Below are 72,089 nucleotides of genomic sequence, written 5' to 3'. Positions count from 1 at the left end.
AAGCGAGACTATAGAAAGCGGGTTTGAAAAGTGCTCCCAATAAGCGGATTGCATGGCTAGCACACGCACAATCACGCGCATCGTGCCGCCATGCAATTCGCCTTTTGGGAGCACTTCAAAGGGTCCGCTCCCCCGCCTGGAATGCGCTCCCCCGCCCCCAAGCGCGCGCGCGCCGTCTTGTTTACCATCTGGTTGTTGTCGACACAGTGAGCTTCATCTTTTAACATGGCGGGCGCCAATTCTTTTTAATTCACCCCCTCACTTAGCGCTCCGGGACCAAGGACCAGAGAAAGTTCTGTGTGTTACTGCAATCAGACACACGCCCACAAAAAGGTATTACAGCTAGCACGTGGACTGTTTTAACTTACAGATGTTAGTTTGTTGTGTTTGGCAGTCCGTGGGTTGCACTGGACTGACAAGTGGAGTCGGCGTCCAACCCTCATAATGCGTGCGAGCCACCCTAGATGTACGAGGTGTTTGCGACGATCGAGACTGTGCAGAGAAGTATGCCCCTTCTTTACTCCAGTCTTTTAAATGTGTGTGATACTGTTAGGCGCATGCACGCATTTGTGCTCTTTGCTTTAAATCCTGTAACCACAAAACAACGCATTGCAAATGCTTGTTATTTAAAAGCATATGCGCACTTGGGGTGAAATCACTTTGCACATTGTGTGTGTCTGCATGCACAGATTTCCTGTATAGGCTGGTTCCGGTTTGGTGAGTGCATATGTGGTTACGCTCGCTACAATTAATGTTGCAATGCCTTTCACTTATGTGTTTTGTGTAGCTTCTTATTTTGTTTTGAGACTGTGCATCCTGAGGCACAAATGAATGCTAGAGCCACGTATAATTCTATTTGAACACTTAAACACTCACCAAAAGTTAGATGGACTATGGAATGGGATTTACCACACGTGGAAAATACCATTATCACATATCTCTTAATTCCAATCCCTTTTTTTGCCCAGGGACAGGAATTTAACTTTACACTTTAAAGGCGGGCGTAAGTGTAAGACTTGATAGCAATCAACTGTATTGGGCGTCTGGAAATGTATCTCTGTTGAGCTTGGCATGGGATGTTATATCACAGTTACCTTAACCGCCATACTGTGTCTTCCATGATTATGAGTATATATCACCGAGCAATATAAATAACGCCCTTGCTGCAAAATAATTTGCTCCGATAAAATTAAGTTAAAAAAGCTCTCCATTCTGCCCCTAATATTGGTCTAAATCTTGAGAAAACTGTTTATTTTTGCTGTGTATTGTACACCAGGAGATAACGTTTGAATTGATTTTAAATCCAGTCTATGTTAATGTCTATTTGTCTGGTTTTACCGACCACATCAGAGTTTGTATCTACACTTCCGTTGCTCTGTCACAGCTTGGCTGGTATCAGATGGCAGAGAACTGTATTGTTTTTAATTGTTTTCTTTTAGGCCTCTCTCAACCACAACTTTATTGTCTTGCAAGCCTCATGTAATATATGTATTAAAAAATACATACTGCTCCTCCATTGCTTCCTTTAGGCTGTTCTCTGGTCTGCAGGATCAGTCCCCAACATCAAGATGTTACTGTGGTTGCTCCCAAGGACCTGAGCGGATGTGGTCATAACTCCCTTGTTGTTTCCATCTAACCTTTTGTAGACTCAGGTTATCAGGAGTAAGTCCTGGATATAATGCATGCTTCATCAGCAGATAGATGTAACAGGGCTTGCTCCTAAGGACCTGTGCGAATGTGGTTGTAACTCCTTTGTTGTTTCCAGTTATCCTTTTGTAGACCGAGGTTAGCAGGAGTAAGTAATGGGTATAATGAATGCATCACCAACAGCAAGATGTGATAGTGCTTGCTTCCAAGGACCTGGGCGGATGTGGTCATAACTCTAGTGCGGTTTTCGTTTACCCTTTTCCTTCCAAGAGCTGGAAATATTGACTCACAAGTAGATGGGGGCCTGAGCCGTTCTGCTCTAATCTTTTCCTCACAAACTCACAACCGCCCCCTGATTCCCTTTCCGTCTCATATTCCTTCTCCCCTGCCCCATTCTTCTCTAGCCATTCCTTTCTCCCTGTCACTCATGCACACTTGCTCTAAACCCTCTTTCACTCTCTCTGTCTCTCACACACATATCCTGCTCCAATATCACGCTTTCTCCTGTCATTTGTGTTATTTTCCAGCTCCTCTCCCTCGTAACCTATCGCTATTGTCCTGTTTCTACAGCCCCACAAGAGTATACGAATGGCAACAGTGCTATGAAAATGTGATCACTCCACTGCAAACAGAAAAACAAAAGTAAACAAGCATTTGCAATGCAATAGGTCTCGCATTTACGCGAGTTTAAGCTATTGGCATTGTAAATGACGATGCCTTTTATTTATGTTTGAAAAACGAAAACGCAAATAAAAGCCATTGTTATTTGCAATGTGAATAGCTCAAACTCGCGTAAATGCGAGACCTATTGTATTGTAAATGCTTGTTATCATAGGTATTATGTTAGGATGTATTTATAGTAATGTTTATAGCTCATGGTCTAAATAAACAAATGTTTCGATTGATTGATTGGCTGCTATCATGCTCTGCATCCTATCTAGGTATGCAACAATAAAATCTTTAAAAAAAAATATGGTAGTGTTTCAGTTTTGTGCACTAGCTCATAACATTGCATTGACATTTATTTGAAGTGAAAGCTTCTGAACGTGAACTTTAAAAAATGTATTAACCCTGCTCTTAACAACACCAGGAGTGAACAATGTGAACCAATTGTCTGTTGTCCCTTAAATCATGTCCAATATTATTGTTATGGATGGTGGAACATTCCAGGCTACAAAAACATATAAGTGAGTTTTTTGTACACAGTCCATTTTAACCTGAATTACTTGAAAGTGCTCTCAAATGTTACTATCAAATAAATTCGACACATGAAGTAAATTGATTTGACTAAGATCATACACGACCAGACAAGATTTGAACTCAAGGTTCCCAGTCACACATAGTGCACTTAAACCACTGATTAGATCAATTAATTTTTCTCATTCCCCTTTAGAACCAGAAGATAGTGTTTTTGTATAACTCTGTAAGATGAATAGTATACAGTAATGGGGCGTGGCCTGAAGCCGATATGAAAGGACACGGGCTGCGAAGCTCCGTCTGCCGCTTTTCCCCGTAATCAGTTATCCTGAGCCCTGGTTGCAGACATGAACACAGATCTGCGAACCAGAGTGTCCCGAGAGCTTGGGGCAACAGGAGGTGTGACTCATTGAGCCCCCAAGGGGAGACCGGGCCAGCGGAATCCGGAGTGGCCTGGCGAGGCTACTATGACGCCAAGATGGCGCCCATAGTTCACTGAACCCGCCGAGAGGGCTCCGGCGCGGGCGAGCTCTTCACCCTCTGGTGAACGTGGAACTATAATTGAGGATCGGAAGGCACCTGTAGAACACAGGGGAAAATTAGGTGAACCTGGGCCCTTCAGAAAGCAGCCCCTGAGCCCCGGTTTGGATTCATGCTGGCGCTTGGATGCTGGCAGTAAGTGGTGGCCACTCTGCAGACCACCCAGCAAGTACAGAGCGGGCCGGCAGGACAGTGACTGTCTCCTGACAGGGCTATTTGCCTGCAGCAAGGCCCCACCGGGGGGAAGTTAGAGGCCACAACACAGTCCTGAACCCAGCACTGTAAAGCCGGGATGGAGAAGTACGGAGGGGGATGAGGAAAGATGGCGCCCCCGTCATAATGAACCGCGCTGAGTGGAACGGGACACAGCAACTGTGTCAGTAGTGGAGAGCAGGTGAGCCCGGTGACTGCCCAGCATGGGGAGACTTACCACCCGCAGCCCATAGAAGGGGCTAGGGATAGTGCTGCTCCTCGTGAGGGAGTGAGGAACCCCCGCTGCCGGTGCGGGTACATACAAGAGTTGGACTTTCCAGTAGATACCCCTGGATGGCAGCAAAAAACGAGGGCAACCCCCAGCATTTTTTACTGATGCCTCCAGCAGAGAGCGGGCTTGAAGCAGCCGGGACAGACGCTCCGGGTTAATGCAAAGGAGCTGCATGCTTCGAGTCAAGAAATACAGGACTGGCGAGCTGTGCATAGAGAACTCAACTGGCTGCAGGGAACCGGCCGCACCACGAAGGAGGCTATGCGTACCTAGAAGGCAGTGAAGACATTGAGATAGGGGCACAGACAAAGCAGGGAGGCTTGCGAGATAGAGTGCCCTACTGACAGCCAGACAACCCATTGCTCAACGGCAGGAGAGCCAGAGCCACGGGCTGTGGGACTACATTGGACCCCTCTGCGGTTGAAGCTGCCTAACCATTGACCAGCTTATGTGCGCACAAAGGGGAGTCTAAGCGCATCCAGGGACATTCGCAATCGGTAACAAAAAGGGGGGTAGTCCTCCGTAGGGACCATTGCGGCATCAGTGAAAAGAGCAGCTACAAGGCCGCTGGAAAGCGCGATAAAGACAAGCACCCACTACATTATCACGTGATCGTCCACTGATGTGCAAAGAGTGTCCAAAATAGAGAGGAGACGCCAGAACCTACCCAAGGCAATGGGGAGAACCCAAAAGAAGAGAGGATACACAGTCCTCAATGTGGAAGCCCCTGGTGCCCAGATGGACTAAGACGAAGAGGTTCTGGAAACGGGAACTGGCGCAACTCCCAGGAAACCAACACTGACAGATATCATGCAGGCGATCACAGCCTCCAGAGAGGCCCTGGAGGAGCAAATAGGAGCTACAGGAACGGACTTAAGCCTGTTAAAAGATGACCACCGGAAGCTCAAGGACCGTGTACTCACTACGAAGAAGGAACTAGGCGGCCTCCCAGAGAAGATGACGGCAATGCAGAAGACGCTAACGGACCTGGAAACTAAAGTTAAACTGCTGGAAGTGTGGGCCGAAGATAGTGAAGGGCGATCCCGCAGGAATAATATCCGTGTCATCGGTGTGTCGGAAAAAGCGGGGGGTACGAACATGGTGAGTTTCCTGGAAGAGTGGCTCAGAACAGAAATAACCTCAGAGGGACTGTCATCCTTCTACGATCCAGAAAGAGCCCATAGAGTGCCAGCAAGGCCTCCTAAACCCAGTGCTCCTCCTCGCCCGATAGTAGCACGGCTACTGCATTTTAGAGACAGGGACCACATACCACGGCAAGCACGCCAAAAACAGGGATTGCAAATCGACAACAACGCAGTAATGATTTTTCCAGACTTCACAAGGGAGGTTCAGCGAAACAGAGCATCCTTTTCAGCTGTTAAGAAGAAGCTTCGCCAGCTACAGTTGCCATATGCAATGCTGTTTCCTGCCAGGCTTCGAGTGGTGGATACTGCGGGCCCCCGATTTTTCACCACTCCTCAAGAGGCCTGGGAGTGGCTGGACACCCGTAGATCATCAGTACGTCACAGCTCCCCATCGAACTCCTTGCAACAGAACCCTTGCAGTAGCAAAACAGGATCCAGAGCGCCATCTCCTAGGGACCTCAGCTTGGAGCGTCGCTCAGTGCTGCAGGAAGTAGCTAAGCACAGCCAACAGGGCTCCAGTCCCACTTCAAGTAAAAATGGCATGGGAGCAGAAAGATCAGTGGGATCACCAGCTCCCAGTAAAAATGGTTCCTCAGAGACAGAGCTGCCACAGGTCACACCCCAGATGGCGGACATCATTGTCTGATGGAGAGGAACGGGTCCCCTACACTGTCGACGTCGGAGGAATGCTCCGGACTTGACCTGAGAGAGCGAATGAGGGACCCTGCTGCTGATATCGAACTGGCGAGGGACCTCAGATGTCTGTCTCGGGGCGATGTAACTGATGCAGGTACTGGGGGGAGCGGCGGGCAGAGATCTGGACACAGAACTGTCGGCTGATCACTCCCGCAACCACTAGCGGACTTTGTCAGTTTACATAAAGTTTGGATGGGAACTAGTTCACCAGTGACTGTCCTGGGGAGGGGGAGTTGTGGGTTTTATTTGGTTACTGGGATGTTAGTTGGGGACAGGTGTGTCACAATGATAGAATATAGTGGAGGAAAGGTGTACCACATGCAATGTATTGTATTGTATTGTATTGTAGACTTATATAGCGCTCTGTCACCCTACGGGTATCCTGGCGCTGAGATTATCCCACAGGAGATGTAAACCTGTGGGTATGCAGGCGAAGATAAAAGTGCAATAACTAGACTAACTAGTCCCTATGAGACGTCACTAGATCTAAATTGTATTGCACGGAATGTACGGGTGATGCACTCGATGGTACGGCATCATAAAATTCATGCTTACTTAATCCGTAGGGGGGTCCAGATAGCGCTGCTCCAGGAGACCCACATTATGGCAGCTGAAGGGGCAGCACTGCAGCCTAGATGGAGGGGCCAATCATTCTATACCAATTACTCAGCATGGGTACTGGTTTGGGTGAGGGGGTGGGTGCCCTTTCAATGCAACAAACAATTTAAAGATCCAGAGGGCAGATATGCGGTGGTTTCCAGGAAAATGGATGGCAGGGACATAAGTCTGGGGAGTATTTATGCTCCCAACTCAGATCAACCAACGTTCTTTTCACATCTCTCTGGGAAATAGGCCTCTATTCTATTACAGGTTCTGTTCTGTAATTCCATTACTGATGTTGCACTAGATCGCTTTCATCTGCAACTCCCTGATGCCCCCACGTATAAAATAGCAGAGACAATGCGCAACTGGCAACAGAGGTGGGGATTGGTGGACTCATGGGGAGTCCAGCACCCGGATATCCGGGATTACTCCTTCTTTTCCTTCTTTTCAGCGTTACACAAACTCCATGTGCTTCTAGATGCCATTTTGTGCTCGTCTGACGTACACGAAAGGGTGCGCAGTAACGAATACCTCACCATGACGATCTCTGACCACAACCCAGAGTTGTTAAGCTTGCAGTGGTCTCGGCCGAGGCCCAAAATACCCACATGGCGTTTGAGACCCAAGGCCCTAGAGGACCAGGTATTTCATGCCAAAACATTACTTCCAAAACAATGCAAATACAGTATCGAGTTCCCTGGTGAAGTGGGAGGGGTTTAAGTCGGTCATTAGAGGGCGGTGTTTATCGGGGATGGTGGGGACGCGGAAGACTCTACTGCAAGACATACAGAGGGCGGACCAGTGCCTAAGAGAGATAGAGCAGGAAAGACCAGAGAATTCTGATAAGCAGGGGTAACTCTTGGAAGCTAGAGAAGCTGTAGTGGTGGAAGTGGAGCGCCTCCGTTGCTTTGATTATAAAAAATATATCACCCGAGCCCACATGGAGAGGGATAAGTCGGGAGCTATATTGGCTTGGCTGGCCAATCCTGCCAGGACGGGTTCGGTCATATTGGAGATCAGAGAACAGAATGGGGTAGGGAGGTATGGCCAGCAGGGTATCAACGACCTGTTCCTAGATTACTACACCGACTTATACAAAAGTAGACTGGCACCAACAGCAGAGGACAGACGCGTTCATAGGGGACGTGGAAATACCCGTCTTAGACGAAGATCTAGTGACTATTCTGGGTCGGGACTCGGGATGTGGAAATGGGAGAAGTAAGGGGAGCTATTAAGCATATGGCATGCAACAAAACACCGGGAACAGATGGCTAAAACCATTGAATTCTATCTAGCAGACATTGACTTGCTAGCCCCTAGGCTGGTGCAGCTGTCAAATGACTCGAGGCAAGAGGAACACCTACCTGCCTCGACCAGGGAGGCGATTATTATACCCCTGCTTAAACTAGGGAAACCATCTTGGGATAGAGCGGCATACCACACGCTCTCCATGCTCAACGTAGACTACAAAATCCTGACTCGTATACTGGCCACTCGTCTGCTTCCACACATGACAGCCCTTATACACAGGTATCAATACGGGTTTATACTCGCCAGAAACACAGCCCTTAATGTCCAATGCCTCATTCAAATACTACAAGCAGATACTTATAGGAAAGAGGAGGCGGCGGTCTTCTCAGTGGACATAGAGAAGGTATTTGATAGCCTGGAATGGCCGTATTTATTTCATGTAATGCGGAAGGTTGGGCTGAGTGAGAGGTTTGTGGGTTGGATGGTATGTTTACTCTACTGCCAGGGTTAGGACGGGGGAGGCTAATATGAGACACCTGTAATGTGAGACAGGGAACACGACAGGGGTGCCCGCTCTCCCCCTTACTATTTGCCCTGGCAATGGAACCGGGCTAGAACCGGACAACACTATCATGGCCTAAATGTTCTTGGCCAGACCCACCACATTGCGCTCTACGCAGATGATCTGCTGCTTTTCCTGGCAGACTCGAGGGAGGTGCTCTGGGTTGCAAAAGACTTGCTACAGGCCCTAGGTGATGTAGCGGAGCTGAAGGTGAACTGGGCAAAGTCCTGTTTGTTCCCAGCGACGGGGGGGGGGGGGTAGAATAGGCCCACAAGAAACTGAGGGAGTGAGATGGGAGAATAGAAGCCTGACATACCTAGATACTCAAATATACCATACTCAGGAGGACATCTTGGAGGGTAACGTAGGGAGAGCTATCAGGGGTATAAAAAGTAATTTTGAGTTCTGGGGTTCTCTGCCATTGTCGGTGGCTGGCGGGTGGCTCTACTTAAGATGGTAACTTTGCAGAGATTACTATATTGCTTTGGAACCCTGCAGGTCTGGATACCAACAAAGTATTTCACCTAACTCAAGTCGATGGTTTTGGGGTTTCTGTGGGGGAATGGTAGGTGAAGAGTGGCACTTAGCGTCCTCATGCGACCGAGAGCAAAGGGAGGGCTGGCGGTGCCCGAGTTTGAGGCCTATTACCTCTCAGCACAACTTCAATGGCTCACGAAATGGGCGGCAAGCCACATTCAAGGGCTGGAGGAACCGAGAGAGGACTCCGTGACCCTGAGAGTGATAGCCCAAATCGCACTGAGGTACCTGTTCGACCTTCATCCCTCCCTCTGGAGCTGCGCACAGGTATAGGTGCCTGAGACGTGTCAAAATAAGATGCCCTTATGCTCCGGAAATTCTGCTACTTATGTGGGAGGACTTGCCACATGGAGGTAGTTGGCAGAGACTGGTGGCTTGGTCGGAACAGGGACTGGATACACTAGGTGACTTGTATGAGGAGGGCATCATGATCCCATTCAACGATCTGCAAGATCGGTATGACTTACCCAGGGGAGACTTCCTATTGCACTCTGCCCTCAATGCGGCAGTTCGAAGGCATGGGGGAAGGACTCTCGGAACCACCAACATCATTAGGGTGTCAGTATCTAGTAATGGCGGCAGGGACAATAAAGGCGGTGGCATGCATCTATGGACGAATAAAGCGGGAAAAATTGCTGCCCTTAACGGAGCTGCGATTAAAATGGGAAGCGGACATCGGTGAGGTTAATCCAGGAAAGTCATGGGAGGAGATAGTAGAGAGGGCTTGGAAGAGCACCAGAAATGCCAGATTCCAATTGATGCCTTTTTATATCCTACATATACCTTACCCCGGAAAAGATTAATCGGTATTTTAATTCTCAAGAGGGGGCTTGTCCGCAATGTAATAGGGAGGGAGCTGGATTTAGACATATGCTCTGGGATTGCCCGCAGCTGGGTAGCTTCTGGGAAGAGGTAACTATGCTGCTGGCAGATATCACCAACAGGGAAGTCGAGGCATCACAGGTATATTGCCTGTTACACTGGTTCCCACACACAACGAAAAACAAAATTACGAGCAAATCCATAGATATGGGCTTAGTACTAGCCAAAAGGGATATAACCATGCACTGGAGAGCAAAACAAGGTCCAAATATAACCAGATGGAAGAAAGAACGTATTAAGTGGGCAGAGTGTGAAGGGATAATTAGGATGCAAATAGCACAACAAACAAAAAGCGAGAAGGCACTGGAAGCAGCTAGAGCATGGGAATCCTTAGTAGTCCTACTCCGAGTCCCAGATGATGCTGAAGACCAATAATCAATTGAAGAGCCTCCAGTAGGGATAAATTAGGCTACCTACACTCAAGCCCACCAAATAGCCCTGGAGCGTTGATTGGCAACCGCAGTGCACCGCCGTCCCTATAGGTCAAGGGTCCCTAAAGTGGTACCACTGACAATCGCAAAGCACAGCCTGTATCAGAAGTTTATCGCAAAAGAGCAATATGTATATAAGTGACACGCCTGTGGGGAGGGAAAGGAGTGGGGTAGTTGACGGAGGGAGTTTGAAGTTGGGTATGTCAATTCTTAGAATGATCCAAGGACGGTCCACAAATGAGCCCTACCCATTGTATAGCTGCGGGAGGAGGGAGGTGTTGTGAGTACAGTTGCTGCACTGTGGAGCTGTACATATCAGAGTCCAGTAACTTCATATCCGAATACATGATAAATGTGATGCCTTGATGGTTTCTGGAAAAGTCTGTAAACCCCCCAAAAAAGTTTGTTTACAACAAAAAAATTAATAGTATACAGTAATAAATAAATACAGATAATAGGCTAATCTGACACAATAGCTTTAAAAAGGTCCCTAATGAAGGTAGGTGAACACAAGACACCATATGCTAATATTATTGGCCTGTTAGACATTATATAGCTATTCTAGAGGTGAGCGAGTCACTGAAAACTTGAGACAGGCTTGAACCTGAAGCTTGGCTCTGGCTCAGCTCGAGGTCCTGTTAATCCCATACCGAGACAAGCTTTCATGTGGCCTCTGCCTTCCTCTTTACCTCTACACAGGATGTAGCATTAGGGACAGGGCTGCTGACTTTGGATCTATGGAACCAGGTTTGACTCAATGGCTCAACATCCTGCGATTCTGGGTAAGCCACTTAATCTTTCCATGCCTATAAACAATGAATGTGACCTTGGACAATGTAAGAGGTGCTCATCTAAAGTGCTCCAATACCTTTGGGTGGAGTTTACGCTATGTAAAAACTTCACAAAAAATTGCACAAAGAAGTAAAAACAAAGCCCTTAACATTAGGAAAGACAAATACTCATTTATTGGCTGATTTGTACAAAGTTAAACTAGAAGACTGGGTTAAATTGTGGCTTTACTGCTTAAATTGTGGGATCTTAGGCAAAATCTTTGCTTCACCAAAACTCTTTTTTCTTCATTAATCCATTTGAAAGCACTTTCAAATATGTGAATTCTAAATACCAGTTGTATAAAAACCTATTGTATTTGATTTAAGACTTTAATGTGATGCATTAACATCAATGCTTCACATGTTAAAGAAATACACTTCTCTTGAATTATATAACATTTTAGATGATGTTTGTTATCTGATTTACACAGCCAACATATCATGAATTGGCTCATGCACAGGCTCTTAGATCCGAGGCAGACCCTTGGCTCTACACTCCGTGTTAATTTGTTGGCCCCCTCACCTCTCAAGGTATTCAATGCAGTAGCTGAAGTGCACAAAAAAGTATGGATACTGCCACGGGAACAGAGTCAGTAAGCACAGAGGCATAATCAAAGGCTTGGCTAAAAAGAGCAAAATATTCTCTTTGACTATTTTGTAGATCTCTGACCGTCATGTGACTGCATACAAAATAACGCACTGAAAAATGAATAAACGTTAAACCAATCAGTGGATAATGCATTATTTTCTGTTATGAAACCTCTATTGGTTAATGCGATCAGATGTAAATGTGTGGAACCGGAGGCCGACAGAATTGAATCCTGTTTGGTGCAGCAGGGAAAAGCGACTTGTGTATTTTTAGTGCTAGGAGGTCCCTAAAAGCACTATGAATGTTTAAGTCATTATTTTAAACGTGCATTATATACAGTATAATATAGGCTGTCACTAAATGCACATATACATTTATGCTACATCTAAAACATGCTTCTAAAGCATAGATTATAGTAATATGCAGTCTATACCTAGTGCAAAAAAAATTATAATTGTCTATTAAAAGCATGCACTCCATAGCTCAGCTTGGAACACCCTTGAAGTACCTCGCAAAAACAAAATAGCTTCTCATCAGGCAGCTTCAAGTGATTCCATCAATTAACACCCCCAAAGCAGCCTTTACATTTGCCAATTAACCAATTGCACACATTTGCATTACTTTAGGGAAGCAGACACTCTGACAAGAAGATTTATTTACAGCCATCTGCCCCTCCCTCCAGAAGGCAGCACAGGAGATTCCTTCCCTTGCAATTCCACTGGGGAATTTCAATTGTGGAAATGAATGTTTGTACTTTAGCTGAGAGGATCAAATTAAGGACAAATGCAGTCCCTTAAGACATCAGTCACTGACAACTGAGTTTAGGGCAAATTTACAGACGTCCGTGAAAATTACAGATGGTTGGTCACCCTACTCCCACTACTCGGTTTCTCTCTAAAGTGAAGGTCCATCTTCCAGGAAGACATTACAAAAGGGCAGGATCGAAACACACACCAGGTCAGCATCCTCCATGTCATATCTATGACATGCATCAGCCACCAATGGGAACATTTTATGTAAGCAACTGAGTGCAAGAAAAGTATTAAGTACTGTTAGACCTGATACTCTTCAGGTAGTGTTTCTCTAAACTTTTTTCTTTTTCCTCCCAGGTGTGCTGATTCTCTTGTCCTGGCCTTAGGGCTTTTGGCACTTTCCCACTGTAAATGCAGCATGAAAGTGCATGCATCCTTCCTACACATGTTTTGAAGTGATGCTTACCTGATGTTTTTAAACATGTGTGCATTCTGCCATTGCATACCGATCTGCACACTTGCACCCATGATGTGCTTAAACATGTGTCGAGCCTGCCATTGCAGGCCAATGTGCGCACTTGCACCTATGGTGTTTCTAAACCTGTCTCCTGCCTGTCATTGCAGGTCAATGTGTGTGCAATTACGCTTCTGCTCAGGCTGTCCTTTCTAAATCATTAGCCATCCAGAGTGGACCTTTCAGTACCACTAGAGCACCCCGAGGGTAAGTCTTAAGGGGTGCATTGAGTGGTGGGTGAAAGGCCAGGCAGGTACACCTGTGTGTTCCCTGCCCAGGTAGTGAAGAATGCCCATGTGTCTTTTCACTACCTATGAGGTTTGCTCTTTCTATAGGCTAACATGGGGAGATGGTTGAAAATACTTAAATTGTGGATTGCAGTGGAGCTGCATCATCATGTTTCCTATCATTGGATTCGCAATGCAACCCATTTTCTGTGCTAAAGGTGGTTTTCTCATTACCAGCTCAGAAAAGCCTCTCCTAGAGAAGTGGGCATTCCTCTGCTCTAAAACTCTTTGTGTGCCTTTTAGCTTGACTCCAGTCCACACTGCAGAGTGGGGAGCACATTTGGGTGTTTCCCATCAACAGCTATAAAACATTGGGCATGCAACTTTGAGGGCCTGGCTGGATAGATTGGAGGAAGAGGTTTTGACAAGTGGCCTCTGGGAGCCAGATCATGGACCCACTAAAGATTTAGATCTGCATTCCACAGCCCCATGGCAGACAGGACAGACATTTAGGGGAGACATATGTGGTTCAAAGGGAAACCCTCTTAACCACTCTCCACTTCAAAGGCACACTACAGTATAACTACTGGTGCCATATGTCAGCAGTGGTGGGATACACTTGTGGGGGCATGGGACCGGAGAATCTAGGATTACATGGTGCACAGTGCCAGAGGAATCTGCTGTGCATAAGGAGGATTACTGCCATTGAAAGGGACTGTGCGCCTTTCCTGACAAAAGGCTGTCCTGGGCTGACTACCTGCTGCTGTGTGGCACACTGAAGTGTGCTCTCCAGCGGCTGGTTGCCTTGCCCCCTGTTCTAGTAGAGGTCTCAGGGACATCAAAGTTCTCATACGAGGGACCCAGTCCACTTGTGACATCTGGAGAGTGGTGCCCTTTTAAGTCCTCACATTGTCTGCTAGATCACAACTGGTAGCACAGCGTGAGTGTGGAACTAAGAATTGTGCCTGGAGAACAGATTGCCTTCTGCGGAGCCCAGAAATCTTGCCTGCATCTAAGGCATGTGACCCCTGCATCGTTGGGACCTTGACATGCATTTGTGTCTTGTTGGTGGGGAGGGGACTCACTGATTGCGGTATCCAGCGTGGCCTGCTTCGTCAATCATGTCGCATCTCTCTCGTGCAACACACCGACTGCATGCTCTTTTTATGTGGTGTCTGATTCACAGGTTGCAACTCTCGGAGGTGACGGCATAACCATAGTAGTTCTTTATTCTACCTCGTGAGTCATTGCTGCACTTGCGCCTGTGTGTGTAACCGGAATCGTCTGGTGCGACCCATATCAATGCGCTTCAGACGTTGTGCCTCATTTACAGGGAGGTTCAGAATTTGCAACTCTTTAATGTGTGTGACCAGAATTGTCTGGGGCGACCCATATCAACGTGCACTGGACATTGTGCTTCATTTCCAGGGAGGTATGGAAATTGCAATTCTTTGTTGTGTGTGACTTGGACGGTCTGGTACGACCACCAAACATTGTGCCCAGATGGCCTGGGTGCGACTCTGATCGACGTGTACCTGGCGGGGGGCCTTCTTACGAGAGGCTTCCTTGCTTCATTCCCCATTCATCGATTGTTACCGTTTTGTCTCTCAGTGCGGCTGACCAGCTGCCCTATCTTCACTCGTCCCCCGATGACATTGTGTTGTCAGGTAGTATTGCCCGGCTCGGGTTTGGGTAGTGAAAGTGACTAACTGGGTTGAAGGAACGAGAGTGATCGGGAGCAGGTCAAGAGACTGCAAGACCCCCTTGTGCTTCGCAGAACTGGGCTGGTGTCGGAAGTCCCTTGTGGAACTCTTTTGAGTGACTGATTATTGCCCTCCGCATCCAGTGGGTGAACTTCCCAAGTGGCTGCCAAGCCCCCATTTGATGAATGTATCCTAATTTGTCCTGCTACCTGCACCCTCCTGCTTCCCTGAGACCCTGAATAAGTGTGACTACAGCCCTAGGTGGCCTGGTATCCAGGGGGCGTAGAGGGAGCTGGTTATCTTCCATCTGTGGGTGTAGGACAGTTGGGGTGAACTGAAGGGTGGAGGGAGGCTTTGGCCACGGTGTCTGCAGTGTGCTATCAATTGACCTGCTGGGTATCAGTTGCACCGTAATCCAGTGCTGAGTGCGTATGTGTGCAAGCGCGTTCCTTACGGACCTGCCTGGTATGCGTTGCACCGCATATCGGTGCAGAATTAGTATGTGTGTGGGAGTCACAGTCTGTTGCCCGTCTGTGATTCACAACACTGGCCAGTGGTGTTGCCAGAAGAACACTACGGTTGACATTGGTTTTACCCACGCAGCCTCGGCCCGCAATGCTGCTAAAAGTGCTATAATTCTTTGTATGTACATATTTCTGATATCTTTCTGACCTGAGGTACACCCTATAACTGTGTCGTATTGAATTATAAGATTTGCTATGGGGGGACCTGGTGTTGGCAACATGTTGCACTACATAAGGGTGCTGGGCAGCGGTGGTTTTCTGTAATGGGCGGGCGGGCGGCGCCCTCCCTTTCGTGATCGCCGCCCGCCCGTCGCCTCGCTCGGCAGCCGCGCACCATTTAGATTTAAAATGATAAGTAACAGCAATGTTACTTATCATTTTAAATCGAAAGCGGAACTGTGCGCGCGCGCGGGAGTACACTGCCCAGCCTACCTGCAGAGTTCTTCAGCCGTGAGGCTGAGCCAGAGTTGAAGTCCTGCTGCTGCTGCCTGCCTGCGACGCTCGGAGTCAGACTCCAGCGTCATTGCATCACGCAGGCCAGGCAGCAGGGCAGGCACTGAATTAATGCAGGTGTGTGGGGCAACTTTGTGAAACATGCACTCTGCGCATGTGTCACAAAAGGAAACTTTAGATCTATCGGGCGGACATTGTGTCAGCCCGGTAGTTATGTTGACCGCCCAATTAGGACCCGCGGCCCCGCCCACTGATGACGCCAGTAAGGTGACAATTCCAGAGCAGCCTCGGGCGGGTACTGTATAAGCCCGAGGCTGAATTACTCGAACACACTGCCCTGCCTCACCCCTCCCTTTCACCAGTCGTCATTGGATGGGGTGGGGTCAAGCATAACTGACCCCACCCATCTCTATGATGAGTTGGGAAAGGTAGGGTTTTTTTATTTTTCGTTATTACAATAATGATTTCCAGCATTATTGTAATAACTTTACATACACTGATTAAAAAAATAATAAACACACACACATTTCCTTGTGTCACAGAGTCATGAGACTTAACTCATGACCCTGTGAGGTGGAGTCACATGATACATGCTGCACAGAGTCGAGCTTTCACTTTCAGCTACTCTGAACCAGCAGCAGCTCTGAATTGAAGGTGGCAGAAGCAGGTCCAGAGAAGCACAAAGCACACAGCAACCAGCATCGAGGCCATCAACTAGCTGACTAAGACAGAAGCAGCTGCCTGATAAGGTAAGTGTGAAATAATAATTTGTACTTTTAATTTTTTGTGCAATGTTTGCATTGTTTAAATATGCTGCTTTATATAATTAGTTTAGCATATTGCCCAGTTGGTTGACCAGGTCTAGTATAATGCCTCATGAGTGCATTAAAAAAAATAGCAAGGGTTAATATGGTATTAACCCTTGCAAGTTTTTTAAATGCACTCTATGTCTGATGCAAAGCAGATCATGTAATATGCAGATGACAATATTTTTACTTTATGTTGCCAGTTGTTATCGACAGTTCATAAATTGTAATCCTTCTAATGTAGCACAATGAGCTATAAACAACATGCAACTCTTACACCTTGTGTCCCTCACTCACTTATGTAACACAACCTGTACATTCATTTACACACTCTTTTCATAAAGCGCAACTCCTTACCCATAAAGGTTTCAAACAGTTTGGGGGTGAGGGGAGCGGGTGAGGGGATCTGCGGTTCAGTCGAAGAGCCAGGTCTTGAGGTCCTTCCTGAATTGCGGACGTAATGGTGATTGCCTGAGGTGGACAGGCAGGGAGTTCCAGGAGTTAGGAGAAGGATCTTTCTCCAGCACTGGTCTTGCTGATACGTGGTATGGTGGCCTGGGCCAGTTGGATGGAGTGGAGATGTCTGGTGTATGTGTAGAAGGAGAAGTGGTGGTTGAGGTATCAATCCATCATGTGTTTGTTAAACGCGACTACTCACCAGTAAGGGTCTCAAGGAGGAGGGGAGGTGCAGGTTCCAGTCCATCAAGGAGGGGGTCTGTCGAAAAGCCAAGATTTTTAGGTTTCGCATGAAGATGGGAGTGATGGTGTCTGTCTAAGGTGGAGTGGTAAGGCATTCCAGGCTCTGGCCGTGAGGAAGGAGAAGGAGCGGCTTCCCGATCTGGTTTTTCTGGCGCGGGGGACAATGGCGTAGGAGAGCTGGGATGATCGTAGGGCACATTTGGGTGAGTGGAATTTGAGTCGGCTGTTCAGGTATGCTGGTCCAGTGTTGTGGCGGGCTTTATGTGCGTAGGTGAGAATCTTGAAGGTGATTCTAGCCTTGATGGGGAGACAGTGGAGTGTAAGCAGGTGCTGGGAGATATGGCAGTGTCTTGGCAGGTTGAGGACCAATCTTGTGGCGGTGTTTATTCCGGCGTAGAGTGCGTTGCTGTAGTAGAGTCTGCTGGTGATGAGGGCGTGAGTGACGGTCGTTCTGTGCTTGAGGGGGATCCATTTGAAGGTCTTAGGTAGGAGGCAGAGGGTGTGAAAGCAGGAGGATGCGACGGAGTTGATCTGGCGGTCCATTTTGAGCTCGGAGACCAGGATGATACCAAGGTTGCATGCGTGGTTCATGGGTGGGTGGGCTTCCGAGTGCAGGAGCCACCAGGTGTTGTTCCAGGCGTCGGGGTGTGGGCCCATGATGAGTACTTCTGATTTGTCAGTGTTGAGTTGTTGGCAGCTGCTTTTCATCCATTTTGCGACAGCTTCCATGCCTTCTTGAAAGTTGTGTTTGGCTGCATTGGGTTCGTTGGATAGGGAGAGAATGAGTTGGGTGTCGTCTGCGTATGAAACAATGTTAAGTCCATGGGTTCTGACGATGGGGCGAGCGGAGCTATGTAAACGTTGAAGAGCCTTGGGCTGAGGGAGGACCCCTGGGGACTCCTATGGTGGTTGGTATAGGGTCCGAGAGGAAAGGGGGAGTCTGACCCGCGGTGTTCTGTCGGAGAGGAAAGAGTGGATCCAGTCGAGGGCCTTGTCCCGGATCTCTAAGTCATGGTGGGGATGCACTGCAACATCTTATGAAGTAGATGGAGCGTGTGGAAATAGGAGGATGAAACGGCGTTGATTTGGGGGTTTATTGAGAGCGAGGAGTCCAGGAAGATGCCAGGGTTTTGCGCGTGGTCAGTGGGTAGTGGTCATTGTGGGCCCCCTCTGTGTGTGTGTGTGTAGGGGGGTGCACTGGGTGGTACCATGAGTTCCATGCACCAAATGGCAGGCACTACATGGTGCCTGCCGCGTGGTGCAGGGAAATGCTCGGCATGCTCTTTTGACATTGCAGACGGTGCTGCAGCCAGCAGCACCGTCCGCAATTTTAAAAGGCCAGGATGCGCCCGCAGTATGGCTGGCACATCCTAATTGCACTGGTGGGACTGCCGCACGTCTGGCGGGTGGTCATAATGAGCCCCTTAGGTCTTGTTTGAGCTAAGCTTGAGGCAGCTGTCCTTCATCCAGGTGGAAACTGCTTTATCTCCTTGTGGAAGTTGCTCTTGGTGGCTGTGGGTTCTTCTGTGAGGGAGAAAATCAGCTAAGTGTTGTCGATATAGGAGACAATGTTGAGACTGCGGTTTCTGACGATGGCTGCAAGTGGAGCCCTGTAGATGCTGAAGAGGGTGAGGCTCAGGGAGGATCCCAGAGGTCCTTTGCAGCTGATCTCAGTGGGTTTTGAGTTGAATGGTAGAAGTCTGACTCTCTGTGTTCGGCCGGTGAGGAAGGAGTTGATCCATCCAGGGCTTTGTCGTGGATACCAGCGACGTGGAGTCTTGCTCAGAGGGTTTGGTGGGAAACGGTGTTGAAGGAGGCTGAGAGGTCCAGGAGGAGGAGGGCAGCTGCTTCGCCTCGGTCGAGGCATTTGCATCTAGGTGTGAAGCTCTAGATAGCTCCCTGGAACAAAAGGATGCCAATGGCCCTTTAAATTTGGCCCGATAGAATCTGATAAGCCCCTCCCCCCCCTTTGAACGTTGCTGCTTGGAATGAAAGCAGAGAACCTGCAGACGCTGCTGAATGTGTACCTCTTACAAATGGGGATTTTGGTTGGCTAGGGCATACACCTAAGCCAACAATAACCCACCATTATAGTCAGGTTAATTCAGATACACATGTAAGATTATCTCTGCTCATCATCTGGTAGCTAGGCACAGAGCAGGCAGGCTTATCAAAGTGGCAATGTGTAAAGTACTAGTGCAACACATAGTAAAGTAACACAGTAAAAGACACCACAAAAAAACTTCACATCAGTTGTAGAAAAAGAGGCCATCTTTATCTAATTAAAGCTAAGCCTAAAGGACAACAGTCTCATGAGTTTATTAAGAGCTATGCCAATATTAAAGTTAATTGCTCATTCTCCAGGGGCATCACAAAGAAAAGATGCAGGTGCTCCCTTTGAGGGAGTCATAGTAACATAGTATCCTCAAATGAGTCCACTGGTCACCTCCGACCTCGGAAAGGTCTTCAATGCAATGGGGTTGAAGTCAGGCTGTGGGCCCTCGAGTGAGTACCTGGGTCTTGGAGCCGTTGCTCTGGCTGTCTGCGGTCTCGCACACGGAATCCACGGGGCGGGAAGTTGAGTTGGGTACCAGCATGGCCGAAGGAGCACATTCAGGTCTATGGCCCAATACTGCTGTGTTGGCAGGCCTCACACATGGAGCCAATGTTGGTAAGAGGCACAGAGGCAGGCAGGGCTAGGGTTCAGCCACAGTAGAGTCACATGATGTGTTCCCATAACTCTGCTCACTAAACCAACAGGATTCTAGAGTTCATGCACAGCACCACAGGCACTCACTGCAATGCACACATACTAAAACATACACACACATTGGTTCACATATATTCGTTTAAACGTGTATGCACTTCTTTGCAGAAACCAGCAACTCTACACAAAATTACACAAATGACAATGCTTGCAGAGACCCGGGATCTCACTTGCACTCATGCACATTCCATTAAAACCACCTGAATGTATTATCTTAAATGTTTGTGTTTTTTGTTTTGTGTAAAACAGTATTGTACAGGTAGCACATTTGCTAGAAACATTACATGAATGCAGTGCAGTAATTGTTGGTAATAATTCTTGTTTTAATTCTTTTAGCACATGAGAAATTGGAGTTAGACTGATCATAATATAATCACATTCAAGATCAGTACTGCGAGATATCGAAAGAAGACACGTGGTGGCTCTGGCCCTGCAGCGACAGAACCTTTATCGAAACTCAGCTTCCTGGTCCTAGACCTCAGGCCAGAAGGTAGGACATGCTTCTCTATTTCCCGCAAAGGTCCACATTCAGCTGTGTATGGGTGTCAACTGTGTGGTCTTTAGGTGTGGAGGCCTGTTGGTTTATCCTAGCAGAACAGTGCAAAGAGTATGAGGATGAGGCAAGTAAAAATTTTAAGGTGATAATTTTGTGTTTTTTCATGATTAACTATGAGAAGTCCGAAAATGTTGATTTTTAAATCTTTTATTATTGTATGCTCTCTTTCATTTATCTAACTAGCCTAATAATCCCTTACTATCCCTTAATGCTTACCGTCCCTAAAGATGTTAAACCCCAAACTGCCCATACATTCTGTCGTTTCTTGATGCTTAAAAAATGGACTACTCTTTAATGCTACCCTGATTCATAATAGCCCTGTACTACTCCTTAGTGCTACCCTAAAATCCCGTAATTATCCATTAACGCTAACTTGACCTGAATCATTACAATTCATTGCTTGTCTCCTGACCCTTATTTTAAATGCTCCTGTCTACTTTGGGAGGATGGCCCTTAGCCCTGCTACGAGTCCACTTATGTTTCTTGTATAATGCATGAAAGCCACTACTTATTTTCATTCTATTGTTTCAGTCAACAATGTTTTTCACACCGATGTTTTTCAGTCTACTTTTTCCGTACCATATTTTTAATGCACACAGAGTATGTACATTGAGTAGGATATATAAAATCTATCTAATGTGTTGTGACAGTGTGACTCCTGTCCATTTAGTAATAGGATCACTGATATGACTAGCACTGCCTAAGGATGTAATTATAGTCTGTCTTGTGTGTAGAATACCTCCATCCATATATTTTTTGAATTTGGAAATAGTCTATCTGCAATGGTAAACTCTTAATTGGAAAAATATACATTTATTTTGCTGTGCTTGGTACAGACAGCTGCTGGCTATATCAGAGATCTGCCTAGAACTCTTTTAAAGGGTATTGCTCAATGCAAGTCGTATGCTTTTTACAGAAAATTTCAACATGTTTTGTATTATTTGCCATCTAAAGTCAAGTCCAAATGTATAAGTACCTTGTTTTAGGTTTACTCCTAAAATATACAGATTTTATCCTTCTAATAGTAATTCAAGGACCCCATAATTGGAATATACCCTTTAAATTCTAGGCAGATCACTGAATTGACATGCTTAAGCTTTTCAATCGCCACTGGTGTTGTGCATGCAATGGCACCTAGCCTCAAAGCTTACATCATATTTTAATTATTAACAGGATCCCAGGAGGAATTCTGAACTAGTTACAAGGCTATACCGCTTGGGGGAAAGCTGTACGTGCTGCGGCAGTTGCATTCCTGTGAGAATGAGGATGGATGACTAATTGCTGTTACTATTGTGTGCATGACAATTCATATTAGTGTATTCATTATTCTGCGTGATATCGTTTTTGTGTCTTCAACCTAGGGAATATTTAAAAACAGGTTAGGTCTTCTATTTCCAGTCTGATCTATTGCTAGATACAATGAACACAGTTGACAGTTTACTCGTAAACCCCTTTTTGGGCTTGACACATGCTGATAAACTGCAAGTGAAAACATTAGGAGCTGATAAACCTAAAATTTAAATTGAGCAGTCTGCAAAAGATAGGGGACAGGGTTAAACACGTCGGTTTACCAGAACATGTTATGATAGGATAGAGTGGCTTACTGGTAGTGCTTCTAAAAATGTTTTATTCTGTTTCCCTTGCTTACTTTTTGGAGGTGAAGTTGCCTGGACAAAAACAGGAGTTACTGACCTAAATCATCTGGCTGAAAAAATAAAAAAACATGATTCCTGTAAATCCCATTTGACAAATATGTTGAAATTATCTCTTTTCGGAAAATCGGACATTGTACAGCAATTGAACGAAGCATACCGTGTGGGAGTAAGAAAACATAATGCAGAAGTGGATAAAAACCAATACATTTTATCAAAATTGATTGACTGTATTCGTTTTTGTGGTGCCTTTGAATTGGCATTACGGGGCCATGATGAAACTGAAGAGTCTCTAAATCCTGGCGTGTTCAGGGGCCTTGTTGATTTTCTCTCCAGTATTGACAGTGCTATGGAAACACATTTAAAAACAGCCACAGTGTTTAAAGGCACGTCTAAAACTGTTCAGAATGAATTGCTGAACTGTATGCTGGAAGTGATAAGAGAATATATTACACAGCAGTTGAGAAGCACTGATTATGTAGCTATCCAAGCTGACGATACAACTGATATCTCTACTAAGACACAGTCAGTTCTAGTCTTCCGCTACATTGATGGAAATTGCAAGGTAGCTGAAAGATTTTATTGTTTCACACATCTAAAAGACTCATCTGCAGAAACAATTGCCTCAACCATTCTTAATGAATTAAACATTGTTTTCCCTGAGCAATATGCTAAAGGAAAACTAATTGCTCAAAGCTACGATGGTGCCAGCGTCATGCGTGGTGCAACAGGTGGGGTGCAAAAGAAAATCAGGGATGTTTACCCAAATGCACTATTCATTGCTATGCCCACCAACTTAACCTAATTAAGGAACAGGCTTCCTCCAAAATATCTAGAGTTAAAATTTTCTTTTCAGAGATTGGTGGTATAACAGCATTTTTTGCACATTTCCCGAAAAGGACTGATATTCTTGAACAAATAGTTTCAAGAAGACTTCTAAGAGGGTCTGCAACTCGCTGGAACTTCAATATTCGAGCAATATTGATAATTTATGAATACAGAGAAGATCTACTTGAATGCATGTAAACCATTGCAAACAGTGGTGATTTTGAGTCAAAAACTATATGTGAAGCTAAGGGATTTAGTAGAACATTAGATGATAGAGAGTTTATATTTTTTCTGTTTCTTTTTCTCCGTATAATGCCCCAGGTAGACATTTTATATAATCAATTGCAAAAGCGAGACATTGACACTGTATATGTCCAGAAAGCTACTACAGACTTTGTGACAAGCATCACCAAAATACGGGAATCCATTGACAGTTTGGATTCTATACTGCCAAAAGAATGTACATTTGTAAACCGAAGACTGCAAATAAATACTTTTACCCAAGAAACAAAAGAAGTCTGTGACATTATTGTGGTCCATGCCAGAGAGCGCTTTGCATTCACAAAGCATCTTGTAAGTGCAACACTATTGCGAAGTGACCTTTTTTTAAAAAAAAAGGACAAATCTTTCCCAGCTGAGGCACTCGCAGAACCGATAGAAGCCTATCATATGTTAGACAAGGCCAGATTGCGTACAGAACTTTCGGTCCTGTATGGAAGACGTGACTTCCGTCAAACTACTGGTGGTGCCATGGCTTTATTGAGCTTTTTGTGTGAAAACAACTTAGATAAATCTTTTTCTGAGACCATAAAGCTTTTAAGAGTTGTCATTACTACACCCATGACAACAGCAGAGTCTGAGAGATGTTTTACCACACTAAAGAGGGTAAAAACGTTTTTGCGAAACACTATGACTCAAGCTAGACTTAATGCACTGGCTATGCTGTCAATGGAAAAAGAGCTAATAAAGGAAATACTAGAATTCAACAAAAGAACAATTGAAAAGTTTGTTCATATTATGCAGAAAAGGAAGTGGCCAGCCTTCATTTCCGGTAGGAACAAAATTACAAGTGTGTTTCTTTGTGGATGTTAATGCACCTATGTTAGGTGTTTTCTATTGAATGGGTAGAGACAAAGCAGTTTTGCTTAGTACCCGTAGCCCTCTTCAGAAGACAGACTTGCTTGGCAACACAGAAATTCTCTGAAATAATGTATGAGTTTTCTTTTATGAATGCCTAGAAGAACTGATTTTTCAGTCCTTTTATCACAGAAATAGTGCTGAAAATTGCACCAAAAAATGGCAATTTGTAAAAAATTTCTTCACGGGGGAGAACCCCCCCATACCCCCCTTATTGCCATCGGGCTCGCTCGCTGCGCACGCTCGCTCCCGTACGTTGATCCCTTTAGAAATACGCCCACCAGTTTAAAATTGCAACAGCCGTCACTGGTGCTGGGGGAGAGGTGGGGGGTTTGAATAGGATTTGCATATTGTTAATGTCATTTCAACACAGTTGGGCCTGGTACTGCTGTTAATATTTCCAAGTGTGATTAATACCCGAAAATACTTTATGTTCATGTTGTGTTGATTATTGTGTGTGTTGAATACAAACGTTATTTACATACATCACCTATGATTTCTCTTTTGTGATGCTCAGTGTATTTATTGTAAGTGAATACTGTGCCAATGCTTCACACGTTGCCTCTCTGATAAGCCTGACTGCTCAGTGCCAAGTTACCCAACGGTGAGCGCAGGCTATAAAGTATGTGTAATCACCCACCCCTGACTAGAGTAGTAGGTTCTGCCTGGCCAGGGTATCTCCTCAGCTAACCAGAAAGTGCCAGTTCCAACAAGTACATTGCACTGAACCAGGCAAAACCTGGAAATCAGAGGTGGTACCCACGTTATATAGCCCTTACACATGCATCAGATAATCATTTATGTCAATGCCACATGACTACTCTCACGAAAATGTATCTTGTACCCTTTTTGCAGTTATTGCATGTCCTAGATATAATCCCTTGTCTCTTACTCAGCACCCTATGAGGTGCCTGGCACACAGTGCATGGATGTTTGGGGGGGCACCACATGTGCCCCCTTGGGCCCATAGCGGAGGCCCACAAGGGCCAGGGCCCTGCCTAAGGCCCCCAAGCCTTTACATGGTGGTTGGACATGTAAAGACAGAGGGAAGAGGGACATCATAATCCCTACAGCGGTGCCTCTGAAGGCACCGCCCCCATTGTAGGGATTGCGGTCAGACCGGCATTCCAATGGGCTCCTTGAGCCTATCAGAGGCATAGGTCGGTCCCTCCAACTGCTGTGATCCGACTGACCGCATCGTAATGCGACGGTCGGACCGCTATGCTGGATATAGGTGGCCCGCCATCAACCGCCTGTCGGTGGCAGGCCCACCAACATCGTGGTAAGGCCCCTGGTCTCTTCATGGGTCGTAGAGTCAATTGAGGCATCCGATTGGATATCTCCTATGGTCGTGGCCAGACGTAGCAATGGAAAAATTAGGTTGTGTGTTGATATACGCCATTTCACCAACAGCATATTGGTGGATCCGTTTCCATTTCCAAAAATCAACTAAATGGTAACATGTGTCAGAAGGGCTAAGTGGTTTTCCCACTATCGACTTGTCATCAGTGTACCACCAAATTTGTTTATTCCACAACTCCAGGAAATTTACATCATTTGTCACACCCGTTGGTTGTTTTCAAATGAAGCGCATGCCGTTTGGCCTAGCATCAGCGGCTGCTTTCCTTCAAAGACTAATGTTTCAATTTTTTGGAAAGGAAAGTGGTGTGAAATTATTTTAGGACAACATTTTGGTTTTTGGTTGTACCAAGTAAGAACACAATAACAGGTTGATGAAGGTTTTGAGTATTCTAGAGTCCAAAGGTTTGCCAGTAGAGTTTTCCACATGTAAATTTGCCACAAACAACGTTTCTTATCTTTGCACATGAATAGTGTAGAGGGTTTACAGTCAAAACCTTCCCTTATGAGTTTGATAGTTGATGCACCTGTACCAGCAAATAAAGAAGATGTGAGGTCTTCTCTTGGTATGGCGGAATACTGTGAAAAGTACATTTGCAGAGAAAACGTATTACCTAAGACAACTTCTCAAAGGTAAAAGTACATTTGATTGGTCTTTACAATGTCAAGAAGATTTTCAAATGATTGTTTCTAATGCATCTGTATTAAAATGTTTTGATTCCAATGCAGAATGCATTATCATGACTGACGCAAGCAGTAAAGGACTGGGCACAGTTTTAACTCAATTAGATAAATACAACAAAGAGGGTGTGACTGCCTATGCATCAAGGTCTTTGTCACCGGCCCAGGAAAAATATCCCATTATTATAATACAGGAAACCTTGGCATGTGCTTGGGCTTCAGATCATTCCAGGGCTATTGTGTGGGGAAAACCGTGTACCATTCATTGTGATCAGAAGCCTTATGTGAAGATTTTAACGACTGAAAGTATGGTGAATACATGTGCCAGGTTAGCCCATTTGTCCATGTGCATACAAGACTATCAGTACAGATTGGTGTATGTCCCTGGTAAAGAAAAGGTTGATGCCGATTTTCTGTCTAGAAGGCCTGCTGATATGGAAGAATGTGAGGATGAGAAGTCGAACGAATTTCAAGTGGCTCTGGTGCATCATAGCAGTAAACTAGCTGTCAAGGTTGAAGAGATGGTTAAAAAGTACATAAAGGATGGAGTGTTACAGTCAGTCGAGACTTCAATCAATCAATCAATCAATATACTTTTTTTCGATTTTCAACGAAAATCATACACGTACAGAGTAACAAGAAATTCATCATAACAAGCAAGATTGGATAAATAATAAAATACATCAATCCATACAGCATTAAAATCAGTCACGTTCTTTTTTTTAAACAGTTCTTTACATATATTAACAAAGCATTCCACAGACAAATGAATAATAACTATTAAGTAGAGCCTAAAACCCCAGTTGAAAAAATGGTAGACAAAAAAACACAGTTTGGGAGTAGATAAAAGCTGTAAGTATAGGTAAGCAGCTCTGATCTGGTTATAACCACATACAAGCAATATAGGCCTTAGATATTTATGTTGGAGGGTGGAGAAGTTTGGACATAAAAGTACTATGTGCATGGAGATACAAATGAAGGATGTTCAGTTTTGTCAGTCTGGCTGCTTGCACATAGTTGTGCAGTGTGTCACTGGAGCCTGTTGGAAGGCCTGCATACAACCTCTTCTAAAACTTTGGTGAGGCTGCAATGGCAGAAGTATGCACTGCCTCATTGTGGGCCAGCCATACCAGGAGGCATTCCAACTTGTCCCCTTCGTTGTGGTGCCTCGCTGTCTATTCCTTGTAGTCAGAAAGCTCTAAATGCTCTCCACATCCCTTGTCAGCCAATATGACAGGTAGTAGACATTCTTCCATGCCTGCCATTGTTGCCACTTTTCTGTCAAAGTCGATGCTTCCTCTGAAGGGAGATTATTTCTCTATTGAGGGTCTATGTAACCCTTTATGTTGTGCTAACACCTCATTCCCTGATATAGACTTTAAAAGCCTCCCCATTCAATAAATGAGTCTCTGTTAGAAACCTGATTAGTCTTGGCATATTGTTTCAAACATGCCATCCAACAGAGACGCTACTTGCTGTCTCCCCATTGGAATGAAGGTGGTTGGTCCACCCCAGGTCAGATGCATCAGCTATGGAGACAGTAGAAGTGTTTTCTCAATAATAAAAAATGAATGTGAATTGTCAGATGTGTTTAAGTTAGTATATCTGTACCGCAGTAGAAGACAAGACCACAGCCAACTTACATTGACATCCATTCTGAAATAATTGTGCACTTCATGTTTCACATGAACAAGCCTGTCCACATGGGTCTCTGTGTGCTTTTATATTTTAGAAAAATAAGCAAAATAGAAGCATTTTTCACAGTGTCTGTGTATTGTTGGAATACAATTCTTTAATGTAATGTGCCGCCAGTGGCGGTTCTCCAATTGGGGCATGGGGGCGTTGCCCCACTGCTTTCTCGCAGTGCGAGAAGGCAGAAACATAAATGGTAATAACTACCATTTTATGTTTCTGCCTTCTCGCACGGCGAGAAAGCAGAACTGCAGAAGTGCCTGGTTAGGGGTGGGCGGTCCTGCTCGAGGGCAGGGGGGGAGTGGCTTGCCCACTGTTGTGCATACTGACTGTTTGCTTGGCCGCCAGCCCGACCAAACAGTCAGTATGCACAACAGTGGGCAAGCCACTCCCCCCTGCCCTCGAGCAGGACCGCCCACTCTCCCTTTTTCTCTATGTAGGCTGCTGCATGCAGCAGCCTACATAGAGAAAATGGCCCGGGTGGGGCGCGCTCCGATTCGCCTCCCCAATCACAACGCTGCCATTGAAGCGTTGTGATTGGCGGAGGGGAGGGAGGTAGGCTGCCTTTCTTCCTAATGACGATGCAGGATTAAGAATTCGAAAAGGCAGGACGGCGGGAGTCGGACGGTCGGACCCATCCAGAAGGCAGCTGAGGTGGCTGCGGCGCAGGATGGTAAGTTAACTCAGTTGTATTTTCTATATTTGTTTAATTAAACGAACCCCTCCCGCCTCCCCCCATCCCCCACCGCGACGACCGCAACCCCATTTCCACCCCCCACCCGCCTGTCATGCTGGCCGCAATTGAAAAAGCAAATAGTTTCCGCTTGTGGTGCATGAATAATTTCTGTGAGTGAGTTTGCCTGTATGAGAGTCCATATGAGTATGCTTGAGCGTGACTATTTGTGTGTATAAGTATATATGCGGGTATGTCTGCGTTTGAGTGCACATATTTATGATTGAGCGTGTGGCCGAGGTGAGTGGGTGTATGAGTTAAGTGTGTGTTTGTATCAGTACTTGTGTGTGTAGATCGTGTGTCTGCTCTCTTTCCCTGGCCTGCATTCCGCTCTCTGAGCAAGATTATGGTAACATGAAGTGGCTGACGGGGGGATTTTGCATATGATGAGTCCAGGAGAGACGGGCAGGCATGGCCTTGAACCCTCTGGGCACTAACTCTGATAGGGCTGAAAGCCTTCAAGCTCCCAAAATGAGTGCAATGCATTAGGGCACTGCCACTGGGTAATTAAATGGATGGTCTGGGGGGCTCGTCAGGGGTTACAACTTGGATGTTAAATATGCGCCTTACCACTTTTCAAATCCACCAGCCGCCACTGTGCGCCGCTTTCATGAGGAAGCTGTGTCTCAGATGTTATTGTCTCTGTAACAATTTCGAGGTCTTTTGCTCCAGCCTCTTGATGAGCCATTCATTTATTGAACATATTATTGTATTTGTTTGTTATGAATTGCACAGTCATCACCTCTTCCATTTTGTTAAGATTTTGTTTATGAATATGCTTTAAAGTAGGTGTTAGTAAATGGTTCTTATTTCAAACCTTGGGCGGAGCAGGCGTGGTGCCTCTACGCAAAGTTCCATGGAGTTGGAAAGCAACTCCATGGAACTTTGCCACGCTCTGCAACCTCCCACCTCCCCAAATACTTGAATGTTAGTAAAAGGCACTTACCTGCCCGTGGCTGCCTCCTCCTGGAAATCCCCGCCATCCTGCCTCCTCCTGGCAGTCCTGCTTTACTAATAACCCCTACGTTGTACGTCTTGCGAGTGCGCCTCTGCATAGCATTCTAGCCTGGAAGAGCAGTGGTTTCTCAGGCCAGTTCTGTGTTCTGTGTCCTGAAAGGGGAATGCTTTCTTGGGGCAGTACTGTATTTGGGACATGACATTTTTCTACTTTTTTTCTGGAAGGAAAGGGTTTTTTAGACTACTGGAGTATATAGATAATTATGTGCTTTCTCTGGAAACTTTATCTAGAAAACAACGTGTTTTCCTGGGCTAGAACTGTATTTTGATCCAATTTACTGTAGTCTGTACTTTGTATATTGAAAGTGAAGTGGTTTCTCAGGATAGAACAGTATCAACGGGGATAGCAAGTTTTACAGGCTAGTGCTGTATCCCAGAAGAGAAAGAGTTTCTAATGCCAGGGGTGAAGGAGACATTACATTTCTTGGGAGACAGGGGCGGGGTAATCCGCCAACGCTTTGCCCTTACCTGTTGCCTCCTGACTCCTGCTGGGCTGATCAACACAGGGAGACTCAGTGTCCCGTGAACCCCTGTCGCTCTCCTGACATGCTTAAAGAGCACCAGCGGTCCCGCAGCACAGGACGCACGGGTACGCACCCGGGCAAATCCTGGGCCAAGGTTGGGCCCGTCCATGCCTAGAGGAGCCCGGAGGAGGCTGGGCTGAGCCCCCTCTCTAACAGCTGGGATTCTTGCAAGGTACTGTGCCAACATTGCTCGTTTATTTATAATTGGTTGCTCCCAGCCGAAGAATGGTTAAGTGAAGAGGTCAAAATGAGCAAGTGGGCGGGGGTGTGGTAGGCACCCTAGATGCATTTCTCACAAGGGTTGTGTGTGTTCTCACACATGAAATCAAACTAACAGAGCGGCGCCTATCACTGGAAAACATAACTTCTCAGAAGCGCTCCGCCGTAGGGGGCAAAAACACAGACAATGCCCCACCCAGCTTCGCTTAAAAGCCCCACTAGATCATCTGGTGACTGTCCTTCCAGAACTTTGTCCTGAAACACTCATCACCTCCCCAATATCCACCAGTGGTTCGGTTCCACAAATACACCTGGATTCCAACAATAAACCGCCAGTTAAGAGAAGAAGGGGCGGAGGGCCACATAAGCAAAAGCCTGCGAGATGGGAGTTACACGCCAAAGATAACCCCTGCTCACCCCCTTGGTAGCTTGGCACGAGCAGTCAGGCTGATCCCGGAGGCAATGTGTAAAGCGTTTGCGCGCGCACCCAGCAACAACACCCAAGGCCCACCACAAAGGAAACTCCACACAAGGTATTATATAAAAATAGCCTTTGTATTATGCCAAAACACATTAGATAAAAACACACACTTTACAATGTGCCAACAGGCACGGGCAGAATTTACAAGGGATTATATGTACAGGGGACAGGGCCACATGGACCACTGTCAGGAATTAGCACTTTGTAGAAATTAGCACTTAGAACATAGGAATGATACTTTAGAACATAGCACATACAATCACTGTAGCACTAAATAACACATGTAGCACACAACCAGTAACTACTGGTAACAGGTAAGTACCACCTACGCAACCCTAACCACCTTAGGAAAATGTCACGCAGGGAACCAGGACCTACCTAGCACCACCTGTACTAGGAGAAAAACAACCACCTAAGTATCACAATACCTGTAGGGGTCTAAGCACATTACACATGACGCATAAAAACACATTCAGAGGTTTAAACACAAGGCACATGACGCATAAAAACGCATTCAGAGGTGCAGGTTAGGAACAATAGCGCAAAACTCACATTAGCCACCACCTGTGGCAGTCCCTAGGCCAACTGGCCTTGTCAGGGCTAGGACGCCCTGTGTCCAGCAGAGTCAGGGCAAGGCTGCGCAGGCTGCGCAAGCCAAAACGCAGAGGGCCACAACCTAAACGTTGCAGCTGCCCACTAAGTGCTGGGCAGCTGGGAAAATGAACCTGGCACCGGCGTGCCTCCTGGGCCCTCTCTGGGCTCGGGGATGCCCTACGACAATGGGGGAGCCTCGTGGGCTCAAAACAACTAGAAATGCTCCCTAGAGCCTGTCAGGGCTCTATTAAAATATTGTCGCCGACGTTGGAGCCCCGCTCGGGTGACTCGCGAGCCTCGCAGGCTCTCAAACAATGTGCCCCTTTGGTTGGAGCGCCTAGCGCTCTAAATACTCATGCCCCCTTGGAGCCTTCTAGGCTCTGAAAGAATGCGCCTTTTTGGAGCCTCGTGGGCTCTGGACCAAGAGTGGGGGCCAATGTTGGAGCGGCCCGCTGCCTTCCGGGGCCGCTCTTTTCGGTAAAACCACTGCCCCTGTATGTTAGAGCCTCGGGGCTCTAAATCAAGAATGCCCCCGCCGTTGGAGTCCCGCTCGGGGGACTCGGGACAATCCTGCGGCCCGTGTTGGAGCCTCACCGGCTCTAGAAGCACTGCCCCCGCCCTTCGAGGGAGCGTCCAGCGCTCTGACCACCACAATGTTGCCCCCACTCACCGGTACTCTGGCGGCTGCGCTTGCGGTGCTCCCTTGAGGGATTCTCTGCGCGTCTCCTCCCGTCCTCCGGCTGGGCTCCGCTTCCGCCCACGAGCCAGACGACGGACTTCCCTCGCGCCGAGCCAGGCCCCGCCCACGTCTCGGCGCGGGTTGCCTGGCTTCCTGGATGTCCCGGGCAGCGGCGGTGATTTCTGATCGTGGTGATGCGGGGTGGGCACCCGCTAGGGGGATGCAACAAAAGCGGCAAGGTCCCTGGCGGGGTGGGCACCCGCTAGGGATATTAATTTTCCAATAAAGCGGGGTAGGCTCCTGCTCGAGCACCACAATGCAGGGTGGGCACCCGCCAATTAAATAATGAAATAAGCGGGGTAGGGACCCGCAAAGGGCACGGAATAATCAGCGGGGTGGGCTCCCGCTCGATCGGCAAAAACGGGGGAATCCCTATGTCGGGGTCCCCCCGTGAATTTATCGTTGCGCTGCTGGGGCCACAAATAGAGCGCTCCTAGCGCTATAAGTAAAATAAAAGCGCTTCCAGGCACTTTGGGGAGAAGGAAAGTCCAGCAAAGTTCAGGAAGGTAGGCAGGGGGCAAGGCTGGGCCAGGGGCCAGCTCACTGGGCCCTCCAGGCAGGAAGGCAGTCCTTAGTGGCGGTTCCTCCTGGCCTCCAGCAGCAGCAGCCCCCCTCAGCTTGGATCCTGGAAGAGAACATTTTCCATGGGGTCACAGCCCCTTCTTATACATAGCTTTCCTTTGTCTTTGGTTCAGGGTGAGGGGGAAAACCAGTCGCAGCTGGTTGGGGAGCACCCTTGATGTGCTCAGCCCCTCACTCTATTCACTGGCAGGGCTAGGGTCATCAGTCGCACCACAGGAGGCGGAGCCAACATTGTGTGGGGAAAGCCCAGCCCTATTCAGGACCCAGGTGTACTCCTCCCACCCATCTAGCTGCTGATCTCCCTATTCACCACTGGGTGACTCCTCCTGACTCTGGGGATTCCCTAGCCCGTCACCTGACCTCAGCCAGCCAATCACGCGACAGGCAGTCACTGCACATTTATGCCAGCGTCTAGAAGTGGCACTTCCACACTAGCTACATGCACGCCGCACACATCATCGCGCAGCATTTCATGACACAAATCTGTACATACCAGACTCGACCCTGCACACCCCACGCATCAGGAACTACCAGGGACACATACATTCCCCATGCATTCCTATGGGAGGGCAGGCCTATCTCACCACATGCACTCAGAGTGCACACGCACTTTACTCTGGGACACAGGGAAAGTGCGCAGAAACCAAAAATCACTACCACCAGGTCACCAGTAAAAGCAAAAAGTTCACTTTGCTGAGCCCTCTCCTACTAAAATTATCTCAGATTGAATGGAGATTATCTCGTATTGAGGACCAGGGCATTAATAACCTGCGTCCCTCTGAGATTCTATGCCCGGGGACGGGCCCTGGGACTGTCCTACAACTGCAGGGAGGAACCTGTTACCGGAAACCGAGCGATACTACTTACAAAGTAAATTAGGCTCAGGTATACATCTAAATGATCGTTCTGAAAATGGCCCCTCCCTTCACCCAAGTCAATGTCCATCTTGAGAAGCCAACGGAAAACCTTACCTCAAACTCTCATGCTTATAACAGCCCCAAATAGTCTGGTGGCCCCGTTGCCCGGGGTGGGGGAAGGGAACATTTGCGTAGGCTAGAAAGACCTAAGGTGGGGCAGATTGTTGATCCGTACCTGTCTTTGCATCTTCCACCAGCAGCTTCCCCACTCATACTGGTTCTGGCAAAGGTACTACTTCTCTGGGATGATCAGCAAGAAACAACAAACCAACTAATTGACAAATGCCTGCATTGGCTGTCACATCATTCAACTTACTTGGGTGGAGGGGGTGGTCCTTTGCCTGATCAAATTATTATGCCAAGGAGAATAGGGTGGTTGGGCACGTCTAGTAAAGTAATACCGGGTGACTGTGTGGTGATAAATTTTAATAATCAATTTGTAGTTAGATCCCTTCTAGCCCAGGTTCATAGAGCTCCCCCCAAGGACATGCAGATCACAGCCCTACCGCTGGAAAATGTTTACAGTCATTTCTCTCCTCTGGGCAAAATACACAGAGACCAGGCAAGGGGTGGCCCAGCAAGGTCCCATACAGCTGGAAATATTGGCGCTCTAGGGCTGAGTCAGGAAAACAGATTTGCCCTCCTGTCTGACCTGGAAGCATGTGATTGACTACCTCCAGGCGGTAGGAACCCCCTAGAGGGTTTTGATAGGCCCGCTAGCCCAGATCTCATTACTCAAGGGAGCCCCAAAACCATTGATGCTCAGAACGTGGCATACAATCACTCAATTAAACTAGCGTTCTGGAATGTGGCAGGCATTGCCCATAAGAGAGACAATGATCAAAGGCTAAAACTTTGACAAGACCAGGACACTTTATGCCTATAGGAGACATGGGCAATGGAATCCATCTTTGTAAATGGTTACTGCTCATTCCAGACAAAGGCAACACCATCAGTGACAGGGAGAGCTAAGGGGGGACTTGTAACGCTAATTTCTAACACACTATTGATAAAGGCATTGAAGTTTGAATGCCCGAGCGCTCACTTGCTCTTCCTAGAGGTTTCTAGTGAGGGCAACTGGCTTTTAATTAATTATTACAACAACGGTTTTGTTGGAACCATGCACTTAGTGGTTGCCGAGATGAAATGGTGCGATAGATACATTTAAAAGGTTCGATAATGATGGTGCACTCAATATTATCTAGGTGGGTGATTTTAACATACACCTCTGTAGGCATAATCAAGACAGCATCTGTGGTCTGGAAGACCTGTTGGGAAATCCTATTGATCATTTCACCCACAATGAATGTGGAAATAGCCTAAATAGGACGTTATGCACCAGGAACATGGCAATAGCTAACAATCTGAATTCACTAACAGGCCATCCAGGGAAAACCTTCAGAATAAACAGTTATGAATCTATCATTGATTTTATCATAGCCACTGTTCCTTTAAATAATAAGGTTACTCACGTAGACAATCTATTCACGAATTTTATTGACCACTCCATTTTAATTTTCCTCCTCAGCTTGGACATTAGGGAAGCTAGACAGCACCAGAAAATAGAAAGCCCAATCCTTATGAGAAAGAATGGTTTTCAACTAAAGTGGGCTGAAATTGACAAGCTCAAACTAGTCGCTTGAGTCATAATGAATATGCGGGACAACATATTTAACTGCCTAGAACTAGAGTCCTTCCCAGTAGTATTAGTATCACATTTTAGAGATCTCTTAGAGAAAGTAAAATTGGCTCTCACACGCTATAAACCGACGAACACCCTAAGAGGTGAGCGCTGCTTCGACTCCCCTTGTACAAAAACCAGCAAAGCTTTCACTAAAGCCCTGAAAGCCCAACCAAGAAACTTGGAGCAAATTAGGGGGCATATTAACAAGCCAGGCGATAAAATTATCGCCGCTTTAGCGGCAGAAAACTGCAGCTAAAACGGCGATAATGGGCTTGATAATATGCTCTATGGAATTCCAATTGAAGCCCATGTTAGACGTCCTTCACATATAACATGGGCTTCAAATGGAATTCCATAGAGCATATTATCAAGCCCATTATCGCCATTTTAGCGGCAGTTTTCTGCCGCTAAAGCGGCAATAATTTTATCGCCTATCTTGTTAATATGCCCCCTGATCTTTAAGCAACAACTATAAGTCAGCAAGAAGGAAAAGAGAAAGGGCTATGAGGGGGGTGGGACCTGGGCTGAACCTGATCATGCAGCCAAGACGGGAAACAAAAGCGAATTTTGGAAGATAGTTAATGCACCCTGCTTCAAAACCCCTTAGGATCCTACATTGGACACACATGTAGGCAAAGAAGCATGGGTGGTTCATTTTGAAAACATCTTTGCATCTAGCACCTCCCGTGAGCTACTTCCCAATAATCCAGAGCTTAAACCGCAGAGTACCTTGTCTTTTTCACTCCTAGAAGTAAGAAGAGGGCTGGCGGCCTGTAGTGCTGGGAAGGCTCCAGGCCTGACGGGGTACCTATAGACTTTTTTCAGGAAAATCAAGATCTGTGGGTCCCACTATTAACTAATGTTTTTAATAATATAGCAAAAGCCGCACCCCCCCCCCCCCCACCTTCCTGGAAAACCAGCGTAATTGTCCCAATCTATATAAAAGGGGATAGGGGAACCTCAAAGAATTATAGGCATATTTCCCTGTTGGACACAACCTCCAAGCTCATGGGCCGACTCCTGCTATTTAGGTTGGAGGGATGGGCCCAAGAGAAGAACATCTTAATGCAGGCCCAGTATGGGTTCCAGCAGGGATAGGGCACCATCAACCAGTGCCCTGTACTTCCATTTGGAATCTGGTAAAATTGAAGCGGTAGACACCTTTCCTTATCTGGGGGTTCTCTTTGATAAAAACCAAACATGGTCAAACCTGGTGGAGTATTGATAGAAGTTAGCGCACACCTACTGTTTAAACTGAAAATTTAGTTACACTTTGAACAATGTTAAGTGGTTAAAGCGTGCTACTCAGAAACGAGGAGGCCCACCTCGTGAAAGAACAAATGAACTGCTGGCGAACTGTACCAGTGTACTGAGTGCACAGCTGTGTGGTCTAAGGAGAACTATTAGTGAAAACTTTTGACCAAGATACTGGGGTAGAAAAACATCAACAGTAATTAAGCAAAAAATATATGCAGCACAATGATCCCAAAGTTTGAATCAAAGAAACACTTTATGATCCAATCATAGCAAACAAAAAAGAATTTTTCATAGCATCAATGAGTAAGTAACATTGAAAATTAAAGTACATCAATGTGTGTAAACTCAGTACAAACAGCAGAAGTAAACGTCAATTCATAGAGAAGTGCCCAATGCATTTCGGGATAGGAAAACATCCCTTCTTTAGAGGCCGCTGTAAACAAAAGAATGTGCTTTAGCGAACAAATAATGCGAAGTACTTCGTTATCACAATGCAGAAACAATTGGAAAAACCGATTACAAGATGCAAGGTCAATAAGAAACAGAGAGGTAGCAGCTGGTCAGTTTCAAATCCTTAGTTTCCTATCCCGAAATGCATTGGGCACTTCTCTATGACGTTTACTTCTACTGTTTGTACTGAGTTTACACACATTGATGTACTTTAATTTTCCATGTTACTTACTCATAGATGCTATGAACATTTTTTTTTCGTTTGCTATGATTGGATCATAAAAGTGTTTCTTTGATTCAAACTTTGGGATCATTGTGCTGCATATATTTTTTGCTTAATTACTGTTGATGTTTTTCTACCCCAGTATCTTTGTCAACAGTTTTCACTAATAGTTCTCCTTAGACCACATAGCTGTGCACTCAGTACACTGGTACAGTTCACCAGCAGTTCATTTGTTCAAACCTGGTGGAGGACAGGGTTTTAGGAATGGAGAGGAGCCAAATCCCCTCAGGCTCCCTGAAGCCTTTGTTCACAGCCAGCGCTGTGAACAAAGAAACATTGGAATGCTGGAGCTCCGGACTTATACCAGCCATTATAAGCCCGGAGCACTCCATAGTTTTCAATGGAGCTTCCAACATTCCAATGTTCTAATGTTATTTACATTCGACAAAATAATTAGATCAAATGGGTCTAGGGTATAGGGGCTGTTAGTGATAAAGAGAGGTATAGGTTTTATTAGGGCTCACGCATGGGTAGAGATAAATGGAGGTTAAGGTTTTTTTAGTTCAGCGGTGCATAGAGGTAAAGAGAGAAAAGGGATTTGTGGGGATCAGGGATGTGTAGAGATAAATGAAGGTAAGGGGTTTTCATGGGTTAGGGACAGGTAGAGGTAAAGGTAGGTAAGAGGATTTTAGGGCTCAAGGGAGGGAACAGTAGGGGGGAAATAGGCAAATACAAGCTTTCCCCAAAACGATAGAAAGAAAACAATAAAATAGTGAGGGGGTTTGAGATTTGTGTCCTGAAAAGAAGAGAAACCAAAACATTCCTCATTGGACATTTTAACACGCGTTCGATAAGCAGCCAGGCAAAGTTTCATGATTGGACAGTAAAAACATTCGGAGATTTAGAACCTTAGATGTGCCGGAGAGTTTTTGAGACGAAATCCCTGCATCTCTATGCTGGCATTTGTAAAGCAGAAAACGACATGGGTAGCCACTCTAGCTAGCTGGACGCAGGCCTCCATGGAGAATGTTGTCTTACAAAAATGATGACCAGCCACGCATATTAACATCCCCTAATTTGAGTGCGACTGCGGTCTGGCATATTTGTATTGCAATGTTTTATTTTATAGCACCAAATGGGTTGCCACCTGGCCAGTTGTTTACCTGCATGACCATTAGTTTAATGTCCCAGCTAAAAGAAAAATTAGGAAAACCAGGCGAAGCTGGAATTTCCCCCCTTTTTCTTTGAACAGTAAATATAAGACAAAAGCACTTGAAAATGTGCTTTAGAGCTGACTTAATGATCCCTGACCGATAATTAAAGTAAACAAAGACAGAAGGGCCATGTTAAAAATGCTTACAAATTTCTATTTAAGTATCATGTCAGGGGCTTTGCATAATGTTTAAAACGACAACAAATGACCATTATTTTTCTCAGAGAAAGGTGGTAACTAGGGTCGCCACCTGGCTGGGTTCTTTACTGTCTAGCCAGTACAAAAACGAGAAAATCACGTAAAGCTGGTAGTTTCCCCCTTACCCATGCGTACTTACAACAGTAATTATAGGAAGAAAGCACTTTAAAATGTGTTCTAGAGCTGCCCTGACTGATGATTAGAAAGGCTGTTTTAAAAATGACAACAAACGATTTTATTTAAAGTTCCATTCGGGCCTCAGGTCCGGGCAATTGCAGAAACTTAAAAGGCGAACAAATGGAGGGTAGTGCAACCCTAGTGACAAAGTGCTGGAGACAGGAAACGTGGCCCCCATCAACACAACCGACCCCCATCTCCACAGCCTCCCCTCCTTCCATTTTTTGTAATCTGGCTCTCTGAACCGGAAACAGTCAGATGATGGTGACGCGCTGAAAAGTGGACTCTCTGTGGGTGCTGGGCGGGACAGCAGCAGGATGAGGCCACACAAGCCAGGCGGGCTTGCGGAGAGGCAAACAGACACAGGAAGGTGTGGTGTACTACTTAGTCCCACCTCACCATCTCTTCCTCGGATTACCCGTAACTGTTTGGGGCATTCCACTTTCCTCCAGCCAATTTTATTTTTGTCTGGTCTTTCCTGATGCAAGATCAGCCTCTCTTCCCTCCCAGAACGGAGTCAGTGATTAAGGCGGAGGAGCGTCGCCCCAATGCTCTCTGAGCAGCGCAAAAGGATAAATAAAATGATAATAACACAATGTTATCTTTTTATTTTTCAGCACTGCACCAGCTTAGGGCGTGGCGGGGCTGGGCTGTCGTCAGCAGGGAGGAGCAGTGGTGGGCACCATAAGTGTGCATTACAGTTTGGCCTGGCGTCTTAGGGCAGCCAAACCGTCATGCACAATTAGCAATTCTCAAACCCGGCTGTGTTGCACAGCCAGGTGGAGAACAGTCCCAGGCTCCCAGGCACTGTCGAGCTGCTATCCACAACTAGGAGCCAAGAGGGTGAAAGAGAACAGGTCGCCCTCCACTCACAAATTTCAACACGAAAAAGGACCTGTTCTGTCAACTGTCTGGACTACTATGGACATCCACCATATATTTTCACAATCACACCATTTTATGTGACGCTGCAGTGAATCAGTATCTCCCATTTGCTATAAAGTGACCTCAATCACTAATTTAAAACCTAATGTGTGTTGCTGTATCTGCTAGTATGACCCTCCCACAGGTGTGAAGAGGACCTAAAGGTGAAAAAAAGTGAGGAAAAGTTGGCAGTGCCTCACGGGAGTAACACCATGGGAGTTTACAAACTGGTACTCGCCTGTATCCTCAGGTTCTCATCATTAGCAACTACCAACTTATAAATCAATAGGTAGTGAGGAAAAAAAAAAAATTGTGTTCAGTGTAATATGTGTAACCCTATAAGGAGTACCGGGATCTGGTGCTGGAAACCCGGTGCACCTAGTCTAAAAACGAGCTAGACCCACTAGCTGTGCTATTTTATTCCTTGCTGTGTGTCTGCTCAATTAAAATCCAGACAGTTGACAGAATTGGGACTGTTGAGCTGCTAACCAGGCCACTCAGACCAATCATGACATTGCTGTCATGCTGGTAAGATTATTAGAAGAATGACAGCAGCGTCATGATTGGCTTAAGGGAGTCTCTGAACCTGTGAACTGCCTGGAGTCAGGAACAGAAGAGGGGAGAGGAGAGGCGGGGGCTTGCAGGTAAGTGATTTATTATTTTTTCTCCCCATACCACCCCGCTGCCTCACCAGTTTTTATTAGCAGCAGCTGCCACTGACTGAGCTATGACCACAGCCTTGTATGATTTAGTGGCTCTTTGGTCCAGGAGCTTAGAGCCAGCCTTTCCTATGATAGCACCCTGGGCGTGGGCGGAGAGAAATCTGGCGGCCTTGCTGATGGTAGCGAATTTAACGAGGCAGCAGGGGGTCCCTTTGTGTTCATCAGTCTCCCTGGTTGAGCAGTGAATGGCCCCTGAATACAAACATCCCGGATCTCCCCCAGCTCACCTAAATCCCCACTAGCTTAGCTGCCTCAAGCAGAGGATGGTTTTGTTCATGTGTGCTAGAAGAGGTGAGAGGGTGAAGGAAGGACAAGGAAGGGGGCTAAAGGAGTGTTAAAAACATCACCCGCTGTATGATAATAAAGGACTAAAACCACTTTAAACTGGCAAATCAGAGAGAAACGAACAGGCAGGGACAAGGACAAAACTGGAGCAAGATGGGAAGGGCGCTTCTGTTGGCATAACCTTAAGGAACACAACTCCATGCACCCGTCAGAAAAATGGGAACCTGGGCTGGGCCCAGCTCGCCTATTCTAAAGGCCAGCCCTGCAAGGTCTTCTATATATTTTTCTACATCTACCTCTTATTTCAAAAGTGCTTTTGTGAATGACAGTAGCTCGGGCTCAGATGCCCTTCCTGGTGCCTTGTCTCCTTGTTGTCCAGGTCTCTCAATCCCTACATTGGGAAAATTGGTGGTTTGGAGGCTGAACGGATTGGTTTGGTTTCTATAGGGCTCTCTGGAAGGCTCCATTGGGGTTTCAACGGTCTTGTTGTCTATATCCTCGAAGAGTGTATATATTTCACTGGGTTTCTCAATCCTGGAGCCTTTCCAAGGAGGCTCATTGTGTATCCTGTACACAGATCGAATTATGCATTCCTCTTGGGTGGTTTCCATTGAGGTTTGGGTGTTGCCACTCTTACTGTGCAATGGGCAGCAATGCGAGCTTTCAAAACACCTTAAGGACCTATGGGGCATATTTACAAGCTGGCGATACAAAATTATCGCTGCTTTTGCGGCCGTTTTCGTCCGAAAAGCGGCGATAATTTTATCGCCTAATTAGCAAGGCCACGCTAACGGGTGAAACCTTGCTTTAGCGTGGGGATTCCTAACGCCCAGCTTTACATCTCCAATGAGATGCAAAGTGGGCGTTCCTGACCTAACATGACAGGAGAAATGTCGCTTAGCGACATTTCTCCTATCATCAAGCCCCACGCTATGAAGCATAGCGGCAAGAAAAGTAGCGATAACCCTTGTTATCGCTACTTTCCTTACGCCTGCTTCAGGACTGACTTAGCCATGATATCCTATGGAAGGTGGATATCATGGCTAAGTTTGTGAGTCCCTATCAGCAAGCTAACGCCACATTGCGTGAGATTTTCGCTGGGTTTCCAGCGATAATCTCATGTTAGGCAGTTAGCGTGAGGATGTTTATCGCTTTCGAGATAAGCGTTGCTAATAGCACGCTATCTCAGCGAAAAAAATACACGTTACCTGGCGATAATTATCCTCACGCTAAGAGCATTGAGCGATAATTATCGCCGGGTGTTGCTGATATGCCCCTTAGTCTTCCCGGGAAAGTTTTTCTGCTCCCATGGGGTTAACCTCTGGTTCTGGGGCTTTGAAAAGATCCTCAATTTGAACCTTTTGTATCAGATTCCACTTTTTTCTTACAAAGTGTTCCTTTTCAGTGCCCATGTCACCGATCCACAGACTGGGTGCTTTTGGATCTCTAGGTTTTATCCCTCCTTACTTACAAGTCCTGCTCAATGCTCTGGCTCTTCATTCTGGATCTTCCTTTCTACCCAAAATACTTCCAGAATGTCACCTGGACCAGGATGCAGTACTTTCTGCTTTTGGGAGGACTTTTCGATCTTTGAAAGCAGTTGATGTGTGTAGGGAAGTGTTTGCTATTTTTGAGTTGCACTTATGATTTCGGAGCTTGTGACGCTCTGAGCCGGCTACTGCTACCTTCACCGTTGGATATGGCCTCTCATTGCCAGAGACCATTCTTTGCGGAGTGTGTGTCCGGGCCATTTCACTAGGACGGTGGTACCCTCCTGGCCTTCTGCAATGGGTATTCTCTGTTGGATCCCTTTAGGGCAGCTTCCTGGTCCCCCTTCCACGTTTGCGACTTATTCGCTTTTTCACCTCACCAAAGCTGCTGTTGGGCATTCAGTTCTATAGTAAACAATGTTTTATTTATTTATTGCGTTTATACATAAATTGTTGTCATGTGTGATAAGCATCAATAAGGTGTGGTTGTTTTCTTGGTGTTTTCGCGTCATGCCTCAACTGTCAGATACACTTTCATAAAGTTAGCACTATGATAAAGGACAGATGAGGGGGCAGTGATGTTCAGATTATGTATGGTAATCCTTATTACGCCTGCTCATCTCTTCCCGGTCAAATTCACAACAGGGGGGTGGGGTTGCAGCAGGGGCTCATGGCTGAGGTCATGGCTCCGCTCTCTATAATGGTAAAGAAGAAAGGCAGAGCCAGCAGCAGGAAAGAATACACAACAAGAAAACCCTTCGAGAAAAATGCCAGGGGCTCCTGTATGCTCTAGAGAAGAGGCAGAATGCCACATGCAGGTGTGAATATGACGCGGAAGAGAGGGCTGGATGTAATGAGAAACTTTATAAGCAATCCATGCCTTCATGCGGCTGATCCTGCTGCAGTCGCACGAGCTCGCACATTTGCCCCTCAGAGCACTCTGTACACATTTCCATAACTCTGTCTTCTTCAGATGAAGTGTTTCCAATAACAAAGACTGTATTACAAGTGATCATTTTTCTAATATTCTATTTTTAAAGTAATCATCTATCTCAGGAAGATGTTAAATTCCAGATCTGATATGCTTTTTTGGCTGAAATTGAAGTATTTTAAGAGTATTGCAGTTTCCTGTAAGCAAAGTATTGTATTCGAAAGGTGAAGTGCCTCCTGTGGTTAGTAGTGTATGCAAGAAGTGCAGGGGCAGGTCCTCCGATATGGCGGAGGAGCATTGCCCCACTGCTCGAAGCGGCAGATCAACATGAGAAATAAAATGATAATAAAGCAATTAATAAAACTGCTTTATTATCATTTTATTTTAACTGTAGGAGATGGAACCATCAGCTGAATCTTGGGGGGTGGGGACATCAGCAGCAGGAATGGTGGGCACAGGGCACTGCTGTCAGTGCGCATGTCGGTTTGGCCGGCTCTCTCTGGGTGGCCAAACCGACAAGCGCACTGACATCTCCCTAACCCAAGCTGCATTGCTGGGTGGAGAGAACAGCAGGCGCAGGCTTCCAGTCCCCTTTGGAGTGGAAAACAAACCAGCTCAGGCCAATTCCAGCGCTTCTAGAGAAGCGCTCGCATTTGCCGTGGGGGAGTCTGGGAGCCTGTGCTCATGGGGACTGCAGTTCCTGGAGCAGAGGAGCATGAGGCGAGGCGTGGGAGCAGAGGATCACAGAGGCAGCGGCCGGCAGCAAGAAGGTAAGTGTACTTTTTTTTTTTATTGTTCCCCCCACGCTGCCCCCCACTTTGTATCGGCAGCAGCCGCCACTACAGAAATGAAGTGCATTCTTCGGAAGTGCTGGTTGTTGTAAGTTAAGTGTTTTCTCAGTGGCTAGTGCTATATTTGGAAATGCAGTGCTACTGTGAGTTAGTACTCCATTCTGGAAGTGAATGCCTTTTCTTGCTAGTACTGTATTTCAGGAATGGCTTTAAAGAGCCCATACCTGTGATACACAGGCACCCCAGCTCTAAGATTCGAGTAGCAAAGCACTGCAAAGGCTTTACCTTTATTGGAGTTTCCAGACTTCAAGTCGCTCTCCAAAGAATTCATAAACAAGCTATATAAAAAAAAAAGTGCCCTGTCGCAATTAAGCAAGAATTAAGTATACGCAAGAAACCTCCTCAGGATTCCTTAATAGGTTCAAATAAACAGTCTACCAAGTAAATGCAGTACACCACAACACAATGCACAAAGTGTACCCTTTTAACATCAGAGAGGGCTTACTATCCCGAACAACAGATAGCAAAGTCCATCACAACTGCTTTACCCCATAGCATGGGGATAACACAGGACAGGACTTGAGGCCTCGGCAGACCCTCTGCCTGGATCCCACCTCTGAGTTCAAGAAACAATTGACTCTTTTTCTTCTCTCCTAGTTGCATCATTGCCCCCACCAAAAGCATTCTCAACATAGGGCAGTCTGGCAGTGCCAGAGGTTTGGCCTGATAGGTCAGCGTGTGGGCTGTTTTTGCCTGTTTTTGGGCCTACTTTATGGTTTGATGGTCCTGTTTTAACCGATTTCCCCGACAATGCTTCAAACATTCCCTGCAGCAAGCACAAATGCATGCACTCTCCTTTACCTTGCAAAACATCCATACAGAACGCGTCCGTTTAAAAGTCCAAAACTGTTCCTAATTTACAAAGTGGGCCACTTTTTTCGCTCTCTGATTTGCTACAGGGGCCCTTATCTTGTTTGCTGCCCGGTACTGTTTTCTGTCAGGTCGGGCCCCCATACTGTAAGCAGGGGCGTAATACAGGTTGCTGCAGCCGTGCAATGCATGGGGTGGGCACTCTCAGCCGCGGTCGGTAGTAGGAGTAGCTGCAGGGCAGTGACGTGGGGAGGGGGAGGGGCAGGGTGGGGGGGTAGTAAAGTATGGATTACGGAGGTTTACAGGTAAATTAACATATAAATTAGTAAAACAAATTTTGTTGCGTGCACTGCATCGCATTTGGGGATGCAGTGCACGCAACGAAATTCGTTTTTATTAATTTATATGTTAACTTACCTGTAAACCTCCGAAATCCATAGTTTACTACCCCCCACCCTGCCCCTCCCCCTCCCCACGTCACCACCCTGCAGCTACTCCTACTACCGACCGCGGCTGGGCACTCTTCAGGTTCCCCTCCCTCATTTAGACCACAGCCTCGGAATATCTGTGAGATATGTGTGCCTCGGAAGTCCCTCACAGCATTTCATGCTCGCTTAATGTGCACTTGGGTTAGGATTTTCCCCCAGCTTACTCACAGCATTTAGCACTAGTTTCTTGGAGCAACATGCACCCTTGTGTCAAAAATGGATGCAAGAATTCATTTTGAGCAAAGAAAATAGCACTAAATGCAACAAAACATGAACAGCAGCATGAGCAGCCACACATACTCACTAAATGTGCTCTCATGGTAGGATTATTTTCCCTTATGTTACACTTAATTACATGAGCTGGCGTAAATCACATTATTTTAGGTAATTCTGCGCCAAAGAGTAACGCAAAGTTAACAAAATTACTCTGATTACTCCAGCATAATTGAAACTCCACCCAGACCTAATTTCAACCTCCTTTTAAAGGACATTTGCTTTGATACATGTCTGTGTAGCCAGCTCACTCCTACCACTTGAAATAAGTTTCTCATCCAACTAGTTTCCAAAATTTATAATCATACAGCAAATAGCTAACCAATAATATCCCAATTAATTATGGGCAAAGCCAATCCATCCAATGAAGGATCAATGCCCATTCCTCATCCAATGAAGGATCACTGTAAGCAACCAAGTTAATAGCTTTGGGCGAAGGCACCTTGTAGAGCAGTAATCTTGGGCCAGATGCACAAAAAATAGGAATTGCAATTTCCTAATTGCAACTTTTCCCGAATCGCAATTAGGAAATCACAATACCTAATGGAAGAAAATCTACAAACTTCAGATAGCGATTCCTAATGTGGTCACAAATAGACCTACCTCATAAATATTAATAAGGTAAGTCGCAATTTGCGACCCATTTGGAATTGCAGCCATTATAGGAATGGTGGCCTGATTGGGTCAGCAGACCACCATGTCTGTGATTACTTTTTAATAAAGCATTTTTTTTAATGCAGCCCATTTTTCTTAAAGGATAATCGGATGTGTTTTCAAAAAATAAAATGAAATGTTTAAGTTTATTTTTTTTAGAGTAGGCAATGTTCCCTTGGACCACTGCCTGAACATTCAAGAATGGGAAGTAATCCCAGAATGACCCCTTCCTATTTGCAAAAGGTTACCAGTACCCTTGAGGTGTCAGTAAATAAGAACTATTTTGCAACTGTAATTTGGTTTCAAAACATTCATACATGGCACTGCAATTCAGTATTTGGAGGGGATGCCCTACACACGCCCCTTTCAAATTCCAAATCTCTAAACACAAATTGCAATTTGGTAATGTTACCAAAGTGCAATTTGTGTTTAGTACATCTGAAAAAGCAATTTTGCAGTAGGAAATGGCCCGATTCTGTGAATCAGGCCATTTCCAACAGTAAAAATGCTTTTGTACATATGGCTCCTTGATGGGTAAAGTATAGTTTTACTCAGTGGCGTCTGCCTGTGATCAGGGGTGGTAGGGCAGGGAAGGATGAAAAAAAAAATTACCTTCTTTGCTGCTGCCGCACGCCTCTCTCTTGCCACTCCTCCGTCTTCTTCTCTGCTGGAAGAAGCACCGGGCTCTGCCAACCAATCACGATGCTGCAGGAGCAGTGTTGTGATTGGTCCGAGCAGCCTGTTTGGCCGCTCAGGCAGGGCCTGAGGAGGCTAGGCATGTTCTACATGGGGCTGTGCAACACAACCCAAAGGAGTACATGCCAGTTTTTACTGTTCAACAAGCAGTGGGGCGATGCTCCTCTGCCTTAGCAGAGGAGCCGTCACTGGTTTCAACGAGAATGCCTGGGATTATCACTGGCACTAACCACTCAAAGCGGTGAGCTTTTCCTCATGGATATGTGAATATGTGTGCAGCACAAAAGCACAATTAAAGTCAGGAAATCAATCAATAAAATTTCAAGCCATTTTTAGTTAAAAAAAAGAAATTAGAATGTAATGATTGAAACATCAAAATTACCACAATTGAATAAGAGAATCAAGAGATATGATTTTTTGAATAAAATATCAAAAAGCACACCTAGGAAATGAAGGGCAGTTAAAGCCCTCTTGCCTATGTGTGTTATCAGCTATAGCCAGTAGAGGCGACCCTTGCCAAAAAAATGCCAACACCAGCCTACTTATGCTCCACACACAGTGGAGGAGCAAGGGCAGAGTCAATTATCATAAGGAGAGGCCCGGACTACCCATTTAGTCAATCAAGCTTTTTCCCGGTGAAGCCATTGGAGGGCAGTTTTTTAAGGCAGAGGATTTCTGCCACCTTCTCTTTCTCTTTCCCTCTGGTAATTACAAAAGGCACAGCAGGATGCTTTAGACGAGAGAGAAGAAAAAGCGACAGAAGACAGAGAAATGAGAGAAGAGGATAGGAGCAGTGTGGTAAATTAATTCAATATTACCTCATCTCAGAATTTCTATACTTAATAATCATAATTTCAGTCAAAGCAAAGAGAGGAGTCCGTGGTGTTCGAGTAAAAAAAAGGGTCCAGTAACTCGAGTTAAGGGGAGAGCTCCAGCACCAAGCAGGTACAGGAGTGGTCTGCAGTTTTATTCACACATCAGAATATTTATACAGTTTTCAGTCAATAGGAAAAAGAAGAAAGGAGAAGTGACAAGAAAAAGGGAAGTGACAAGCAGTAATTTCCAACAGATGTGTCAAGGTAGGGGCGTGTCTTGTGTCTCGTGAGAGGGCATGTGATGTGTGGAAATGTGTTTTCTTTCAGTTGAAGGCCCTTACTCTTTCAGGGGTTTATCTCTGGCTTAGAGTCAAGAACAGGAACCATCTTGTGTAAAACAGGAACTATCTTGCTGGTTCTGGGAATTGGCAGAACCACAGAAATGTGTGTTCACAGTGTACAGCCTTGCGCTTCCTCTATTACTTGGTGTGGTTTCAGGGCCTAACCTCGTGCTTCCTCTTTCAGTTGGGGGTGGTCACAGGGCATCTGGTGTGACAGGCTGAGTCATCAACAATGGACAGGATGTGGCTGAGTCTCTGGCACAACTGGGGGAAGGCACACAGGCATGCTTCTTGGAATTGGCTCGACCACAAGGAGCAGGGGGTTGTGCAAGATTCAATGGGGATGTGAAGGACAGTTTTCAGACAAGTTGCTGAGAGCCTGTCACACACAAAATGGGTGTTTGTCTGAGGCAAATGGCTACCAGGCAGAAACAGGGAAATGATGGGGCACAATTGTCAATTTTATTTCCCCATTCCCTCCTTGCCCCAGAGTGTACCTATATTATATCTCAATTTGCATGAGATCATCTATACATTCTTGTAGCATAATTCTTTCCCTTTCTCTCTGCTGGACAAGTGGTTTAGGAATGCAGTTTGCAGCGCATAGACCGCACAGGGCAGGACCACATTGGATGCAAAGGCAGCATCCAGTTATTATCAGGAATATTATACCTGCTGCTGACAGCAGTTGCCATCCCCAGGACGATATTATCTTCCAGAACCAATCAGACCACGTAAAGGTGCCAGGTTCTTGATGTAAACTTACGGCTATCTTGTGTAATTTTGTTATGGCCGTGTATACAGATGGGGAATTATCAGGAATAAATATACAGCAGCTAGAGCCTATAATTTTACAGGCTCCGCCTCTGTCAGCCAGGATGATGTCAAGGACAAGGCGATTTTGGAGAGTAACCAATCATATGGCAGACTGCTCCTGGGTTAAGCTCCCCAGGGCAGACGCCGTCTGGTTTACAATAGCCTCTAAGGTCCTTGTCAACCTGCGTATAAGCTTGCTGTTCTGTACAGGGCCAACAAAGAAGAAGAACCCTTTGTTAAAATCTGTATACTGTTCCCATGAGGTTTCTGATTGGTCAACCAAGGAGGTATTGATCGTTCTTTTATGTCTGACATGGGGCACTAGGAGGTCTCGGTGGTAAGTGGATGGGGCCACAAAGACAGGGGGTAACAGGAATGCTATATAACAAGTTCCCCCCCAGTTCAAGGGCAGCTGCACATAGGCCGTTTGGCCACAGACGAAATAAGTATGGCGAGATGCTTGAAATGAGGACTTTCCTCTGTCTTCAAAACTTATAGTGGTATGACAGTCACTGTGTCCTAATGGAACAGAGCCATTTTTCTGGATGCACAGGTGTCCTTTTACTGGTGAGACCGAGATGGAAGGGGGACCAGCATTCTTTTTAGGTTTGGTATTTAACATCTTGTAGAACATGGTCATGTTCCCTTGCTTGTATTCTTCACTTTCTAGGACTGTTCCTGTCGCCTGAGGACTTCCATCCTTATTTGGGTAACAGGCAGCATTAAGTACCTTGTTTAAGTTCCCCCAAGGCCACCCATTCTTGCATGAATTATTACCGTCAGGGCAGGGGTTTGGGGTGGTATCGTCAGCTGTTATTAGGGCTTACCAGGCTTCACAAGTCCCATTATAGGAAAATGGAAAGGGGAAAAGAGGCATCCCTCCCTTTTTCTGATGAGGTGGGAGGCGGCCACATATCCAGCAATTTGTGCTATTGCTGGCCTGATGAGTGTAGTGTAACATCTGTATAAAGGTATTGTTTTGCAAGGCTAGTCTATGGGCTTGTTCATGAGGGGGTAGGTCATGATATGTGTGTTCCTGAGTGCTGTTGGGTGCATGAGAGGTGTGTGGTGTTGGAGGAAAAACAGTGTGGAGGATCCAACCAAGACATGTCATAATGGTTATGAAGAAAAACAATATCATTAAACATATGATAGAACCACTACACAATTACTTAAAGTTCTTGTTTCTGCGTTTCATTCTATCTTTTTCCCACATAGTCAAGGTGTTTAAATCCATCCCCATGCTCCAACCGCTTCACCACTGGACCTGCGCCCAGTGGACTTAATTAGCCAGAGTCCGGATGGCAGACCTCAATTTTGATTTATATTCTTGTTGTGGGGTCAGTTCCAAAGGCACAAAAGATTGTTCTGTTACAATGTCACTAGGGTTGGCAGCGTCGCCGGCAACAGTGTCTCTTTGTCCAAAATATTTCCGGCAGTGGCTCCCGTGTAGCCAGCCCTTCCTGCCTTCGACCTTCACCGCCGTCCGCGTGGTTAGGAGCGCGAGCTTCGGAGTCTTCCACCTGGGCTGAAGAGGACTGGTCCTGTCGAAGTTTCTAATCATCACCCAGTCGCCGGGTCGGATGGTGTGTTCTCCAGGGGCGGTTTTGTCAGGGAAGGCTGCAGCGACCTGTGAACGACAAGATTGGAGTGCAGACATCAAGGAAGCCAGGTAATCAGTCAATATTCTGCTGTCTACATCAGTAATTCTTTTAGGCATTGGCGTACCCCACATATTTGGTGGTCTGCCAAAGACCACCTCATACGGAGATAGACCAGTTCTGGAATGTGCTACCATACGCATGTAGAAGAGGGCAACCGGTAAGGCTACTATCCAGTCCACGCCTTTGTCTGTAAATATCTTGGCCAATTTTGTCTTCAAAGTCTGGTTGTGTCTCTCTACTAGACCTGCTGCTTGAGGATGTCTTACGCAGTGAAATTTCCAAGTGTACCCTAACAGAAGAGACACTTGCTTCATGAGTTCAGAGGAGAAGGGCTGGCCGTTGTCTGAGTAGATGACACGGGGCAACCCATATCTCGGAAAATATTCTCTTACTAGTTGCTTAGCAGTTGTCGTTGCAGAGTAATCTGGGACGGGATAGGCTTCTGTCCATCTGGTCAGAGCACATACTACAACTAGCACATACTTGTGACCTCTACATCTCTCCATCTGGATATAGTCCATTTGGAGAACTTCAAATGGATGGTCAGGGGGTTGGAATCCACCCTGCTCCACCTTTGTGCCTTTACCTGGGTTGAACTGATTACAAATCATGCACGTTTTAACTTTTTGTTTGGCTGCAGCTCTCAAATGTTTGTTGTGCCATATGTTCTGTATGCTGTCTAGCATTGCTTTTTCTCCCAGATGCGCTGGTCCATGTATGGTGTTTATTATAACCTGTACCATAGCATCCGGCAGAAACCATACTGCTCTTTCAGGTGTCATCCAACCCTGATCTGTAAGGACCCCTCCTTTTTCATTTTGATATTTCATCGGTTCCTTTTGTGTGCGCTTTACACTTTAATACTGCAACTTTCGCTGGTAACTGACTGGCCTCTAAGAGGGCAGTGATGAGTGTAGCATGCTGTATTTTAGACCCGTGTGATGTGAGGAATCCTCTCTCTTTCCACAATGTGCCGAAGTTGTGTACAACCCCGAAAGCGTACTGTGAATCAGTGTAAATGTTAACTGATTTTCCTTTTGCTAAGTGACATGCTCGTGTTAGTGCTATGAGTTCGGCTGCTTGTGCCGACAGTATCTCTATCTTGTGTGCTTCCAAGGTGTTTGTACCATTTGTGACGGCATAGGCTGCTGCTAGTTCTCCAGTGGGGAGTCTCATGCAACAACCATCAACAAAAAGTGTCATTTCTGCCTTAGAAAGGGGAGTATCTTGTAAATCTGGTCTGGGTTTGGTCACTAAATCAATTATGTCAATACAATCGTGAAGTTGTTCAGTAGGAGAGGTCAGTGGCAACAGTGTTGCTGGGTTTAAAATGTTGCATCGTCTAATCTCAATATGTGGCTGAAAAAGCGTCATCTCATATCCGGTGAGTCTGGCTATTGTCAGATGCTGTGTTTGCGTTCTGTTTAGCAGAAGTTCTACAGCGTGTGGGACCTGAACTATCAGATGATGTCCCAATACAATAGCATCGCTTTTTCTAATAGCTTGTGCAGTAGCTGCTACTGATTTTAGACATGCAGGTAATGCTTGTGCTACTGGATCTAATGTACTTGAAAAATAACCACATGGTCTATGTCTGTCTGCTTGAAGTTGGGTCAGGACTGATAGTGCTGTACCTGAGTTTTCTGTTACAAACAAGGTAAAATCTTTGGTGTAATCAGGTGTTGCTAACACTGGGGCTTGACACATAGCCTTTTTAAGAGACTGAAAAGCTTGCGTGTGTTCATCTGTCCAGGGTAATTGTGGAGTAGCGCCAGCTTCGAGTGTTGTCAGCTGCACTAATGGTTTAGAAATGAGTGCAAATTGCGGGATCCACTGTCTACAATATGAGGTGAGACCAACAAAAGCTCGAACTTGTTTCTGTGTTGTTGGTTGTGGTATTTGTTGTATGAGCTGGATGCGTTCCTGTGTAAGCTGCCTACCCTCCTTTGACAGCAAGTGCCCTAAGTATGCCACTTGCTGTAAACAAAATTGGAGCTTACCAGGGGAAACTTTATGGCCATTTGCAGCTAGGAATTCTAGTACTAGTAGTGATGCTTCAGCACATGCTGCGTCAGATCTGGCCGTAATGAGGATATCATCAACATATTGTAGTATGGCTGTATCCGTGGGCATTTGAATAGTGTCCAATTGTCTTTTCAGCGCTTGGCTATATACACTTGGACTTTCGGTGAAACCTTGAGGAGCTCTTGTGAATTGGAAACTTCGTCCTTGTAAGGAGAAGCCAAAAAGGTATTGACTGTCTGGGTGAATGGGTATACTGAAGAATGCGTTTTTTAAGTCAATGACAGAAAAATGCGTTGCTTCTGCATCTATGGCTGTGAGTAAAGTGGAGATGTCTGGGACCACAGGGTGTTGTGGAATGACACATTTATTGTGCTCTCTCAAATCCACCACTAGTCTGTAGACAGGTGGTGTTCCTGGTTCCACTTTTTTATGAACTGGTAAAACAGGGGAATTGCAAATGTTCGAAGTTGTTTCTTTAATCACACCTGACTGTAATAGGTCCTGAATAATTCACATTAATGCTTGTTCAGCTTGAGGTGGAATTTTGTATTGTCTTATACGTGGTAGTTGGGCTCCCTCTTTCAGTGTAACCTTGTGAGGTGTTATTTCCATACATCCTACTGTGGTGGAATCAGTGGCCCAAAGGGTGTGTGGCAAATCTTTCAAACGCTCGTCTAATTCTCTACTTGGGTAGTGGCCCTTAAAATCTCGTAGAAATAATCTGACATCTTTAGGTGAGCAAACAATAACAGCTCCTAATTCTTTCAATGTTTTTATACCAAGCAAATTTTCTGGACATGATTTTGTCAATATAAGATCTGTAGTTGTCGTGAGGGGACCAACCTGCAAGGGCAGTGGTTTTGACGTGGCGTTTGTCACAGGTTGTCCGGAGAAACCCAGAGAAATACTTTTTGAACCCGAGAGAGGAGCCTCTGGGACCTCTTGATGGCTTATTGTTGTTTTACTGGCCCCAGTGTCTAGTAGAAACTTTCTATCCTCCCCAAGAAGTCGGACCTCTATAAATGGGCCTTTCTTATCTACTGGGATGGGGATTAGGGGCAGTTTGTCATCTTCTCTCCCTGGGCAACATCATGAAAAATCTGGGTAGTATTCAGTGTAGTCGCTGTCTATAATGTTCATTTGGGCCATTTGTGTTGTCGGTGGAACTGAAGGTGTTGAACTGTCTTGGGAAACATTCTGTTTTGGCTGATATGGACGAGGCTGTGTCTTACCAGTAGCCAAATTGTGCTTTAAGACAGGGCAGTCTTTAACGAAGTGTCCCGTCTTTTTGCAATAATTACAAGTGCTCTTCACGTTTGTCTGGCTACCTGGTGTCTGTTGGCGCTGGGGTGCAGTTTGGGCTACTAACGCTTTCATCTTGGTGTCTTTCATGCGTTTCTTATCATTTTCTTCTTCATCCCTAATGCGATTTTGGTGGTATTGTAGCATTTGTAACACCTGTGGTGGTGTATGTGCTTGCCAGGTACTTTCTACTTTTAGTACTCTTTCCTTAATAGCTGGCAAGGCGTTGTCTACTAATTTGGAAACAAACAGATGCGGGTAAGCTTCGCTTGTCGGCGTAAGGCCGCTATTTACCGCAAAACATTTTTCAAGTCTGGTGTAATACTCTCCTATGTCTTCACCATTTTTCTGTTTGCAGGAGGAAATGGTATCCCAGTCCTCTTTTTTCACTGTCAGTAACTGTGGTAGCACCTTTAAAATAGTGCCAGGAAGTGCTTTTAGTCTGTCTCCTATACCTTGACCTGCTACTCTAGTATTTTCGTCATTCTGAAGTTCGGTCCATCTAATGTGTTCACCTGCTACTTCCCAATCTTTCTCTCTTAGTTTGTCATATATACCCGATGGCAACAATAATTTCAGAATTGCTGTGATATCAGAAAGAGTATATGTTCCCATCATTAATACATCTCCTAATTCTTTAAAGAATCCAGCAGGATCCTTTGAGTGGGAGGGAACCATCTCTTTTATCCTTAGTAACTCAAGTTTTGTCAAGGGTACATAAATTACAACGAATTGTAGCGCGCCATTCGTGTCAGCTCTGGGGTGGACCTCTCTCATGGGGAACTGGCGTGTTTGAGGAAGTCTATTAATTGGTCCACAAGTATTATTGAAAGATTTATATTCAGTCGTTTTCTGGTATTTCTGTCTAAAATCTATAAGTGTGTTGAGAAAAACTGAACTATTGTGGAGGAACATGTTATCAGCGCAGTCAGACAGAAAATCTTCGAGTCTTGGATCATGTTTAAAATGAGTGTCATTGAGTGTGATGAGATGTTGTACCATGTAGAGACTTGCTAATCTTTGATGTGAGCGTAGTAATGCTAGAAAAAGTTGGGCTATGAGATCATTGTCATATATCTTATATTGAGAGACCCATAGGGTCGCAGTTCTGGCTATTTCCTCCTCCTCCGATGTAAGCGGAGGTTCCTGGTCTAACCAGTAGTCTAATGCATTGGATGTTTTTTCAAATAACTCATCTGGAGATGACCGTTCAGAGTGACCTTGGAGGAATGTAGGTGGGGGTGTTCGTGAATTAGGGGCGGAAGAACGAACGGGTAGGACTTTTTCAGTAGGTTCAGTAATTTCCTCCTCAAGTTTCTTATTCTCTTTATTTGTTTGCAAGTTTTGCAGAATACGGGCCACATTACGGGTGAACCTGTCTAGTGCATCATTTATAAGTTCTAGACTAGTGTGGTCGGATGCGGAATCTAATAAGCCAAAAAGTGAAACTGGTACATTTCTTTCCTCTGCTTGTATGTGTTTTATGAAACAGCAAAGGAGGAACCTATACATGTGCATTTTTACAGGGTGTGATCTTCTTGTAGTCATAGCGTTAATGGCTCGTGAGTTCTCTCCAGTACGAAGAAACTCAGAGGCCGCTTGAAGAAACGTGTCAATTGCTGGTAGATGTCTTATTTCTTCCCAGGAGTCATGAAGTATTTTACTTATTCGGCCCGCCTCCCCTGTTTTGCTCTGAGTCGGGTCATAGGGGCAGTCGGGAATTGTTTTACCTGGGTCTGGACCTACGGCACCCCCTTCTGGAGTGAGAGGTAGTGTGTTATGTTGTAAAAAGGGTGGCTGAGGCAGAGGGTGTTGAATTACTGGAACCTCATATGGAGGTGGAGTATCTAAGAGGAAATTGGTGAAAGTATCCTCTGGTGATGGGGCGGTAGGTTGTGTCTTAGGTGGTGCAATGTTAAGGTTTTCAGGTGCAGATGGCAATACAGGATAAAAACCAGTAGAAATGGCTGTTTGTGCCCTTTTATTCCTTTCACTAACTACTTCTTTCCCTATTTCTTGTAACTGTTCTTTCTTGGCCTGCTCTGACATTCTCTTACCCTTTTCAACTTTATTCAATTCCTTCTGTTGCCTCCTATGGGCTTCTTTTCTCCATAATTCCACCGAGTCACTTTGTGACTGGCAGACTCCCTTTTTCTTCCACAACTGTTCCTCTAATTTTATAATACATTCCATGTCAAAAGTACCATTTTCAGGCCATCTATATCTGTGTTCTAGGTCTTTAACGTAATCCACCCATAAATCACAATAAATAATTGCACCGACACCATGTTTTGCATACATGAAGTGTCCTGGAGTATCCCGAGGAGGAAGGGGAATTTCCTTCTCAAGAATACTCCTTTTGGTTGCTATCTTACGTATTTTCGAGAAAATAGGCATGATGGCAAGATTTTTCAAAGATTTAGAATTGAGAGAAAAAGAAAAATGAACAGAACATATATCTTTACCGTACCCACGAAAGTAGTGAGTCCGTCTTTTATACTAGTTTAGCAGTCCTCACAAAATAAGTGAGAAACCAACAAAAACCTGTATCTTTACCGCACCCACAAAGTGGTGAGTCCGTCTTTATACTTTTCAGCAGTATTCACTGAAAAAAAATAACTGGAAGGCCTCTTGAAGATCTTAAAAATGCGCGTAGCTTCTAAGGTGGGACTCGCAGAACCTCGGATTCGTCTCTTCACAGGTTGGGCTCTGGTTCAGGACGTTCCGCAAATTTCCTCACCACCTCGTGTGGATGCCGGGCCGCAGTTGGTCCCCCTCTTTGCCTCGAGGGAGTTAGCGGGAATTCCCCGCGTTGTGCACTTTGAAGTCCGTCAAAGGTCAGGAGGGGACAGTACTGGGTCCAATATCGCCGGCGCGTGGGGAAAAGGGAATGTCCCTTTTCGGGCGCCAATTAATGTGGTAAATTAATTCAATATTACCTCATCTCAGAATTTCTATACTTAATAATCATAATTTCAGTCAAAGCAAAGAGAGGAGTCCGTGGTGTTCGAGTAAAAAAAAGGGTCCAGTAACTCGAGTTAAGGGGAGAGCTCCAGCACCAAGCGGGTACAGGAGTGGTCTGCAGTTTTATTCACACATCAGAATATTTATACAGTTTTCAGTCAATAGGAAAAAGAAGAAAGGAGAAGTGACAAGAAAAGGGGAAGTGACAAGCAGTAATTTCCAACAGATGTGTCAAGGTAGGGGCGTGTCTTGTGTCTCGTGAGAGGGCATGTGATGTGTGGAAATGTGCTCTCTTTCAGTTGAAGGCCCTTACTCATTCGGGGGTTTATTTCTGGCTTAGAGTCAAGAACAGGAACCATCTTGTGTAAAAAGGAACTATCTTGCTGGTTCTGGGAATTGGCAGAACCACAGAAATGTGTGTTCACAGTGTACAGCCTTGTGCTTCCTCTTATAGTTGGTGTGGTTTCAGGGCCTAACCTCGTGCTTCTTCTTTCAGTTGGGGGTGGTCACAGGGCAGCTGGTGTGAGAGGCTGAGTCACCAACAATGGACAGGATGTGGCTGAGTCTCTGGCACAACTGGGGGAAGGCACACAGACAGGCTTCTTGGAATTGGCTCGACCACAAGGAGCAGGGGTTTGTGCAAGATTCAATGGGGATGGGAAGGACAGTTTTCAGACAAGTTGCTGAGAGCATGTCACACACAAAATGGGTGTTTGTCTGAGGCAAATGGCTACCAGGCAGAAACAGGGAAATGATGGGGAACAATTGTCAATTTTATTTCCACAGCAGGGCTAGTTTCAAATTTTTTACCCAGACTACTTTTGGTTCCCAGGCCAGAGCCTGCATATAATTAGTGTATTCAAATGCTTCCAGTCTTCACAGAACTCTTCTGGCTACTGATTCCAGGAAGAGAAAGACTCCTCTTCGCCTCTGCTTCCAATCCCAGCCAATTGTCTGTTCTCATCTTTATCCAAGCATTAGATACATTTTGACTGGATATTTCCAATGCCCTCGAACTTCTGATATCTCTGCTTGGGAACTCCAGACACAGATCCAATAGATAGACAGACGTCTCTACCCATGGTTTCTTAAGACCTCAGTCAAGCATCTAGTCCCTTTGGACTTACTGAGATTATATTCAATGGTGCCCTCTCTTGTAATTTATATCTCTGGAACTACAGAAGCTCAACTTTTCAGGCCCTTGTGAAGCACTTGGGTGCAAGGAAAAAGCAATCTAAGTCCTAGGGCCCGATTATGATATTGGCTGTCTGACCACGAGACCACCGTTGCGCAGGTCGGGAAAACGTTACTAAGCCGGCAGCAGCCCGACCGCCACATTACAATTTTACCACTGGACTGGTGGCGTTGCAGCTGCAGTGCCACGGCAGAAGCATGCTTCGGCTCATAGAGAGCCTACAGCACATGCCGCTGCCATGACACCATCACATGCATGTCGGTGCACTGTGTACCATGCGCCATCTCATGCATGGCACACAGTGCATGCATGACAGTGCAAGCAAAGGGGGCAATATTTGCCCCCATGCACAAACCTCCAAAGGCAAAATCTCCCAGGGGCCCTGTTTGGGGCCCCTTCCTGTCCTTCCCACTGGCATTTTCATACCAGGGTCCCCACCATGAAAAGATTGTCAGACATGCAGGTAGTGATCAGCATGGCAGTGCCGGCATAGGCAGAGTCACCATTGATCACCGCCTTCCCCACCACAGGATCCAAGATCCTGGCAGTGGCAGTGGTCTTGTAGCGGTCCAATTGCCATGGTCATGATCAGGCAATCAAACTGCTTAGTAGTCGGCGGGCAGACTGCCACCATGGATACGGAGGTCTTGGGACCGTCTTACTCATAATCAGGCCCCAAGTCCTTTTCCATAGGTAGATAGACAACAGGATAATTCACTTCTGATCTTCACCAATTCAAGCTGTGTTCTGATTTCCAGTTGGTATCTCTGCAGAGGTTGGTAAAGGACCTTGAGCATATCCCCACTCTCCCATCTCCCAACTTTTCAGCAATTCTCCAATGTCATGGTAAAATAATCCCAAACAGCATCTTTCCACAAGGTTTTCAAGATGGTAAAAGACAGCGTTAGCTGTAGGAGCTCTGTCTTTTCGTCCACATTTTGTCGATTACAGTGATGTACCTCCCTCTTGTTATGTTATGTTATCACCAGTGAGGGTATCCTGGCGATGGTTAGTTATGTGTACCTTGCCCTACCTAAAGTAGGTTGGTTAATTGAAATTCCAGGTCTTCAGCTTCTTGCGGAATTCAAGAAGAGAGAAGGAGACTCTGATGTGGAGTGGGAGGCCATTTCACGCTATAGGAGCAATGTGAGAGAAAGTCCACCCTCCTGATCTAGTTATCTGTATGCGTGGTTGTGTGCGAGTAGGAGTCCTGGGGAGCGAAGAAGTTGTCTGGGTGGTTGGAAGATAGAGATGCGACTGTTTAGGTAGGTGGAGCCTGAGGTGTGGTGTAGTGCCTTGAATGTGTGTGTGAGGAGTTTAAATTGAGTGTGTTCTTATCAGTGGAAAGCCCACTTAAACTGCTACTGTGAGACCCTGCACCACTCTCTTTCTTGTAAGTAAGAGAAGCCAAACTGGAAGAGGCTATGCCCACACCGATGGCAGGTCTGCAATATAACTGTTTTAGTGTAACCTGGGATTTTTCCATAGAATCTGCCGGTGTCATTTGATATCCAGGGCCCTTTTTCTCCCTCACATAACTCAAATAACACTTCCCTTCTCTTCATGACGAAGGTCCTCCAGCAATCCATCTGTCACACAAAGGCGCTTTGTTCTTTCCACAGCCCCAATGTGGGTTGATTACGTTTAATGACAGGCAGTACTTAATATGTAGCAAAATAAGTTCCAGGGCCCTAGTCAGGAGGCCACTGCAGCTTGCTCCACCCATGGCCCCTGCCAGCGCTGCCAGTGACAGTACCAACTCAACTACTAACCAGCACACACCCGCAATTGTGACAATCAGACTATCCCAAGCCCATAAAGCTATAAGAATGTAGTGGGTGGCAGCTATTCATAATTTTTAATTGTATACTGAATTAATAAACAACTGTTTTTGCTTATCTCTAAATTAGTCAGACAGCGCCACCATGCGGCAGACTGTCATAAGCGCCGGTGTTGACAATTAAGTGCCGGTGCTGGGCACCGGAAACTAACGGCTCAAATTAAACACCGATATTAGGTCAGTGGGCTGTTTAAAGTTAATACTAGGTCATATCTGGAAAGGGAATGTGTAATCACAGTTATTGCAGGAGTTCCAGTTCCTGGAGTTCCAATGACTCTGGCACAAAATTAACTTTTATTAGGTCACTTTTGCTGTATAATTACCAGAAATCCAGCCTAAAAATTGATTTAAATATTGTATCTGATCCTCAAACCTAGGAAAAAAACTTGTATTCACAAGTCGGCTTTTGCACATAGGCAAAGGCTACTGCAGCTCATGCAATAAAATTGTCGTTTTAATTTTGTAACTGCAGAGACAGGCCAGGGTTTCAATATTTAGCTTTTCCCAATTTCACACATAATGCACCTTTGCCTTGAGGAGCAAAATGACAGCTATAAACAATAAGTTTTTTTTTAGAGGGGAAAGCCATGTTTTAAACCTTTCCTGAACTTTAAAACATTACTTTTTCTCCTAAGATGATGTTGGCATCCTGTTCCATCTGCTGCCAGCAGTAGAAAATAATGTTCTGCCTCCCAGTGTGGAGCAAAGGAACCATGCCAGTGTAACTAGTGCTTGAGAAGCCGAACTCAGCACATGGCTGGGCTGGTGCTCACTTGAAGCGATCTTTCAAAATACTATGTCTGGGTGAAGGAACTGCTTCATGCACCAGGCGTAACAACTTAAAGACAATCTGTTCATTTACCAGTAACCAATGTAACGAGCAAAGGCCTGTGAAACATGATTTCTAGCTCCACGGCCTAAAATGAACCTGGCTGTGTAATTTTTCACTGCCTTATACCTAAAAATCAGATAATCAGGGAGTCCTAGGTAAGAAGCATTAAAACAATCTAGTTGTGCCGGTAATGTGACCAGTGGTGTGGCTGAGATCCTTGTGTGTCCAGCACTTTTCAGCCAACAATAAAAATGTCAAGATAACTCTGGTAATTTATGTACCTGCCGGAGAGCATTGGAGTTTTGACTGATAACAAAGTAGCTTAGTGGGATGCCTGCTGCAAAGAATGTGTACAATGCAGATCAAAGAACTGTATTTATGTGGATGGCTCAGTGAGGTACCGCTCTTGCCACAGAGATCCATTTGTTAGTTGCAAGTCAAAAGTTACAATCCCAGATATAGCACAGTGACATGTGATCTGTTATATAACTATTACTATTATTATTATTATTATTGTTGTTGTTGTTATTATTATTAGTACTATTATCATTATTATGATTATTATTATTGCTGTTGTTGTTGATGTTGTTGTTGTTATTATTAGGACAATTATCATTATTATTATTATTATTATTATTATTATTATTATTATTATTATCGTTGTTATTATTATTATGCATTTATAGAAGTGTAGTTATTAAAAACCATTGCACAGAAGAACATTAAAAATAGTTCAATTCTTCATATAAGTGCTACACTTGTAAAACTGCATGTTTTGCCAATAGTTCATAGAAACAAGTCACTAAATGTCAAGTTTTTACATAAAAAGTCAAAAGAGAGCTGTAAAAGAGCATGCTGTGGATCGTGCGAACTGGCAAGATGGCTGTCCGATCGCCGGCTTAAGTTGGCCGTCATCTTTACATTACGGTTCTAAGGAGACACGGCCCGTGTAGCGTTAAGTTTCTTTCCTGCATCCTCAAGAATTTAACAAAGTCTTTAGACTGTAATCAATAACTTGAAGGGACTCGATTACGGTTCTTCTGCACGTTCTGATCCCTCTTGTTAAACAAGCATTGGCATAGCCAACAGGTCTCACCTTTGGGACCTTATAAGTGTTTAGCCATGCAACACTTGATGTTGTTGCACCAAGGATATTGTGATGGATAACTAAACACTTTTAAGGCCCCAAAGGCGAGACCTATTGGCTATGCCAATGCTTATTTAAAGATGTGTCACTTTGTAAATATGACGCAACATGGTGCATTTTTTTACCCTGCTGGTGTGTCACCAAAAGTGACGCACCTACGGCGCAAAAGTGATGCAAGCGCTCATAAATAAGCCCCTTAATCTCCCCGTGCCTAACAAAACTGAATGTGTCCATCTGTAGCGAAACTGGTGCTCATGTAAAGCGCTCTGATACCCGATGTCTCAGGTCTAGTTTACGCTTTATAAAACTCTTAAAACAAAAAAAAATCACGTCACCCCTAACGCTCCAAAATGCGGAAATCATGGTGCATCGAGACAAGCTCCTTGGGGAACCATTTACGTGATGGCCGTCCAGGTTTATCTCAGTTCTCCTTTAAAGTGGTAGCCTGTTCCAGAGAGAGGCGAACTGCTCATAGTCTAGCGTTATCTTTGCTTGCGGGTGATTCCCCACAGCAGCGTCCGCTATCTGGAGGTAAGTTAGTAATACAGATCCTCTCACTGTGGGTATGCTTCATGGTGGATTTTTGAAGACAATTTAGTGTAAATGCAACAAGAAAGTGATCTGTCCACGGAAATGGGTCTAAAAGACACAAAAAATGGAATATCTAAAGCATGGCCTTTACTCTGTGAGGAGAAAGAGGTACTAATAACAAGATGTAAAAAACTCAAGCACATTCCTAAAACTGGTCACCAGCGCATGATGATAGGACTTATCAAAAGGGGCACTGAAGTCTCCTGAGACAACCTGGGTTGACTCAATCTCTAACTCCAGCAACCAGGACATCAGCCGATTGGCTGCGTCCAGCCCACGCTACCCACAGTCACCAGTGCAGTGATCCAAATTAGATTACTAGGAGCCTGAATTTCGATCATCAGTGTTTCTAGGTCAGGGTGACAGGGACAGACCACCATTTCAGATGTTCCTTGTAAATGCAAGCACGTCTCCTCCTCGTTTGCCTTGCCAATGCACAAAATATGCAGAATAATGTATTGGAACCACTTCATTTAAAATATCAGCAATCTCATCATGAAACCATGTTTCTGTAATACACAGCGCCTCTAAATTATGTTCAAGGATCAGTTCACGAAATGCATTACAATTTGTTATTGCTGAGCACGCGTTTACAAGAGCACCGTACAGCTGAGTTTGAGATAGCGGTGGAAGTGTATATGGAAACTGTGATCCTATGCACAGTAAGGGCGTGGTCAGCAAGTGTGGGGGCGGGGTCAGAGACATAGCAAAAAAGAACAAAATATTCTGTAACTTTTTTGTTGGCCTTTCACCTACAGGTAAAACTTACATTTATTTGTGGGAAATGATTTTTTTGTGGTAGGCCAGCTCGGTTGGTTAATGTAATCACTTCAGATATCCGTAGATGTAACCAGACGATCACTGATTTGCTGATTAACCAATTGCACATATTTACATTTCTTTCAGGTAGCGGGCATCTTGGAGAAAAGGTCTGTCTCTCCTTTAGCAGCCTCTCCGTTCTCTCACTTCAAGGCAGAGCAGTCCCTACATTTCCCCTTTGAACGTAACTCAACCGTCCAGGAATGGCTGTTTTGTAACTAAAAAGTATGAAAAGTCTTGATCAAATTAATAAAGCTTGGGATCATCGTTTCCCCAGTCCCATGCCCACTTCAATCTCTGGTTTGAGAAGATGGTCTTAAGGGAAAGGGCGAGGTCGGTGTGTCCGCAAATATCTCCAGATCTTTCAAATTGCGTTCGATATCAGGTTCTAAGGAGTAAATGGGGGATTAAGTTTGCATAATGACTTGCATCTAAGTCCAATTGGGGGTTTACCTGCAGGTGAAATGTGATACGGGCTGCATGGCTGGTTACCAGGTGGAGTCTGGACGCGGATGTGTGCAGATGGGCTTCCACAGGCCTGTACATCGTACCAAACCAGGCAACTAGAGCTCTCACCAAAAATGCCTCCATAGTTGTCCCAATGTCATAAACACTGAAGGAAAAATCAATCAATCAATCAGAGATTTATAGAGCGCACTACTCACCAGTGAGGGTCTCAAGGCGCTGGGGTGGGGTTGGGGGGGTGAGTTCGGGCAGATCCGATGTCATCCAAAGAGCCAGGTTTTGAGGTCTTTTCTGAAGGCTTGCAGTGTAGGGCTTCGTCTGATGCTGAGAGGGAGTTCGTTCCAGGTCCACTTCTGAATCTTTTTTGTTAGGCTGCCAAGTGCTCCTCATCATAGACTAACAAGAGCCCGGTGAACAGATGAATCACTACTGGAGCCGTGGGCCTGGGGGGGTGAAGCCAGACCAGATAGGGGCACTCATTGACCTCCTCCCGAGGGCAGTCATCCTTGAGTTGGGAAGGAATTAAAGCCTGTGAAAATCGGGCACCGCAATTCGCGGGTATTGTTTGAATGGCCCAATCACAGCGAAGGCCATTGTGCAAGGTTGTCTTAAAGGGGCAAGCACTGCACATCCTGCATGAGTAGTTAGCTAGGGAAGTATTTGCCCACCCAACCACACCAGATAAGAGGGCATCACATCCACTTTGTTCGGAGGGGTAGGGATGGAGGCAGAGACAGCACAGAACAGTAGGATGAGCGTAAAAGCCTATAAAGAAGAGCCGCTCAAGTACATTTCCTTGGGATGCCTTATGGCAGGGGCACAGGGGGACCAGTAAAAGGGACCAGCACAAGGCAATCACGGCACTTGCAGCTAGGGCCAGGCACAGGGTCGCCCAACCCAGATCTCATCAGCATAGTGAAGTCTAGGGGCCGCAGAGGCGCTAGTTGCATACAACGAAGAGAGGCTGTTGTTCTAGGCGCTGTCGGAGGGTGCTGTCAGGGCAATGAACTAAACAAACCTAGTTGTAGCAAACCAGATGTACAAGACGTGTGAATAATGATTTGTTTGATTCGTTTTGTTGATATTTGACTTGTGAATAAACTGCTGCTGTTTTGCCCCAACAAGGGGCTACTGTGTGTAATGTAAGGAGGGTAAGGTGCACTGGGCAATGGCATGGGAACCCACAGGGGGACACTCGCCCATCTGGCAAGGTTTCTGAAGTAGAGCTGTAGCCCACCTCACGTTGGTCACAGCCTAAGTACAGATAACAGAAAAAAACACTTGATAGAACTCCTAAAAGATGAATAATTTGGTTCAATAACTATTTACCGAAATTCTGGATAGGAGAACAGTGAGGCACACCCACTTTATGAGGGGCAGTGAGGTCACACTGCCCTGTGCCTTTAGTAGTTCTTCAGAGGCCTGCACATCACGCCAAAACAGGACAACTAGCGCTCTGTCCAAAAGGGTCACTGCAGTTGTCACAGTGAATAAAGAATATTCCTGAATGTTTTTGTTAGGTGGTAAGTACTCTTTGTCATGGGCTAACAGTAGGGGTGGGCGGAATTTGCGGAATTAACCTTCGCAAATTATCGCGAGAATGTTTAAAATTATCGCAAACAAGCAGAAATATCGCGAAGATGCGGAAGTTTTTTTCCGGCATGTTCGCGCGATTTTCTGCATGGTTGCGGGTCGCCAACTTACCCATGTGGCTGCTTGCGGGCGCGGCCATCTTGTTTTGAGTTGTTCTCGCGGTGCATGATCGCGAGAAGAAAGACGTGATCGCGCGACGCATGACGTCACTGCGGGCGCGAACTGTCGCGAGACAGCGCAAATGGCTAAAAACAATACAACATCTCATGGAGAACGCGACCGGATCAAGAAAACTTGTCGGCGAACGCAGGGAATCAGGTAAGGCGATCGCGCGCGCGCGAGAATGTATCATTTTACAGCGCGAGCAAGAAACAAATTATCGCCAAGCTGCGGAAACCGGAATTTTTGACATCTTCGCGCTCTCCGCGGAACGCAAAAATGTCAAATTATCGCAATTTCCGCGAACGGAACGAAATTTTTGCCCAGGCCTAGCTAACAGCAATAATTCCTAGACACTACTTAGGGGCAGGCGTGGCACAAGTAGGTAAGAGAGGTGGGGCCGGGTTGGAGGGCATTCGACAGACAACCATGAGGGAAAATTAAATAAATAAATAATTTTCCCTCATCGTTGTCTCTAGAAATCATTGAGATCATTACGCTCTTTCTCCTGGTTTTGGGCATCCCTGGAACATAGGCTGACACAATACACCCAAAAGACAATGGAAAAGAGATAGAAACTGTCTCTCAGACAGGGAGCCCACCTAAGAGTGCAGTAAAAGCAGTGGTGGCCCCTTTGCTAACGCGGAGGAGCGTCGCCTTACTGCTTTGCAGCAGTGAACTTAAGGAAAAATAGAATGATACTAACTCAAGGTTATTATTATTTTATTCTGTCCTGCTGAAGCAGCTTTGCAGGGCAGGGCGGGGCGGGGCTGCTCTGACGACAGAAGCAGGGGGTGGAGTGGTGACTGCAAGTGCCTATGACTGTTTGACCGGCCGTCTTGGGCCAGCCAGTCGTGCACACTTTGCATGTTCTCCACACAGGCTGCATTACATTGCATGCCCAGGCTCCCCTTCCCTGGCTGAGCACCGAACCACGGCGCTCAGATCAATCACAACACTGCATTGCAAGGTTGTGATTGGCTTAGGAGTACCTGGATGTGCTTCCTGTTCCGACGGTGCGGAGGGACGAGGAGGAGAGACAGAAGAGAGATGCAGCAGTAAAGTATGGTTTTTTTCAGGCCTGGGCGTAGTGGGCGTAGTGGGGCTACGTGGAGCAGCGCGTAGTGTGGCAAAATCTACGCACACTCGCGCGCTCCGCGTAGCCCCACTACGCACCGCCCACCTCCCACCCGCCCTAATTTAAAAATAAATAAAAGAAGGTTAAAAGTAAATATAAACCTCCTTACCTTCAGCGCGGCGTCCCGGGACTCCCTCTTCTTTCTGACGGTAACTTCTTCACGCAAATGCACATGCGCGGACGCCCGCGCATGCGCATTTCTCGCAAACAAAATGCGCATGCGCGGGCGTCCGTACATGCGCATTTGCATGAATAAGTTACCGTCAGCAAGAAGAGGGAGCCCCGGGACGCCATGCTGAAGGTAAGGAGGTTTAATATTTACCTTTAACCTTCTTTAAATTATTTTAAAATTAGGGCAGGCGGGAGGCGGGAGGCGGGTGGCGGGCAGCTCTGCTTCGCTACGGTGTCTGCGTAGCGCTGCCTGCTACGCCTACTTCGTAAACGGCGAAGCAGGCAGCGCTACGTGCACTCCGTGGGCGAAGTTGCGCACGATGCCCAGGGTTAGTTTTTTTCTTCTCTGACATCCCCTTAGACCCCCTCCACTCCCGATCTGTGCTGGCTGCCACTGAGTAAAAGGTTTACAGATTACGCAGCGATCACAGTATGGTATCCAAGAAGTAATATGCAGACTCAGGCTAGCACTGTATTCTGGACCTGAGGTGCTTTCATTAACTAGCATTGTTTTCTGAGAGTGGGATATTTTCATGAGCCTAGAAGTGAACTGCTTTCTGTAGAAACGAATGTGTTTCCCTGGCAAGTACTGTATTCTGTAATTGAGGTACTTTTATCGGCTTGTGCTGAATTCTGGAAATGAAGGGCTCTTTCTCTTGCACATACTGTATTCTGAAAGTGATATCCTTTCGTGAACTGGTACTGTAATCTGGAAAATAATAACATTTTGTGAGCTAGTAAAGTATTCTGGAAGTTATATAATTTTGTGAGCTGGTACTGTAAACTGGAAGTGACCTCCTCGCATGAGCTAGTACTGTATTCTGGAAGCAATATCATTTTGTGAGCTGGTACTGTAATCTGGAAGTGATATCATTTTGTGAGCTACTACTAGATTCTGGAAGCGATATCATTTTGTGATCTAGTATTGTTTCCTGGAAATTAAATCCTTTTGTGAGCTGGTGCTGTAAATTGGAAGTGACATGCTTTCGTGAGCTGGTACTGTATTCTGGAGGGGACATTCTTTCATGAGCTAGTGGAAGAGACTTCCTTTTGTGAGCTAAAACTGTATTCTGGAAGTTATGTCTTTTTGTGAGCTAGCACTGTATTCTGGAGGTGATATAATTTTGTAGGGTAATACTGTATTCTGGAAGTGATATCCTTTCGTGAGCTAGTACTGTAATCTGGAAGTGATATAATTTCGTGAGCTACTACTAGATTCTGGAAGTGATATCATTTTGTTAGCTAGTACTGTATTTTGGAACTGACATCCTTTTGTGAGCTGATGCTGTAATTTGGAGGTGATATAACTTCCTGAGGTAATACCGTAATCTGGAAGTGACATCCTTTCGTGAGTTGGTACTGTATTCTGGAAATGTCATCCTTTTGGAAGCTAGTACTGGATTCTGGAAGTCAGAATCCTTTAGTGAGCTAGTACTGTGCTTTGGAAGTGATAAGATTTTTTGAGTTGGCCCTGTATTTTGAAAGTGATATTGTTACATGAGGTTGTACTGTGTTCTGCATGCAATATAATGTGAGCTAGTACGGTATTCTGGAATTTACACCCTTTTGTGAGCTGGTAGTGTTCTCTGGAAGTGACATCTTTTTGTGAGTTGGTACTGTATTCTGGAAGTGACATCCTTTCGGGAGCTAGTGGAAGAAGCTTCCTTTTGTGAGCTAGCACTGTATTCTGGAAGTGATATCCTTTTGTGAGCTAGTACTGTAATCTGGAAGTGATTTCGTTTCGTGAGCTAATACTGTACTCTGGAGGTGATATAACTTCCTGAGGTAATACCGTAATCTGGAAGTGACATCCTTTCGTGAGTTGGTACTGTATTCTGGAAGTGATCAGGGCCGGCTTTAGCGATGGTGGCCCAGGTGCGACAATCTCTTTTGGCGTCCCCCACCATGACCTCCTCTTCAGATTCCCTCACTACCACCAGCAAAAGTGTACCTCATCTCTCCAAAGCCCCTCTCTCAAATACATTTCATTTGTTTAAAGCACTGGTAAAGGCTGGCTTTACTAATCCACTCAGCTATCCACATAAAATACAGATCAGCTCTTTGCAACAGGCACATTAACTCTCTGTGCTACTTTATGGTGAGTTAAAACTGCCACTAGACAAACCTCTGATCTCTGTCTATAGCAGGAACATTAATCACAAGAGTTATCTTGACAATTTCATTGCTGCCTGAAAGCTGGACATACAAGGAACTCTGCAGCAGGTGCTTTACATCGTTATTGGTAAACACATTGCCCCCCCCCCCTTCCAGGTCAGTGCCCAGTGCAGCCGCACCAGTTGCACCGCCCTAAAGCCGGCCCTGCAAGTGATATCCTTTCATGAGCTGGTACTGTAATCTAGAAGTCACATCCATTCACGAGCTGGTACTGTATTATGGAAGGGACAGCCTTTTGTGATTTGAGACTGTATTTTGGAAGTGATATTGTTTCATGAGGCGGTACTGTGTTCTGGAAGTGATATAATGTTGTAAGAACTGTATTCTGGAAGTGAAATGGTTATCTTGGGATAGTACTGTAATTTCAAAGTGATGTGAGGTGATGTCTTGGGCTAGTTCTGTGTTCTGTAAAACAGAGATGCTTTCATTCTCCAGTGCTTTAAACAGGAAGTGGTTTCTTGCGCCACTACTGGCTCACAGACGCCAAGAGTATTATTTATGAATTCCTGGCCCTGGAAGTGACATCCATCCATGAGCTAGTACTGTATTCTGGAAGTGACATCCTTTCGTGAGCTAGTACTGTAAGCTGGAAGTGACATCCTTTCGTGAGCTAGTACTGTAAGCTGGAAGTGACATCCTTTCATGAGCTAGTACTGTAAACTGGAAGTGACATAGTTTTGTGAGCTAGGACTGTAATCTGGAAGTGAGCTCCGTTTGTGAGCGGGTACTGTAATATGTAAGTGATAACATTTTGTGAGTTGGTACTGTATTTTGGAAGTGCATCAAGTGATATTGTTTCATGAGGGAGTACTGTGTCCTGACAGTGATATAGTGTTGTAAGTACTATGGGGCATATTTACAAGGAGGCAATAGATAATTTTATCGCCTAATTAGCAAGGTCACGCTAACGCGGAAACCTTGCATTAGCGCTCAAAATCTTAACGCCCAGCTTTGCATCTCTAATGAGATGCAAAGTGGGCGTTTCTGACCTAAAATGACAGGAGAAATGTCGCTAAGCGACATTTCTCCTATCATCAAGCCCCACGCTATGAAGCATAGCGGCAGGAAAAGTAGCGATAACCCCTGTTATCGCTACTTTCCTTACGCCTGCTTCAGGACTGACTTAGCCATGATATCCTATGTAAGGTGGATATCATGGCTAAGTTTGTGAGTCCCTATCAGCAAGCTAACGCCACATTGCGTGAGATTATCGCTGGGTTTCCAGAGATAATCTCACATTAGGCAGTTAGCGCTAGGATTTTTAACGCTTTTGAGATAAGCATTGCTAATAGCACGCTATCTCAGCGATAAAAATCCACGCTAGCCGGCGCTAATTATCCTAGCGCTAAGTGTGCTTAGTGATAATTATCGACGGTTGTTGCTGATATGCCCCTAAATTCTGGAAGTGATATGCTTTTTTTATCAGTGAAGTGAAGGGAATTTTTGAGCTAGCAATTTATTCTGGAAGTCAAGTGAAGTCTTAGACGTGTACTGAATTCTAAAAGCAAAATACTTATTTCGGGCTAGTACTGATTCTGGAAGGGGAGTTGCGTCTTGGGCTAGTTCTGTATTCTGAAAGTGATGTGAGGTGATGTCTTGGGCTAGTTCTGTAAGACAGAGATGCTATCACCTTCCAGTTCTTTAATCAGGAAGTGGTTTCTTGGGCCAGTTCTGTCTCACAGACCTCAATAGTGTTATTTATGAATTCCCGAGCCTTAGAAGTAAGGTACTTCCTCGACCTTTCCGCTGTTTAAGAAGTGAAGTGCCACCGTGGGAGTTCCTAGAGAGCAGGGTGAAATCTGGCGGGAATGTATCAAATATGGCGCCTCTCGCCCGTATCGATCGCCTCCCCGCCCCCAGGTGCGCGCGGCACTCCAGTGTCAGTGCCCTCATCTCAATCAATTATCCACCTGTTAAAGGCCCTGTCACTGCCACTAAAGAGGAGCTTATGATATGACAGAGAGCTCTTAAGGAATCGTTAATCACGGCTATGAGCTGTCACTGCTCCATTTGCCAAATCATCCATTCCCTCCCGTCTTCTGCCACCCTCCCCCTTCTCCCGGCATCCTTCCAGCCTCATTTCCCTTCTCCTCTTCCTACATCACTTGCAGCTCTTTATCAAGTTTTCTGCCTCTTCTTTTTGCTGTCTGATTTCTCCCACCTTCTCTTTCTCGTCTATCTGCTCTGTCTCTCTTCCTCCTCCCATAGTCTTCTCTATGCCCCTCCTTCCCTGCTCCCCAATTCTCCATGGCACTGATCTTCCCTCTCTAATTCTTTCTTTGCCCTCTCTTCCCTCTTCTTGGTTTTTAATTCCCTTCTCTTCTTTACCTCTTGTTTATCCTTCCCTCGATTTCCTCCCTTTCCTCACTTCATTTCAACCCACCCTTTTATTTTTACCTTCCTTCTCTTTTAATCCCTGCCTCCCACTCTCCATTTCCTTTAATGGTTACAATTACAGCAGAGCTCCTCTTGCCTTTCTGTTTTCTCTTTAACGTTGTTTATTTTCTCTCCCACTCTATATCAGCACAGAGGGGGGGGGAGGGGGTGGCCTCGGTGTTATATCTCAATACTTTAAATGTTGGCCGCCATAAAGCGTCAATTAGGTCCTGTCAGCTGGTGGTGCCGCGTGCTGCACAGGAAAATTAATTTACAGTGTCTGTCTGCAGCGGTGTCCTCCATTGCATACAGTGATGTCTGCAGTTCACTTTCCCATCTCTTGCAATGTATGTAGGTAGCTCAGTCTCCCACAGATTGCAGCAATGCCTGCCGATCTCTCGGTCATTGTATGCAGCCATTACTGCATCTGAGGCTTTCACAGGAAGAAGCAACACCTGCAGTTCGATCTTGTGCAGCATGCAGCAGTGGTTGCAGCTCAGTGTTTTAAAGAATGCAGCTGTGTCTGCTGCTCAGTCCTTGACACCACGCAGCAATGGTTGCCGCTCAGTGTTTTAAAGAATGCAGCTGCGCCTGCCGCTCAGTCCTTCAGAGCATGCAGCAATGATTGTCACTCAGTGGGTAGTTTAAAGAATGCAGCAGTGCCTGACGCTCAGTCCTTCAGAGCATGCAGCAATGGTTGCAGCTCACTGTTTTAAAGAATGAAGCGGTGCTTGCCGCTCAGTCCTTCACAGAATGCACCAGTGGTTGCAGCTCAGTGTTTTCCA

The 72,089-nt window shown here is 45.7% G+C and overlaps 1 pseudogene; it reads right to left on the bottom strand.

The window, feature by feature from the left end:
• Positions 1–43,036: 43,036 nt before the first annotated feature.
• Positions 43,037–50,010, bottom strand: LOC146857802 (endogenous retrovirus group V member 2 Env polyprotein-like; annotated as a pseudogene).
• Between the last annotated feature and the right edge of the window lie 22,079 nt (positions 50,011–72,089).

Source organism: Triturus cristatus, chromosome 3_2 (assembly GCF_964204655.1).
Source record: "Triturus cristatus chromosome 3_2, aTriCri1.1, whole genome shotgun sequence".
NCBI lineage: Eukaryota > Metazoa > Chordata > Amphibia > Caudata > Salamandridae > Triturus > Triturus cristatus.
This window is presented reverse-complemented; position numbering and strand designations above follow the sequence as displayed.